The sequence below is a fragment of the Pristis pectinata genome, chromosome 2 (genome assembly GCF_009764475.1).
Source record: "Pristis pectinata isolate sPriPec2 chromosome 2, sPriPec2.1.pri, whole genome shotgun sequence".
NCBI lineage: Eukaryota > Metazoa > Chordata > Chondrichthyes > Rhinopristiformes > Pristidae > Pristis > Pristis pectinata.
In genome coordinates this window covers 118,537,349-118,609,437 of record NC_067406.1, presented here as the reverse complement: position 1 = coordinate 118,609,437, position 72,089 = coordinate 118,537,349, and positions in this window count along the sequence as shown.

Here is a 72,089-nt window from a genome sequence, read left to right as displayed (position 1 = left end):
ATAGTCTTTTGAGAAATAAGAACATATCTGGATCTCCTTGACAACCAATGTGTTTATGGGTTCAATTCTTCAAAAGCCGTAATAACCGAGATCTGCGATAAACTGCAGAATGAGTTTCACCCAGATTCTCAGGCCTACACTGCTCTCTCTGTGGAGGTTAACGTGACAGTAATTTTCAAATTCATGGCCTTTGGATCATTGCTGGTATCCACTGCTGATCTCTGTCAAATATCTCAGTTTGTTGTTCACTGATTGAGAATTCACCCAGGCTAAGTATTCACAGAGGAGAGATTTTGTGCACTTTGGTTTTCGTGAGGAGGTGGTGACATCACATGCACTGGGATTTGTTAGCACTACTGACGTTAATGAGCATTTTTTTGAACAACCTGAGTTCTTCATGAAAAGAAAAGATTTGCACTCTATAAGAATGGTGCCTGTCCCTGCCCTCTTCAATTACAACCTGAATTCCTGACTAGAAAGCTTTTGTAAATGATATCAAAAACAGACAAACTTACTCTGTAGTGAATTAACTTCACTTGAAATTGTGAGACTACAGTAATCTTAATGTAACTGCAGACACTACAATACCCTTGCCACAACTCGCAATGATCTCGGTGCGGCATGATTTCCAGAGATTGACCAAATCACTCCCACTCTCAGCCCCTGTCTCAATGGTCCATCTACCAACATCTGTGGTGAATAACCTGTACATCCACCTGACTGCACTAACTTTGTATCTAAAAGTTTTGTCCTTTAAGGTAAAACCTCATTCCCATCAGCAATAGAAATTGTAGCTTCTGCTTTGATCTGACATTAAATGTTACACTCCCCTTCCCTTGTAGCCTGAACAAACAACACTTCACACTCTCTTCCTCTTTCCTGCCTGGCATCTGTATCAACTGTTTGATTCAATTTTTAATACAAAGTGATAACTTTGAATTACATTCCAGGTGATTAAACACAACTTCAGTGGTTGCAATAGGGCACAATTCAATGAGATATTGGGTGTGAAGTTGCTCACTAGCATTACACATTCACAATAGGGTACATTTTAGCTTGGGAAATAATTCTTTTAAACTTCCCAACACCTGCTTTCTGCTGTTGAAACAAGCTAACCCTTTGTCATGTGTGTAAACAGACAGCACCTGCATGTCAGTATTACCAAATATTTCTCAGGCTGAAATCAAGACATGTAGCCTCAATTTTATCACAATTTTGTGAATGTTTTAAATCTGTGGACAATGAAAATCCTCACGAGGTCAGACTTCTCTTCTCTCTCTCTTTCTCTCTGACTCATTCTCTCTCTCTCGCTCTCTCTCTCTCACACACACACACACACACACGCACGCACGCACGCACGCACGCAAACATAGACACTCTTTTCCACAGCTTCTGCTCAGATTTTCTTAGGACACGATGGGTTGCTACACGCTTTGCCAATTTCTGAAATTGTGGCACACAAACTGTCTCTTTTTTACGGTCACCGGCACAGGTGTATAGCCTCGTTAATTCAGGTACATTTATACACGGTTCCTGCTGGTTTGCAATGCCTTTCTAAGTATGTTATTTTATTAATTAGATCAATTGGATAGCTTTTAAAATTCTCTGACTGATAGCAGTGAGTTACCAAATGCTGTCAGACCATTCCACATAGTAGGACATCAGGATAAGTTACCTGTGGCCTACGTTCCACTCGGAACCCAACTCTTTTGGCCCTCCTTATCTGGAAAAAGGCTACATTTGAGTGAGCCAGTCAGTGTGGACAGTGAGCTGTGTCCTGGATGATCCAGACCAATATATTTACCCCAATCCAGGAGCCCTATTTTATGTAAAACCATCTGTCATGAACGGTAGAATGAGCAAATTAATGGCAGATGAATTCAGTGTCAGTAAACACGAGGTGACACATTTTGCTAATGAAAAGAAAGTTATACTCAGAGGAAGATTGGTTGATGTATAAAGACAAAGGCTTTTGCAGTTCAAGTTCACATGAAATTAAAACAATGCTTCCACTAAATAAAACTACATAATGCAGTAGTGCTGAATTTCTTAAAATCTTCAGAGGTAAAGGATTGGTCAATGTTTTGGGTTGAAACCCTGCATCAGAACTCTGTCCTGGCCCAGGGTTTCAGCCTGAAATATCGACATCCCTTTGCCTCCAGAGATGCTGCTTAACCCACTGAGTTCCTCCAGAGGTTTGTTTTTCACTCCAGGTTCCATCATCTGCAATCTTTTGGGCCTCTTACTTAAAACCTTCCTAAAACTATTAGTGTTTAATTTTAAGCTCCAACAATTGCATGGATATTGAGACAAGCTGTCCACACATATAAATTAGGAGTCTACCTGATACAAAGAAATACAAACATGAGGGAAGATTTTTCAATTGGAGTTGTTCTCATCAGAATCGAGAAGGATGATAGAATATCTCAGAACAAAGTGGAAAGAAACAGAATGTTTACTGTGGTTGAAGGGTCAAAGATATTAATGTATGAGATGTAAGATAATATAAATCAGAAATATTGTCACACAAAGATTTGAAACTATAAATACAAATATGTACAATGATTATTGCAGAGACCACATAGCACTTACAAGAAAGGGGGAAATGGCTCAGGGATCAGGGCAGGCAGATGGGATTAGGATTACTATTAGAGTTGAAGTTTAACACCATTGTGAACTATTTGGCCAGTTTTCAATTTCTGTGGCAACCGGTCTCTAAACGAGCAGGATATTTTGCAAATGATGCATGCTGGTATCATGAAACTTGGCTGCTAAAATAACGGATAGGCTACCAATATCAGGTAGTGGCTTCTTAATAAAGACCATATAAACTTTTGTGAACATACAGCAAAACCCATGTTGTTTTCAAAATAACAGTCAGAGACTTTTTCCCAGGGTGAAAATGACTAACACGAGGCGGCATAATTTTAAGATGATTGGAGGAAGGTATAAAGGGGATGTCAGAGGTAAGTTTTTTACACACAGAGTGGTGGGTCTGTGGAACACACTGCTGACAGAGGTTGTGGGGGCAGATACATTAGGGGCATTTAAGAGACTCTTAGATAGCCACATGAGTGATAGAGAAATGGAGGGCTATATGGGAGGGAAAGGTTGGATAGATATTGGAGCAGGCTAAAATGTTAGCACAACATTGTGGGCCGAAGGGCTTGTACTGTGCTCTAATGTTCTATAACTACAAAAGCCCATTTGGTTGAAAATTGGAAGCTGGTGATTTTTTGATTGCTTTTAGATGATCAAGTTCATTGAATAAGGCTAGATATAAAATATCTAATAAGTCAGTGGAAGGGGAGGGAAGACTTAAATGAACAATGAAGGGCCTGGATAGCATTCATAGGAAGGATCTATTTTCCTTTGCAAAATGGTCAAAATGCAAGGATTATAGATTTAAAGTAATTGTTCAAAGGATTAAAGGAGAGATTAGAAGAGAGATTGTGCCTTAACCTTCTGGACCAGCCTACCACAATGGACTTTGTCAAAAGTCTCACTGAAGTCCATGTACTGCACTACCTTCATCAATTTTCTCAAAGATTTGTGACACACATGATCTTCCCTGCATAAAACCTTGCCGACTCCTCCAAATCAGACCCTGCCTTTATAAATGAACATGAATCCTGGTAGGGATCTGGAACTCATTGCTTGAAAGAGTGATAGAGCCAGAATCCCTCATCACATTTTAATGGCACATGGACGTTTACCTGCAGCTCCGTAACTCGCAAGTACACAGGAAATGAAATTGAGCAGGTGGTGGACGTTCTGGTGGAGGACACTTTGGGAACAGTGACCATAACTCTGTAGGTTTCAAGGTAGTTATGGAAAGGGATAAAGTTGGTCCTCAAGTTAAGGTCCTCACTTAGGGGAAGGTTGATTTTAATGGCATCAGAGAGGACCTGCAAAAGTAGATAGGGGGCAGATGCTTTTGGGTAAAACGACAGCTGATAAGTGGGAGTCTATTAAAAGAGAGTTAGAAAGAGGTCAGAGCCAACCTTAGATGATGAAAGATATTGAAGGTTTGTTCAAGAAAAAAAGGAAGTATATGACTAGTATAGGCAACTGGAACTGAGTGAGTCTCCTTAGAAATATAGAGGGTGTAGGAGAGAACTTAAGAAAGAAATTAGGAGGGCAAAAAGGGGCCATTAAATATCCTTGGCAAATAAAATTAAAGAGAATGTCAAGACATTCTATCAGTATATGAGGAACAGGAGGGTTGTCAGGGAAAGAGTGGTCCCCTTTGGAACTAAATGGTTAATCTATGTGTGGAGCCAGGGGATATAGGCAAGGTCTAAAATGAATATTTTTAATCTATATTCACCAAGGAGAGGGACATGGAGGGGTATGTTGATAGTCTGGAGCAGGTCAGTATCAAGAAGGAGCTGTTAGATGTCATAAAACACATGAGGACTGATAAATCCCCAGGAGTGGACAAAATCGATCTCATGTTGCTATAGGAAGAAAAGGAGAAGATTGCAGGGGCCCTAACAGAGATTTTTGCATCTTTGTTATCCAGAGGTGAGGTAACAAAGGATTGGAGGATAGCTTATGTTGTTCCTTTATTTAAGGGCAGCAGCCAGGTAACTACAGTCCAGTGAGACTTATGTCAATGGTCAGGAAATTATTGAAGAATATTCTATGGGATAGGATTTTATGTTCATTTGGAAAGGCAGGGGCTGATCAGGGATAGTCAGCATGTCTTTGTGCGGAGGAAATCCTGCCTCACTAATCTGAAGTTTTTTGGGGAGATAACTTGGAAGATTGATGAAGGCAGGGCAATAGGCATTATCTATTGACTTTAGGAAGGCATTTCATAAGATCCTGCATCGTAGGCTGGTCCAGAAGGTTAAGGCACATGGGATCCAAGGTGATCTGGCTAAATTGGATCCAAAACTGGGTTGCTGATAGGAGGCAGAGGGTGAAGGTGGAAGGTTACTTTTCTGATTAGAAGTCTGTGATGAGTGGTGTATGCTGGAATTGGTGCTGGAATGCTTGTTGTTTGTAATATATATTAACAACTTGGATGTGAATGTGAATGTAGGAGAAATGATTAGTAAGTTTGCAGATGAAATTGGTGGTGTTATGAATAGAGTGGGTCTCTAAGGATACAGTGGGACATAAATCAGCTGGAAAGTTGGATGGAGCAGTGGCAAATGGAATTTAATCCAGAGAATGGAATTTAATCCAATGCATGGTAATTACACATTGGGAAGTCAAATTCTGATGAGCTTAAGGGTATTGATGTACCGAGGGACATTGGGGTTCAAGTCCATAGTTTGCTGGAAGTAGTAATACAGGTAGATTGGGTTACACAAGAGACTGCATATGCCTCCCCCAACAAGAGTGCTCTGCCTTCAGGCCCTCTATTCCTGATCAGTCCCATGCTGGAGGCCCAGTGGATCTACCACAAAGTACCACAAGTGGTTTGACAAAAATAAAATAATTATCATCTCACTGTGGAAAAATGATCTGTGACCTTGACAGTTTCAAGTTACTGCCTTGTAGTGCAGAAAAAGCTCTCTAAGTCATTTCTAACAAATGTATCGGTAATGAAGAATTTTGTAAGGTCCACAGTGTTTTTTTATGTCCGTACTTATATGCACAATCTGTACTTAGTTGTATGAGCCATTCATGAATGTCTTTCATGCAAACTACAACCACAGTTGAAAATATATTGGGATTTGGACTAATTAACAAAAAACTTTATTCAAAGTAATTTCTATTTTAATGTTGTGGCATCAAAGTATATTACAACCCTAAATTTCACATCACAATCAGAGAGAAAATAATAAGGAATCTATTTTTATGTGGGACCATTTTTGGGTCATAAACACTCTTCTCTTGAATGCATATACAACAACCATTTTGTGTTCCATGATGTTTCATGGACAAAACTGAGATGGATGTTCAGTTAATCTGTTTTGGTGAACTAGGTAAAGGAAACATGCTTGCAGAACTCTAAGAGAATACTGTTCCTCATCTTTACCTTCCTGGAAATCTTTTAAGGCCACTATTCAGTTAGTATTCTGTGTCCCCTGAAAGATGGGATTTTTGGCAATGTAACATTCTTCAGAATTGAATTGAAGAATGGGCTCATACTATACACACAAGGCCTGGAGTGGGATATGAACCCCTTACCTTATGATTCAGATGCATAAATGCTAATAGTGAATACAAAAGGAAAATACTGTGGAAGCTGGAAATATGAAATAAAAAACATAAACTACTCAAAATATTCAGCAGGTCAGGCAGCATCTGTGGAAAGGGAAATAGACTTAATGTTTCAGGTTGGTGACCTTTCACCAGAAGTGGGAACAGTTAATGATAGAACAAGTTTAAAGATTCAGAGAAAGACGAAGGGTTGTAAGTACAAAAAGGAAGGTCTGTGATTGGGTGGAGACTGGAGAGATGGAATGATAAAAGGGATGATGGTGTAGTGTGAAAGAATGTACTAATAAGTCAACAATCAAAACATCAGCTTGGAAAAGGTTTAAAAGTTGAATAAACATTGGAAGTTACCAGAGATGGGTAAAGTTAACACTGGAGATAAAATTCATGTTAGAGCTGATTATCTGAAATTGCTGAAATAAATGTTGAGTCAATGTGGGTGTGAGGTGCCACTTGTAGAGTCAACATTGGGTTCAGAAATTTTAGATAAACAACATTCCCAGCATTTTCATTTCAGATTTTCAGCTTCCTATCTATATCTGGTAATTTTTGGTAATCATTCTACTTCCTTCATTTATACCCCTTCCAGGCTGATCTTTTGTTTGAACAATTACCCCCCTTGTTCATCTTGCCTTATCATCCTATTGTCATTTAATGTCTTCTGCCTTCCACCAAATAACTAACTTTTAGTTGTCTTCTCCCCTCCCTGCTTTCTGTGCTACTTAAAACCTGTTTTAATATTGTGACTCAGCCAGTGTTGACAAAAACACTGGCTTAGTGATAATAAATATAAAGAAGTTTGCAGATGCAGAGTAAGTGTATTCCAAGTGATTCCTTACCATGTTGCAACATTCACCTGCTGTTTTGAGCAGATGAGTGTTTCTCCAACCCTGCAGATCTGCAGTCTTGGTTAGAGCATCAGACGCACTTGCCCAGTGGTAGATCATGTGCCAGAAGAGGCACAATAAGATTAATTTAAGATTCTATTTTAGGTTATGTTGTAGACCAGGTAGACCAACAGTCCCACAAGAATGGGTTACCTTACCCTGAAGCACATCCCTTTCCACAATCACCTCCCTTACATTGGACTTTCTATTGTTGTGTTCCTACCCACCAGTCTATTAGTAGATCCAGCCACTTAAGCAGCTCCATCACGGGCATAACCCTCCCCACCATCAAGTACATCTTCAAGAGGCAGCACCTCAAAAAGGTGGCATCCATCACTAAGGACCCTCATCATCTGGGACATGCCCTCTTCTCATTACTACTATCAGGGAGGAGGTACAGAAGCCTGAAGACCCACACTCAACGATTCAGGAACTGCTTCTTCCCCTCTGCCATCAGATTTCTGTGGATCCATGAACCCATGAACAATATCTCATGTGTAATGTCTCCGTGTGACCACCTCCCTATTCCTTTTTTTCTTGCACTATTTATTTATTTTTGTAATTTATAGATTTTCATGTCTTTGCACTGTACTGCTGCTGCAAAACAACAAATTTCAGGTCATATATCAATGATAATAAACCTGATTCTGAAATTATCAGGGAGATTTATGGAGAGGAGACTTGGCTATTATGATTGGACAAGCTTCCGTGTCTCTAGCCTTATCTGGGAAGATGTCTGTTTCAGACACAAATTCCCTACCCCTTAGCATCAAGGAATTCAATCTGTGAATTTTTTTTTGATTTAGGGAATGCAAGAAAAGTATTTATGACCTATTACTAAATATGTTAGTGATGATGGTACTGAGCCGCATTCTTGAACCACTGCAATTCTTCTGGTGAATGTACTCCCATAGGATTAAGGAATTCCAGGATTTAGATCCAATGGTGAAAAAGGTCCAGTGATATATTTATAAATCAGGATGGTGAGCGAATTGGAGAGGAAACTGCAGGTGTTGGTGTTCCAAATATAAATGAAGCCTTCGTGATCATAGACAGCAAAGGTTATGAGTTTGGTTGGTGCCGCTAGAGTACCTTAGTGCAGTAAATCCAATGCATTTTATAGTTAGTACATACTGTGGCACTGTGGGCTGAGGAAATGAATATTTAGGGTGATGAGTTTTAGTATGAATAACATTTTTGACATTTGTCAACTGTGTAATATATTTAGGTTGATTCTGTTTACATTATCCAGACTGTAATTAGTTGCTTTCCATAAAGCTCATGAATTTTATCCACTAAATTATCATGCAGAATTTGAAAAAGAAATTTGTCCCATTGTTTCAGTGCCTTGGCTGTAATGTAGTTATGTGCATATCTACAGTAACACAACAGAAATTATCAACTACACTCCAAGACCAATCTCCATTCTGCAAAGTACTCCTTCAGAGATATATTGGAGCATTTTAAAGAAATATATCAGCATTAAGATAACATTCATTGCAGCTTCCTTTGTTCCATTTTCCCTGTACAAGTTGCAGGAGACATCCTTTTGTACACCAAATCTTCTCTGTTCATAACTAAAACCTCTAAAAATGGCTACACTGAACTCTGGATTAAGGGGAAAGGTTACGTACTTTATTGATGCATTGGTCATTCTTTATAGAACATCTTCTCTAATGAACGCAATCTTTTTAATTACTCAACCAACTGTTCTCCCTTTAATTACCATGACTGTGCCTGACTGTTACCTCAGTTGAAACACTTTTACATCAGTCACTTACGTTGCCATGATACCATTCCTCCCTGCTAAGAATTATGTTGAAATTATGCTGAAATTAATGTAGTTTTTCAGCACGTGTGATCGTTCAATTAATGAAAGTCATGTCATTACACCAAGCTTCATCCAATCTATGTATTCTCAAAGATATTTTCCTGTAATTTTCAGCAAGCAGTATAATATATTTGCAACAAAAATACTAAATAATTATGTCTATGAAGAAAGGAATAAGAAAATAAAAATCACAGAAAATAAAATATGATGAATAATTAATGAAAGACATAAGTCCTCAATTTAATTACTCATTAAAGTGTCACCAATGGGTTTTGCTTAACAAGGACAGTGTGATAAATGGAACAATTTCATTTTCAACAGAGCATGGGAATTGTCTTCAGCTGTATTTTGATTAGGAATTCTATTAGGGCAAGCTCTAGACCTGCTGCAACATATGGATTAGCTTTTAAAATCAATTTTACAGGTATCAGGTTAAGGTACAGCTGGAAGTTGGTTATATCTTAGATTTTTCAATGGCTTTAACTCAAGAAACTGCATTTTTTCATTATAAACTGGTGATTGCACATATACGGTTTTTTTGAAAGAAATGGATTGATAAGGATAGGCTGAGACACAATCATAATTTAAATATGTAAATTAAGGGCAGTAATGAAACTATTAGGATCAACCCAGATGCCATATTGAAGAGCCCTTTAACCTATGTGTAATTAATCTTGATCCTTCTAATTCTATAGCTTCTTTCCTCATTTGTTATTTTTATGGTCTCCTTGCATTAAGTTTTGTAATGCTTCAATGCATGTGTGTAAACTGTGATCATAGGGATTACTTCCTTGTAACAGCAGCAGTACAGGCAGAAACAGGGAAGTATTGTCCTCAGGATCCATCCTAGTCACAGGTAAAATAAACTGTTACAGGCTGGTATGGCTTACCGGTAAGGAAGTGCCTGATGCAATCAATATTAATAAGTAAAGTCAGCAAATTAGCAATCCAACTGCACCATTGAGAAATTTAAGTAATTGGTGACACATCGCACTGCTTAATTTGGATTGCAAAATTTTGTTTGGAGCTGATGATAAACCTGGCTCAAACCTGTGCTGTACTGGGGCAAGAAGGTGCCTGACAACATTGCATTGCTCAAGGATATGATTGCTTTCGTCCAGAATAATGGTGCGGATACTTGCTTAGTCAGTGTGGACCAAGAAAGACCTTTGACAGAACATGGAACATGTACATGATCAGTGTGGTCTTCAAAATGGGGTTTAAGATAAGGTAAGATAAGATCTTTATTAGTCACATGTACATCGGAATACACAGTGAAATGCATTTTTTGTGTAATGTTCTGGGGGGCAGCCCGCAAGTGTTGCCGTGCTTCTGGCGCCAACGTAGCATGCCCACAACTTCCTAACCTGTACGTCTTTGGAATGTGAGAGGAAACCGGAGCATCCGGAGGAAACCCACGCAGACACGGGGAGAACATACAAACTCCTTACAGACAGCGGCGGGAATTGAACCCAGGTCACTGGCGCTGTGAAGCGTTACGCTAACCACTACACTACCGTGCCTACCGTACCGTGCGGAGGAAATACCCAACTGGATATGATTGCTTTACATAGTCATCAGTAGCACAAATGTCATTACTGAATGACAAATGGAAAACTTCTTGACCAAGTTTGGAATTACACAAAGCTGCCCTCTCCCCTCTGTCAAGTTCACCTGTTGTATCAAATGTTTTGCCAAGGATGAGGTTATAAGGAAGGTGAAATTCCCAGGAGTAGATTCAATACTAAGGCTATGTTTCTTACCATAGAAACAGAAAATGCTGGAAACACTCAGAAGGTCAGATGGCACCTGTGGAAAGAGAAACATAGTTAATATTTCAGGTCGAAGAACTTTCATCAGAATTGAGAAAGAGAGAAAACAAGTTAATTTTAAGTTGGAGAGATGGTGGGGGACAAATGGAATATGGAGTTCCACGTTCCTTAATGTGTAGGCTGACTAATCCTTTGTCCCTTTCACCAGCTGATTACCTGAAGGTACTGAGAATATGGCCCAGAGGATCTGAATCTTTTACAAGAACTGGGTAGCGTGTATAGCTGAGGTGAAACAGAAATTGGAAACGTAGGAGAGGAGCTTTGACTTGATTGCAGGAAAGAACTTGGTCATCAGGTGTGGGGTACTCTCAGCGTGGGTGTCTGTGGTGTGGGTGTTGCTCACACCCTACTTCTACCCTGCAGCAGGCACCCAAGCAGTCTGTTATTTTATCTGGAGGGATGCGATATTCAACTGTTCAGATAACAAGTGAGAACTTATACCCAACCTGGCCCTTACCCATTGTGTGTGGCTGCAGCAAGCTGCACCTGACTTTGGTTATGTAAACAACTTACAACACTCTGTGGTCCTCTGTTCCTGACTAGTGCAGGAAGGTTTGACCATGTCGCTGTTGAATTGACTGTACCTCCTGTTCATTGTAGAACATTTTGTGCAGAAGAACACCTTTGATCACGTTAAGGATGCAGTGGCCTGCATGAAATGTCCTCAAAACCCAAAGGGAAAAGGAGGTAGTGGCTTCTGTCTCTGTGCCCTATGGACTGTTTCCTGAGTGCACAATGGGACAGATGTTAACTGCTAGTGGAAGATGATCTGCTCACTAAAGATGCCCCTTGGTCTGCACTGAACTTGCCAATTCTCCAGAACAGGGTGTTCTCCACAATTAAAAATTGTGCACTGGCATATTTCAGGGTCCAGGATTACATGCTGAGGGACACATTAAAGCTTGGTGCAGTCATTGCAAAGTCTCATTGGGGAAAGGTCACAGTTTAAGGTTCTGCTTCCACTGCCCACTGAGTGGCTGGAAACCCATATAAACTCATATATTAGTGAGCAGATCATCTTCTACTGGTAGTTAACATCTTATGGACAGGCACAGTAGTGTAGCGGTTAGCATAACGCTATTACAGCACGAGCGACCCAGGTTCAATTCCGGCCACTGTCCCCATGACTGCGTGGGTTTCCTCTGGTTACTCCAGTTTCCTCCCACATTCCAAAGACGTACAGGTTAGGAAGTTGTGAGCATGCTATGTTGGTGCCAGAAGCATGACAACACTTGCGGGCTGTTCCCAGAACACTCTACGCAGGGATGCGTAGAGCTATTGTGTGTTCCGATTTACATGTGACTAATAAAGAAATCTTAAAAAAAAACTTTGCGTGTTTCATGTGAAACGTTTGTGAATGAAAACTTGATGTCATGTTGACAAAAACGAATCTTATATATCAATGGAATGATATATCCTCTACCGTGAGCAGTGACACATGAATATACTGTACATTACTAATTTTATGAATAAAGAATTTTTTTTAAGGAAAACAAAACTGACACACTTCTCCAGGTCAACAAATGTCAACACAAAAAGGAAGCCTGCTGATGTGCAGAAATTATGACTGACAAGGCTGCAATGTTACCGTTGCTTCAGCGTTTAAGGAATAGAAACATTCTTCTAAAAATCATAACAAGACAAATAGAAACTGGTCTGTTTTTATCATGATCTGACAATTAATGACTGCTTATTAGGTATTAACCAATATGGAGAGTCCATTTGGAGGGCAGTCTGTTTATGGGTGCATCAATCTGTTGGAGTCCTGTACGTGTCATAGAAACCTGACTGAAACTGGGCTTCTGTGTTAAACAGAGAGAAGACTGTGCTAACGGAGATATAAGAGACTGTAGATGCTGGTATGTGAAGCAACAAACAATCTGCTGGAGAAATTCAATGGGTCGAGCAGCATCTGTGGGAGGAAAGGAATTGTCGATGTTTTGGGTCAAATCGTCCTGATGCAGGGCTGACAAACATCAACAATTCCTTTCCTCCCAGAGATGACTGTACTGTCCATGGGATAGCCTCTTGAAAAACAGAATGGACAGTAACGTAAAGGAATTAGGTTGGCATTTCCTTGTGTTTTCTGAGGTTCTATTGCCCAATACTTGCTGACCTTTGATAGATATCTAAAGTTTACAGTTTTCTTTTTTGATGCTGTATGGATCTGCTGTGTACCTTCTGCATTTCTACTTTAGTTCTTTGAAGTCTTTAATCTGTTATCTGTTGTTTATTTCTACCTTCTGTTTCCCTGCACTTCTCCTAACTTTTCTAAAACGCCTATTGGATCAAAGAAATGCAGATGCTGGAAATTCAGAACAGAAACAGAAAATGCTGGAAGCACTGAGCATGTCAAGCAAGAGCAGTAAGAGTTCCCCCCTTCCCCCTCTCTGCAAGTCAACATTCGCGTTTCTTCACTTTTCCTGTCCTTGACCTGAAATGTTGTCGCTATTTCTCTGCCCACTGATACTGCTTGACCTGCTAAGCACTTCCAGCATTTCCTGTTTTTGTTCCAAAAATGCTTGTTTATCTTTCACTGTTCCGTTCTGATGAAGAGGATGCACCCTAAATAGCACAGCTCTAGTTTCCCTTTACATATACTGACTGACTTACTGCGAGTTTAGGCTCTCCCTTCACATTTTCTGCATTTGTCCTTTTTACTTGCCAACATGTTCAACTTTCATGAATGTTGCAGTCATTAATTATTTCTGATTATTCCAATGTTTTCCCTTTGCCATAGCCTAATTATTTCTAAAGGTGATGTCTGCTCCCATCCACCATTTATTGGAAAGCAAACAGTGGCAGAGATTCATTGAAGTCAATAGAGTCAAATTTTGGAAGTGGAGTATCATACACAAGTGCTGCTCTGTTATGTGTACAGCGCATACAACCAACAGATCGTCTCCCCTACTTTTTGTAAGTTGTGGGTTTGTTAGAATTTTTTCTATCCCCTCCTCCACCTGTGGATCATATACTGTTAATTTCTTTAAAACACCAGATGCTCTGTCAATTATTTAACAATTACTATTAATTCATTTCCAAACTCATTTAGGAGCATGATCTAATTTTACTAGTATCATGGGAATTTTGCTGTACAAAGATCTGTACCGAAGAAGCATCCAAGTAGTGAATGTGATGACCTGGGTCATTCATCAGTGAACAACTCCATGCCAGTTCAGTGAAATTTTGGATTTTCTGCCATATAGTCCCCACCACTTGCAATTTCCTAGAGCAGTCATTCAACAAAACTAGCAATCATCAGCCCATTTGCATTAACATTAATTTCAAAGATGCTGATTGTATTGTTGATGCTTTATTTATTACAGGAAAATACAGCTGTGCTTGCTCACCAATCAATCACAGACAGGTGAAAATTTTTATCCTTTTCCACTTATATCACTCACAGAGCTATCGCTAAACTAAACATAAAATTTATGATGCTAATTTAAATTGATAACATTTAATCAACATGTCATAGAAGAGCCTCCCTGCTACAGCTTCTTTTGGACTTGACCCAAGTCCTATCAAATTTTGTAATTGCATTAATTCAACTGAAGGAGAGTTCTCTCAATTTGTTCTTCTGTTTTTACTGTGTGCATCCTGTTCCTGTCTGTAAACAATTTGTGTTTTTATGCTACAATGGTATAAGTATGGAGTGAGTTATCCAGGATAAGAATCCTGGCAAAGTGAATGTTCAGGGAAAATCAAACTGTGTACAGACTTGCAATAAAGTGCAATATTAAATCTTCACATTAATAAAGCCTGCAGGTGCTTGTTCATCAACAATCCTTTCAGTTGGTCTTATACAACAAGCTTTGTAAATAGAATCCTCCACTCATAAGTTTGGTGAGCCCAGGACATACTTCATTTTTTTACAGACCTCCAAACTCAATATTGTATGCAACATCTTCAGATCATGACCACAGTTTTTACTTTTTTCAGCTAAAATCTGTTGCACTGACTGTCTTATTTTCATTTACTGCCCCTCTAGATCTATCTTCTATTTCTCCCCTTCTCCCATAGTTATCTTTGTCTTGTATCCACTTCCAGGTTGTCAGTTAATCTCGAGAAACAAAGACTGCAGATGCTGGAATCTAGATGAAAAACAGGGTCCTGACCCGAAACGTTGACTGCCTGCTTTTCTCCACAGATACTGCCTGGCCTGCTGAGTTCCTCCAGCATCATCGTGTTTTTCATTCTGTCAGTTAACCTCTCCTGTCTTTCACATTTTCTCAGATCTTTCCTTTAGCTCTTTCCTCTCTATCTTCTTTCCATTCTGCATTTGCCTAAAGCATGCTACAATTCTTCCCTTTTTCAATTCTGATGATAAATCAGACATGAAATTTTAATTTAATTTATTCTCAATAGGTGTCAAGTATTTCCAACTCTTTCTACTACTATGCAAATCTTCAATCACTTGTTGCAGTGGTAAAACACCACAGACATCACTGGTTCCCTGACAATCCATCCAAGGGTTTAGGCTACCAGTACATTTGAGCAAATCACCTTATCGGCTTTCATGTATATAGTCAAATTATATTTGTAAGCATATGCTGCAAACATAACTGGGAATTACACTACTTACAGTAATGGACTGTGGTTGTCAGTGGAACGACATCCAACATTATCTATTGATGATTGGATTTCTCCTTACATACTTCGGTTTTCAACTTTTGTGCACAGCATGTTACAAATAATGTTGCAATGAGGTAAAATGAGCATTTGGGACCAGGCCAAGTACCCACCTAATCTCAACTAATCATATTGGAGGATTATCAAATTAACAATGCAAGAACAGAGAGGAAAATAGAAGTGGAAAGAGATGACTTCAATGTCAAATTTGATATGCAATAAAAAAGAAATGGAAAGAATAAATGGACAGAGGGGAATAAAACTTGCAAGAGACTTGATGCATAGAACAAGCAATTACTTTCAATCCTGCATATAAAAGGAGGATACTAAAGATTTAATGCTGTAGGGCATATGTTTCATCTTAGCATCCTTCCCCCATTTTTCTTAGTCTTTCCTTGGAGTCCCTCCCTCAGTGGTTGCCATGATAAGTCCCGTAAGAGCAAACTAGTCTGGGAAAAAGAATTGTACATTTGGAATCAACTTCACATTGATTCTTATTGTACAAGCATAGTCAAAACAACTTAGCAGCTATGGCATCACTCACATTCTTTATGATCATATATTGCACTGCAAAGAAATTATCACTTTTATTGGGAAACCATCACTCATTGTCTAGCCTCAATCAGGAATTTGCTCAAGCAGAGTTAGAAGGCATGCACAAGACCACTAACCTTTCTAGGTGAAGTAGCATGGGGTCTGTATGCAGTGATGTCATTAGTTGCCCCACCATGGAGATTTATGTATATACGCCAAATTTATGTTATGCACCCTAAATGAGAATACATTGAACATTCTTAATGTCTTGAAAATTAGTTATAACAAAACAAAATCAAATAATACATCAATGGAAGATGATGACATTTGTCTCTGAAGTTCCACATTCTGATGCCTTTCCCTTTGACAACTTTGTAGGTGGGTTTCAATGTCCCAACTCTGTGTTTCAGTGCTCCCTGCATGGTTGCAGTCTGACAGCTGTAAGGCTGCTTCCTTACACTTTGAATCCACATAAGTATCTTTGAAGATTCATGAGAAACTAGCCCCAGATGGGCCAGCTTCAAACGGATACCAAAGACCAATTGAAGGGGCGGTCTGGGTGGGCTGCCTGTGAGGCACAGGCGAGCAGATTGCCTGAGAGGTGACTTACTGGCTTTGTGACGGCAGACATCAATGTCTTGAACCTCTGTATTGGGCAACCTGTACTACAACCTGCTGGCACCAGACTACAGTATGATTCTTTCAATCTCAGACATGGAGCTGACTCAGCCAACAAATCCAGAATCACAGGTGTTTTTCAGAATAAACTGTGTAGAATAAAGGGAGGTGTGTGTTGTGGGAGGGGTTAGACGTGTGCATCTTTCTCCCTGCGCAGAAGAAAAAATAATTCACATGTACCATATTTCTGCTCCTCTAGGAGAACGATTTGCTTCCATGTGGCATGTCTCTGCTCATGCAGAAGGACACAACAATGATGTGCAACATCGCTTTGTCTCTGTAAAAAAATAAGAGATATTTGTATGTTGGATTCCTGCTTCTATTGCTCTCAATTGACATAGGGATATGGCTCAAACCAATCCAGTTTTGCCAATTAGTTCATGTCAGTGTTTATGCTCCACTCAGGTATCCTCTGATCTTTCCTCATCCAAATCTATCAGTGTAATCCTCAGTTCTCTCCTCCCTCATATACTTCTTGAGCATCCTCTTTCTTTTCTTCTTACTTCAGTCACTACCCGATATTTATTTGAATTGAACATAGTTTGTCAATTATTTGCTCATTCTCCAAGTTTGTTAATATATCCCTGAAACTTGTTCCAGTCATCCTTTATATTGATTATCCTCCATACTTTGGTATCTTCTGCAAATTTAGAAATCTTTGTTCCCAGAGTCTAAATAATTAATGTCAATTATGAACACTTGGGTCTCAGCACTGATCTTTGTGGAACACCCACTCCCGCATACCTTCACTGTGGATAGGTACCATTTACTCCCACTCTCTGGTTCCTGTCCTGAAACCACCTGGCAGTCCATTCTGGAGACACAAAAAACTACAGATGCTGAGATCTGGAGCAAAAAAACAAGCTGTTGGAGGAACTCAGCAGGTCAGGCAGCATGTGTGGAGGAAGAGGGATAGCCGACATTTCAGGATGAGACATTGCATCAGCCCTGATGCAGGTGCTCAACTTGAAACATCGACTCTCCCTTTGCATCCACAGATGCTGCCTTACCCACTGAGCTCCTCCAGAAGCTTGTTTTTTGCTAGCAATCCACTCTGCTACTTGCCCCCTGATTCTGCATTCTCTGACCTTATTCATTAGTCTGTTATGGGGCAGCTTATCAAAGGCTTTTCAATAAGAAGACATAAGATATCTTTATTAGGCACATGTACATCGAAACACACAGTGAAGTGCATCTTTTGTGTGGAATGTTCTGGGTGCAGCCCGCAAGTGTCGCCATGCTTCTGGCACCAACATAGCATGCCCACAACTTCCTTTCTTTTTTCTTTCTTTTTCAATCTTTTTATTAATTTTCAAATTAATACAGATTAAAGCATATAACATCAGTAATTATACACGTAATACAAAGAGATCGGGAGGACAATCATGACATATATAGTCATAAAGAATAAAAAATATATTCTAGGCCCCACTGTTTCTTGGTAAATGAATATATTACAAAAAGAATCAAAAGGAGAAAGAAAAAGATTTATTATATTAAAAAAACTCAAACCAAAAAAAAGTTGTAAGTAATAAAATGAAACAAACTAAAAAAAAAGTTTCAGAAGAAAAAAAAGTGGACTGATATTTCTCGATGAACAAAGAGCATTATTATGTCATCAACTCCATTCCTCTAAATTCAAAGATTATTGAAAAGGGATCTATATCATATGAAACAACTTCCTAACCCATACGTCTTTGGAATGTAGGAGGAAACCGGAGCACCCGGAGGAAACCCACGCAAACATGGGGAGAACGTACAAAGTCCTCGCAGACAGCGGCGGGAATTGAACCCAGGTCACTGGCACTGTAATAGCGTTATGCTAACCGCTACACTACCAAATCTAGATCAGTTAGATATTCTGCATTACCATTGTTGAGTCTCTCTGCAGCCTCCTCAAAAAAATTCTAGAAGGTGAGTCAAGCAAGGTTTTTTCTTCTGAAGTGGATGCTGATTATTCGTTATTACTCTTTTTGTTTTTGAATGTTCTATTCTCTTCTTTAGTATAGATCTCATTATTCTTCCTAACATTGATGTTAAGCTGACTCGTCTATAGTTCCCAGGGTATGTGCTATACTTTATTTTAAAAAAATAGGTATTACATTAGCTATCTTACATGTTGGAGCCTTGATATCTCTTTCAGTGTATAGTGGAGCATGCTCCCTCCTTTTCCACTGCATCCTTGCTTCTCCACGACTGCCTCTGACTGTGGCTCAAGGAGCTTGATATCCTTCTCTGTGTCTAAAGCAGCGGCATTGGGAGATGTACTGGTCTAGCCAAAAATAGTGAAATTGTATTTTAAATCTTTGTTTTTCTCAATGCAAACCACAGTGACATGATTTTAAAGATGTTTTTGAGCAACTTCTTGAATCTTTGGGGAGGCCCTATTTAGGATCAATGATATTTTAAAATACCAAAATATGTGAAATCCAATTCCTGGACTGCCAAAGCTGCTCTTTTCAACGTTACTAGAGACATGCTATATTATTATGTTAAAGGCTATCTATCCCTTGTTTCCCTTCCTATCCTGTCTAAAGCCTTTGACAAGGTTGGTCAGACAATCTTCTTCCAAAAGTGTCTCCATCATTGTCCAACCAGTTGGGATTGGATGAACCTGGTGTCATTCTTATCTCTCCAGTTTTACTAGAGAATTACCTACAATGGCTTCTCTTCCTGATTTTGGATCATTATCTCCGGGATACCAAGGATCCATCCCCAGCTCCCTTCTAATTCTCTCCATGCAGTTCTCTGCAAACATCATTTGGAAACACAGTCTCAATTTCTACATGTTTGCTGACAATATTTAGTTCCATCTCACCACCACCTCTCTTGATCCTTGCAATGCCGCCAAATTATCAGACAACCTGTCCAGCACCCACTGAATGGAAATAACATCCAACTAAATATTGTGAAAAACAAAGCCATTGGGCTGGATCATTTGGGCCTGTTCTTGGCCTTGTATGCCTGTGCTACCCCTGAGAATCGCACCAAAACTTCACAGCCATACTGCTTTCATCAGCCTCAATGTCTCATCTCTGTGGGGGTTCCACGAGGTGGAGCAGTGATTAGATCTCAGGCAGCACAACCTGAGGCCTCATACAGAGACAATGTTGATGGCCTTTTAACAACTTGTGCTGTCAGAATCAAAAACATGATTTCTAAATTTGTAGATAATGCCAAAATAGGAGTGTAATCAATACTAAGTATGATCACAGCAAGTTGCCAAAGTATATTAATAAATGGAGGATGGGCAAATAATTCACAACTATGTTCAACATAGATAAACGTGAGGTAGTACATTTGGGCAGAAGAAAAGATAAATCCCTTTATCCTTGCAAATTATGGGTGCAAGTGTGTAAATAAATAAGAGGATTTTAGAGCACAAATACATTATAGGATAGCAAGGGCAATATAAATGCAATATAAGCACTGGGGTTTATTTCTAGACAGAGAGAATTAAAAAGTAAGGAACTGATAATAAACTTATAAACCTTATCCAAATGTCTCTCATAATCAGAGGCACAGCAACACAAGAAAGTAAAAACTAAAAAATAATAAATTCACTTAAAACACAATCAAATGATGTAAAAGTAATTAAAATATTAATATTAATGAAAATAAAGTTTTAAAAATACACTTACCTTCATTTATCTTTTTAATCACTAATTAAATGAGTGGAGTCACACTAGCTACACCAGTCGTTACCAGCTGACCGCCAAGATACAAAGTGTATGCAGCTCCTCAGTCTTTCCTGAATGCTCTGAACTTAAGAAGATGTCCAGAATACACAAACATGTGCTCTGCAGCTAGCTTATGGTTCTCTATGGACCCACTAGTGAGTCATGCAAGAGATCCAGCCCATTGTTTTCCATCTTTATCACAAACCTCTTTTCCCAGTTACCAGCTCCATCCTCTTCCTTGGCACTTGTTTGAAACCATGTCAGACCATTCACAAACTTACTGTCTGGTCTGATCCTGAGATGAGATTCAGGCTCAAATTAAATCCATGTCATCTTTGAGATGAATTATGTCAACGTTTGAAACCTTGTCCAACTTTGACTCGCTACAGCTCATCTGCTTCTGAAACCCTCATCCATGTCTTTATTATCTCTGGACCTGACTTTCAATTCTTACCTGGTTGGCCAACCTTATTCGACTCCCCACAGATTTGAAGTCAGCCACACTCTGCTGTCCACCTAACTCCATCCACCAAGTCTCCTTTACCCATCTTCCCTGGGCTTGATGACCTACATTGGTTCTTCTTTAAAAAATATCTCAATTTTTCAACTCTTATACTTATTTTCAAATTCTTCCGTGGCCTTGTCGCTCACTTTTTCTGTAATCTCAACCAGCCCTATAACCAAAGTCCCTTTCCTTCTGGTTTCAATTGTTCAAAATTTTAGCCTTGGAATTTGATCCCTAAACCGTTCCATCTTTGTACTTCTCTTTCTTCTTTCTTTTCTCCAAGCAACTAAGCACTTTAGTCAAGCTTTATCTCATTGATTCTAATATATGGTTTTTATTTTTAAATTTACTTAAAAACATTTTTGGGAAGTACCATGGGATGTTTTGCTTGGTTAAAGTCTACATAGAAATCCAGGTTGTTTTTGTTGTTTTATGTACTTTTTGAAATGTTGTCCCCGTAATTAAGTAGACAACTGTAGTAGCCAATTTGAACACCATATCCTATGTACCAGCAGCTTAGTTGATACTGTAGCGGTTGCTACCGCGAAATAAAACAAGACGCTAGTCGAAGGATTGTCAAACAAGAACTGGTTTATGTTCCCGCCTTGCGCGGGCCTTTTAAGGGAGACTGTTCCCGCCCAACACAACCGGCAATGACGTAAGTACTATGTCATCAAGTCTTTCCCGCGCGCGGGTTCTCCCCATCGCTCGGGAAAGACGAGGCCCGCCGCCATCTTGGGCCTCATCGCTCCGACGCCGCGCGACCCGACTGCCGAGCCGGTTCGCCTGACCGGACGGTGAGTCGCTACAGTACAACTTTTGCCTCTGACTGAGGGAGTGCTACGCAAACATTTTAACGTTAAAAGTTCTGCCCATTCAGTTCTCAAGTACTATCCCACTGTAACAAGATGAATGGACGTATTCCTGATATCACAGTTAAACATCACTTAAACCAGATTAGTAGATTTTTTTTGGAATTATGTGGAAACTGTGCTTCCTACACTACAACAATTGGTACTTGTCAGAAATACTTCATTTTCTGCAAATGCTGGAAATCTGAAATAAAAACAGGAAATGCTGGAAACACTCAACTGGTCAGGGAGCATCTGTGGAAAGAGAACGAGTTAACGTTTCAGGCTGAAGACCTTCTTTGGTACAGGTCTACTTTCAGGCCAGTGTTTAGTTGAGATGAAGAATCTTACACCTGAAGCATTAGCTCTGTTTTTCTTCCCACAACTACTGTCCGATCTGCTGAGAGTTTCTAGCATTTTCTGTGCTTATTTCATTTTCTGTAAAAATGTCTTATGTTATCCTGTGAAAGGTGTGAAATAAGTTTTCTTTCCTTCTCTCCTCACAAATGGAAAATCACAATTTTTTTAAAAGTGTTATTAAAGAAAGAACAAAATTGCATTGCATTTTATGCCCTCAAGATGTCTCAAAGTACTTTAAAATCAACAGATTTGTTTTTAATTACTGCTTCTATTGTTGTGTAGGCAAATAAGACAGTCAATTAAACACTGTAAAATATCCAAAAGGCAAATGCATGAATACTTATTTAGTTAATTCTTACAGAATTGATTGAAGGATAAACATTGGCCACGAATCTGGATGAACTTTCTGTTCTTCAAATAATATGAGTTATCTTACATTTATCTAAGTAAACAGACAAGATCTTTGTTTAATGCCTCATGTGAAAGACGCATTGTACCAATTTTTCCAAGAGCCTCACTTGCCAACATCACATATTGAAGCATTTTCATATTAAAATCAGAATATCATTGACTTTCCAAGATGCATGGTGACAGGTAAGTTTCCCATCATCAGTACACTTCAGGACATAACACAGGTGTCTTCTTAATATGTCTCTGAGTTGGTTAACAAATAAGAATTTGGTACATTGGAAAAAAAACTAAACAAGACTTCGAGAGAGAAACTTAAAAACCAATTACAAGTGAAAAGAGACAAATAAAGAACTCAGCAAGATGTAGAAATCCTGATATACAGGTACAAGGAGATTAAAGCATTGAACACTAGTCAAAGATCAGGAATATCTCTAATCTAATATATTCATGGAGTGGAAAGTTAATGAGCCCCAGTCATAATTAGCCAAGTATGAAAAGGTTTTGATGTGTTCATGTATCAGGTTAATTATTGCTAAATGGGCTAGTTTAACTCTGAATAGTTTCAGACATTAGGCAGGATGCAAGCCAGCATTTAGTAATTCCATAATAAATCTGGATGCAGCATGTTATCCATGATGGAATAATGATCCATGATAATGAAATGTTTGACTATTTTTTTCTTTTGTGAATTACTTAGCAACATGATAATGAAAAGGAGACGTACTTAGTTTATCTCCATTTTCTCTAGGTAGAAATTACTAAAATTCAGTCATCTTTGTCTTATGGTTAGTGTCCATTGGCATTGAATCCCTCAGTTTAAGGTAAAAGCTTCATTTTTGGTTGGTTGTGCGTGTGTGTTTCTGTGCTTGCGTGTGTGTGTGTGTGTGTGTGTGTGTGTGTGTGTGTGTGTGTGTGTGTCTGTGTGTCTGTGTGTGTGTGTGTGTCTGTGTGTGTGTGTGTGTGTGTTCTGTGTGTGTGAGAAATGCAAACACTTCAGCCAGACGGTGTGACTGCATTGCTATTGTAATGGTCACAAAGGAAAATACTGTACTATTTCTAAATGTTTTAAAACATAAACTATACCCCAAAATCCATGGATTGATGTTTTAAAGTACATTATCAATGATCATTGATTATCTCTCATTGTAAACTCCAGAGAACAGGCACATTCTGCTAAATTTTTCCTCACAAGTGAAGCTCTCACTTCAATAATCAATTTAGTTAACATTTGCTGCACTGCCTCAGAGCAAGAATACACTTCCTTAAATAAGACCAGAGCTGTGTGCAGACTCCGGATTTGATCTCAACAAATCCTTATGTATTCCATTCTCCTTGCAATGAAGGCCAATGTTCCATTTATCTTCCAAATTCCTTGCTCTACCAGACTGCTAACTTTCTGACTTTCTTGCATGAGGGAACCCAGTCTCTCCAAACGCAGCACTAATAGCCTCACACCGTGGAAATGATATTCTGTTTTCCTATTCTGCATTTGTTATTCTTTGTTTCATCCTCCATATCCTATCTTCTTGCCATTCTCTTAAATTGTCTGTAACCCTTTGCAACTTCTTTTTGATCTTCTTTACAACTTACTTTCCCACCTGTCTTTTTATCATTAGGAAACTTGAATGCATTACTTTCAGTGCCTTAACCTAAGTTATTAATATAAGCTGTAAACAACTGAGGCACAGTACTGATCCCTTAGACGTCCCAGTAGTTATAGTTTGTCAAACAAAAACTGACCTGTACATGCCTATATTCCACTGTCTTTGTCTTCACAAATCATTTACCTGTATAACCTCAAAACTGATCTTGTACAATAAAGTTTATGTACCATCTTATCAAAGACCCTTTGGAAATCTTAAAACATTATACCTCAGGCACCCCTACTGAATCTGCTGCTTAATTACCCAATGAACTATACTAACTTTATTGAACCTGACTTCCTTTTCTAAAGACTAAGATAAGACAAGATATCTTTATTAGTCACATGTACATTGAAACACAGCGATATGCATCTTTTGCATAGAGTGTTCTAGGGGCAGCCCACAAGTGGCGCCATGTTTCCGGCGTCAACATAGCATGCCCACAACTTCCTAACCCGTATGTCTTTGAAATGTGGGAGGAAACCAGAGCACCGGGAGGAAACTCACGCAGACACGGGGAGAACGTACAAACTCCTTACAGACAGCGGCCGGAATTGAACCCGGGTCATTAGCGCTGTAATAGCATTTTGCTAACCACTACATTACCGCTTAATCACATTATGTTTTTCAAGGTGATCTATTATCAGTTCCTTAATAATGGATTCCAGCATTTTCTTGACAACTGATTTTCAGCGGACCAGCCTTTAGTTCCTTGAGTTCTTGCATCTTGCTTTCTAAGCCACATCCTTAGATGCAGGCCATTAGATTTGTCAGTCATTAGTTTGCCTGATGCATTTATTCCTGGTGACAGTAATTATTTTAATTTCTTTCCACCCTTTTGTCAGTTGGTTTCCTGCTATTTTGGGGGTACATTTAATGTTATTTACTGCAAAGACATACGCAAAATATTCATTAAACATATTCGTTATTTTTTATTCCCCATCATTCATTCCTGTCTCAGCTCCTAAGGCATGAACATTTACTTCTGCTACTATTTTCCTTTTTATTTATTGTAGAAGCTCTTACAATCTGTTTTTACATTTCTTGCTAGGTTACTTCCCATATTATATGCTCTCCCTTTACATCAACTTTATTAGTCATCCTTTGCTAGGATCTAAAATTCTCCTAATCCTCAGGCCTACTTCTGTTACTCCATTTTTAGCTACGTGAAAGGATCACCTCTTTATTTGCCCCACTGAAAAGCAAAGATTGATTTAAAGTTTCATGCTGGATACAAGCCAAGCAACTTTTGAAACTTATGTTACAAAAAACAACGCAGTGTTGGAAACAATTAGCTGGTCAGGTCGCATCTGTGGAAAGAGAAACGAAGTTAGTTTTGCATATTGAAGACTCATCATTAGAACCAGTTCGAGTTCCAAGGGAGTCTATGGTTGTGATGAAAGGTTTGTCAACCTGAAATGTTAACTTTGTTTGTCTTTCCACAGATGCTGCCTGCGTGTTTCCAGCATGTTCTTTGCAACCAGATGCCCAGTCTCTTTTGCTTCAATCTTATCTGATTACATTTCCAGCAACTTGCTGTGAAATAAAGTTAGAAGCCAAAATGTGCAAGAGGAAATCTAACTGATGCCAACTACTCCACATGGTAATAATGCCATTTCTCAAGAAAATCTGTCTCAATGTGATATGTTACACAGTGCAATACACTTGAATTCCATTGCACTTAATGAAAGACAATTGTGACTGTATTTTATATATGTTATAAATAAACATATATATATATATATATATATATATATATATATGTATATATATATAAATGAACATATATATTAATATATATTTGTGTTGGCTAGCTGGAGTGAAACATGTTTTTACTATGCAGTTCCTTTTACAGCACAAAGCCATAACAATCTTCCACAGCACATCCACATTACCATTGTGGTTAAACATGTAGAGACAAGTCCAACTGAACTGTGTGGGAACATACTAAGTGGTAATTTCCCATATTATATTCTCATATCTTTTATCAATGTAAAAGGAGGCCATTCAGCCCATCAAGGCTGTGCCAGCTCTCAGAATATTTCCATCAGTTCCATTTCCCCATTTATTTTCCTGTAACCTATTCCTTCTCACGCATGCCCATCAATTCCCTCCTAATTCTCTTGCTACCCACGTACACAAGGGGTAGCTTACAACAGCCATTTACTAACCAGCATGTGACTGGGATGTGGGAGGGAACTGGCACATTTGGGGGATACCAGAGAATGCATAAACATTACTGATCTCAGAAACATCCAACCCATTCTTGAGCAACAAATAATCTGCTGGAGGAACTCAGTGGGTCGAGCAGCATCTGTTGGGGGAGAAGAATTGTTGACGTTTCCCTCCCCCCACAGGTACTGCTCGATTTGCTGAGTTCCTCCAATAGATGGTTTGTTGCTCCAGACTCGGCATTTGCAGTCTCTTGTGTCTTCTGTGAACAGATTTTTGAGCTCCTGGTGACCCACTAAAATAAGCATTATGGCATTTCTGTACAGAAATGAAGGGTCTAGCCTTTGTCTTAGAGATTCTGATAAATAAGCTAACTCCATGTCAAGTTTTGGGCGAGTCTTTAATGATCTGACTGTTTTGTTACTTTGCTGATGCATTGCTACCCTACAAACCAACCAAATGATGAATGATTTGAAATAAGCTTCATTTGAATTAAGAAAAAAATTAGAATCTCATTTGCAACTGACAGTAACCTATATTGTCCCCTTAAGTCATAAATTGAGTGGACATTTAGAGGCTTTTTCCCAGGGCAAAAATGGCTAACACGAGGGGGCATAATTTTAAGGTGATTGGAGGAAGGTATAGGGGGGATGTCATAGCTAAGTTTTTTTTCACACAGAGAGTGGTGGGTGTGTGGAACGCACTGCTGACAGAGGTGGTGGAGGCATATACATTATGGACATTTAAGAGACTCTTAGATAGCCACATGAATGATAGGAAAATGGAGGGCTATGTGGAAGGGAAGGGTTAGATAGATCTTAGAGCAGGATAAAATGTCAGCACAACATCATGGGCTGAAGGGCCTGTATTGTGCTGTAATGTTCTGATTCTGATCTGGCCTGATCTTAATGGACTGGATCATGCTGGGTCTGGCCTGCCATAGCTTTTCCAAAAGTGGTGGGGTAAATAACCTGGTTCTCAGCATCTTTGAAATGGTCAGGAGATGCAGTGGGTTCCCAGAGGCAAGTAACTCTGTGGGAATGTACTACTGTAGGCCATCTAATAACACCCTGACAGCCTTTGTCTGATAAAACTTCTTGAACTGTTTTTAAATGTCTTTGCGAGTCAGGGGTGTTTAAACACTATTCAAGAAGATTGAAATTACTATAAGAAATAAAGTTATGAAGTAAACAAACACACTTGATTAACAATGTAATAAAGTGCTAATAATTAATATTTGAAATTGAAGTAAAATAACTCATTTTCCTGCAATTACCTTTTCTGTTGAGTTGATTTCTCAATCCTTCCTTTTGTAAACAGAGTTAACAGACTCTGTCTGACAGCCTGCTGTGGCGTGAAGCTGAGGGGCAGGATGTGAAGTGCATCTGGCTCCATCCTCCAGGACACAAGTTCACACCGGCTCAATGGTGAGTCCAGTGGTGGGGCTGGAAAGCAGGAGCATCGGCACCTGAGTTCCAGGTTGCTTTGGACTCCTGTGTTTGGTCAGTCATGCGTGGAAGTCCGAAATGAGCTGAGTTGGCAGCTCCCTACTGTACCATTAACTGACCATCAGCTTGATTCCACATTTGACATTGATCTGTAATTACGAAAAGGTAAGGACCAAAAACAGGATTTGTTGGCAAGTATTAACCCGATACATTATAACATGGGCAGTCCAGGATGACAAAGTAAGATGGGCTGAAATAATTCACCCTACAATCTTCTGATAGATAAAATATACTCCTGCCAAGGTAAATTTGTTTTTACATGAAAAAGATCTCAGGTAAGATATCATCTTATCAGAATGTTTTACATTGACTGAAGAAGCATAAATTGCCATGCATGCACTTCAAAAGTAGCTTCAGTGTTAGCTGTAAGTGCATGTCGACTAAAAATACACAAGCAAGCCAAAAAAGCATCTGAAAGGATCACAGATGCCTTAGGAATGTATCCCTGACCATCTGTTATTTTCTATTACTATATAAAGCATTTCATAGATTTCATTGCAGTAATAAGACAACATAGGAAAGCAGATGGTTGCAGAGGTAGTAATTAAAAAGAATGTTGGAAATAATTTCATTCTGATATCATGTTGCCAGCATAGGAAAATGTTAAGTTTGGCATGTTGTGCTATGTTTGCCAATGATGTTAGTTCAATGTTCTTTGTTTAACTGGTTCTGCAATCTCTTTTTCCATCAGGGTTTTGAGAATACAGCTTGTTTAAAACATAATGTGGTGTGCAGGCATTGCTGGAGAGAGCTGTGTTGAATGCCAGTACTGATGTAAAGATATGCTTTGTGAACTAAATGTCTGATGCTGCTGCCACACCTAAGTATTTAGAAATCTGTATTTTGAATGACAATTAACAATGAGCAATGAACATGATTTATAGTAAAAGCAACTGGTGTTCAGGCATGTAATTGTTCCTGATGGCCCTGAGGCTCATCCACCATGTTTTTTTAACACACTCGGGAGATTCTTATTGGGCAGAACAGAAAGAAGCAATTCAGCTTGTTGTCTCTAAACCAGATTTTAGTTCTTTGATTAGTCATACTTTGCTTCTCTTCACCCATGGCCCTGCAAGTTTCTCCTAAGGTTGTCTCGATTCACCTTGCAAAAAAGAAATTAAGGAAGCTTGCAGAAGTAAAAACTTGCCCTTTGATGTATACTGTAAGATGAAATTTGGTGATGTTTGCAGTTTGCAAATTCAGTTCCATTGAAATTCCAGAAGCAGGTGAAAATCTATTAGGATTTCATAATAAATTTTTTTTCAACAGGGAAGCCACAGTAATTTTATGTCTTGAAAAGAAGCAGCTCTATAACTGTTTTGAAGATAAGAGAGACCCCGTAGATAAATACACTATTTTCCTTGTTGGGATTCCTCTGCAACAGAACACCACTTAGCTCCACTTTCTCTCTCATCCACACTCCACCCTGCTTCATGGTTGGATACTGACGCTGACAGGCATTCTTTGCCTGATATCTATGGGAAGTAAATTTGCAGCATTTAAATGAAATCCAATGTGACCTCCAATGGATCGGAAACAAGCTCTCTGGGAACCCACTCTGTTAAAGGCTGGCCGACAGAGGCCTGCTATCCCTTCTAAAAGAAGTGTCAATTCGATATTTAAGCAGCATCAGCATTTCTAGGAAAGAGAATGAGGTCACCCCAGCACAAAGAAGATAGCATGGCACTAATTAAATTTTGCAAAAGTCTAGTCAGAGTCAGGAAGATACGTTCATGTTATTTTCTGGAAAGACATTTCAATCTGAGGGTCACAAGGAACAGCCATCACTGAGTGTGGCACTGCAGTACAGCTTAGAGGAGACATAAAATGAACTGACACTAGAACAAATTAGAAACTTCACCTGCAGATAATTTGTCAATTGTACACAGCATGACACAGAAAAGGATGAATCATGATTAATGATGAGCACACAGAAAGGTTGAGTTGTAACATGGTGAGGAGGCAGAAAAAAGAAGGAAGGGAAAAGTGATGTGAGCTGATGAATTATTTTCTGATGGCGATTTCTGTGGTTGCTTGGAATTTAGGGACTGGATCTTAATGTCCTAACATATTGGGAGTAGGGAGGTCCCAGATGAATGGGAGCAGCATACCGGTCAGTGGTCTCTTGAACCAGCCTCCATGTCTGGATTTCTCAACCAATTAACTGGCTGGGGTGGTAATTTGCAGTGCATAAAATGCACTGGTTCAGTGGATTGGCAGAATGGAATCCAAGAATTCAAAGGCTACACCTTGTTTCAGTGATACCTCCCCCAATATGTTGTTGAGATACACCATCCCCACTAAAGCTTGCAACCTTCTCACAACGTATAACAGCATGGGAGCAAAATAAAACTGGGTACTTATGCAGTTTTGGTGTGGTTGGCCATCAGGGGTTGAATGACCTCCCAGCAGCCTCGGACAGAATATTGGACAGTTACATAACATATATCACTAGTAATGGTATTATGTCAGCAGCAAAAAAAACATTCATAAGCAAATACTCATTTAAGAGTGCTAACATTTGACCATTATCATTCATATATTTAGTTTCCCATAGGCCTTCGAGCATCACGTAGGATCATCTATCCAGGAGGCCACAATGCCTCTTCAGAGGAGATTACTGTCAGACTCTCACAATTTAGTAGGTCAGGCATTTTGGTTTCACAAATCTCAATGGGAACAAAAAGAGACGAACAGAGACAGGGACAACAGTCAAGTACCTGCACAGAGGCTGTAAGATGCTACAAGCTCTGCTGAGAGGGATGCAGATGCTGAAACTCAAAGGCCAACAATGAGCTGGATAATTCTAGGATGGCTGGGAATTACGTGCAATGCACTGGCAAGCTTCCCAGCTGCAAAGTCACAGAGAGCTTGGGAGAGTCTGCATTCTAGGAAGAGTGCATTACCAAAAACAACAATCACCCATGGTTTGCTTAAGATGACAGTCACCCAGGCCTTGGCTACTCATCAACTCCCCTGATCTGCAGCACCAAGTTCTCTAGATTGCTAAATGGGAAGTATAATTGGGCCATCATGGGCATGCTGATGAAGAGGACGTGGAAACTGGGCATTGATTCCCAATTCTTCCTTTTTTTACACATTGCTTCCTCACGATCAGTCAGTAAACCACAAGCAACCTTATGTTCTGATGGTCAGATCTGCCTACGCACAAGTGTGGAACCTCCATTAATCACCATCCACTTAATCATCAGCTAAGTAATGGAAGGTGTTGTCGATAGTGCTATTAAATGACACTTCCTCACCAATGCCCTGCTTACCAATACTCATTTTGGGTTTTTTCTAAGGCCACTCAGATCTAAATTGGAACCAAAAACCTGAATTCCAAAAATGAGGTGAAGATGACAACCCTTGCTAACAGATCTGCATTTGATCAAATGAGGCATCAAGGAGCCCTGACAAAACTGAAGTCAATGTGAATCAATGGGAAAATACTTCAATGGTTGGGGTCATAGCTTGCGCAAAGATTAATGTCTTTAGATGTTGGCTATCAATCATCGCAGCCCTAGGAGAGTACTATAGGAATTCTTCTGAGCAGTGTCCCAGGCTGCTTTCTCAATGAGCTTCCATCCATTATTTGGTCAGTAGTGCGGATATTCGCAGATGAATGCATTATGTTCAATTCCACTGGCGAATCCTCAGAAAAAGAAGAAGTCTGCACCTGTATGCACCAAGACAAAAACACCATTCAGGCATGGACTGATAAGTAGCAAGTAATATTCATGCATCAGGCAATGATCATCTCCAACAAGAGGGAACCTAGTGATCTATCCTTGACACTCAATGACATTGCCATTGTGAAATCTCCCCCATCAACATCTGGGATTACCATTGTCTGGAAACACAACTGAACCATCCACATAAGTACTGCAGCTACAAGATGAGGTCAGAGGTTGGGTATCTTGCAGAAAGTGACTCACCTCCTGACATTCCAAAGCCACTCAACTGTCTACGCACAAGCCAAGCATGTGATGCAATATCTTCCGCTAGTAGGATGAGTACAGCTCCAACAATTCTTAAGAGCAAAGTCATTGGTACCCCATCTACTATCATAGAACACAGAACATAGAACATTACAGCACAGCACAGGCCCTTCAGCCTACGATGTTGTGCCGACATTTTATCCTGCTCTAATATCTATCTAGTCCTTCCCTCCCACATAGCCCCCCATTTCTCTATCATTCATGTGGCTATTTAAGAGTCTCTTAAGTGTCTTTAATGTATCTGCCCCCACAACCTCTGCCAGCAGTGCGTTCCACGCACCCGCCACTCTCTGTGTAAAAAACTTACCCCTGATGTCCCCCTTATATCTTCCTCCAATCAGCTTAAAATTATGCCCCCTCGTGTTAGCCATTTTCGCCCTGGGGAAAATGTCTCTGACTGTTCAGAGTATTGCAAATATTCATTCTCTCTGGCACTCTCTCACAAGCACACTATGCCATCTGCAAAACGCATTGAAGTTATTTAGCTAGGCTATTCTGACAGCATATTCAAAACCTGATCAAGGACAAGAAGACCAACAGGTGTATGGTAACACCTCCACCTTCAGGATCTGCTCCAAGTTACTCACTATCCCAATTTGTAAATACACTGTTGTTTCTCCATTGTCGTGCATCCAAATCCTGGAAATATTTACTGAATAGCACTCTGGAAGTACCTTCACCAGAACAAATAATAAAAAAACATTGGGTGTCCCTTGTTATCCAGCAGTCAACTAGGAAATCAGCCTCAGAGTGCGAGCAGATCCGGAAGTGTGGACTACTGCAAAAGGAAAACATGCTGTCGATTGAACAGGAACCTTGTGAGAACTTCCATGAAGATCCTCTTGTGCTGGCACACTAGTGCATGTTGATGAAGCTGAACTTTTTTTGCAGTTGATCAACATTCTTGTGTGACCAGATGGTGCTTGAATCGCACCAAGCCTGCAGTGGATGACATCCTGCACTTCTCAGAATCTCAACAGAGCTGCAAACCTGAGTGCCAATTGACTCTAGCTGGAAAAATGCTCGGAATTGCTTGAATGCAGTGCCAGCCCATCTTTCACCCACCACACCTTTGAGGGAAGCTGAATGCAAAATCATTCAAGTGCTTCTGCTGAGTTCTGGAAGGATACCAAGACAAAGGAGATGAGATGAGATAAGATGAGATAAGATGAGATAAGATGAGATAAGATAAGATAAGATAAGATAAGATAAGATAAGATAAGATAAGATAAGATAAGATCAGATCAGATCAGATCAGATCAGATCAGATCAGATCTTTATTAGTCACAGGTACACTGAAGCACACAGTGACATGCACCTTTTGCGTAGAGTGTTCTGAGGGCAGCCAGCAAGTGTCGCCATGCTTCCGGCGCCAACATAGCATGCCCACAACTTCCTAACCCGTACATCTTTGGAATGTGGGAGGAAACCGGAGCACCCGGAGGAAACCTATGCAGACATGGGGAGAACGTACAAACTCCTTACAGACAGTGGCCAGAATTGAACCCTGGTCTCTGGCTTTGACAGTGACTGTTAATTCATAGAACCAGGGTCTTCTTGACAGCTGGACTCATACCAGGGATCTGCAAGTTCCTTCCACCACCAAGATCCTAAGCACCATGAGCCACAGGTCAAGGAAGCTGATCCTCTGCCACACACCACGCAGGCATGTGCAGGCTTGGCTTCGTGTGAGCTGAACATTTCTGCTGATGTCCTTCCTCCTGCAGAACTGCATTTCAGTAATTAACGGTGTGCCGCTCATATACTTCTCCATCTCCTGCAGGGGGTGATCCAGTCTGTGCCATTCCTATTGCTGCTGTATCCACTGGTGTTGCTGGTGCTCCTTGCCTTCTTAGCTCAATGTCATACAGTATTGGTGAGATCCCAAAGAAAAATGAGGTAATGTGCCTTTATGACTATCGCCTGGTGGCTCTGACATCCACCACCATAAAGTGCTTTGAGAGGCTGGTCATGGCACACATCAACTCCAGCCTCCCTGACAACCTTGACCCACTGCAGTTCACCTACTGCCGAAATAGGTCCACGGTGGATGCAATCTCCCCGGTCGTATAATCATTTCCGGAGCATCTGGGTAACAAAGAAACATACGTCAGACTACTATTTATTGACTACAGCTCTGCCTTCAATACCATAATTCCAGACAAACTCATCTCCAAACTACTAGAACTGGGAGTCAACACCTCCCTTTGCAACTGGATCCTTGACTTCCTGATCAACAGAACGCAATCAGTAAGGATAGGCAGCAACACCTCCACCTCAACATTGGTGCCTCACAAGGCTACGTCCTCAGCCCCATACTTTACTCCCTATACACTCATAAATGTGTGGCCAGATTCTGCTCTAACTCCATCTAAGAGTTTGCAGATGACACCACCATAGTGGGCTGAATCTCAAATAATGATGAGTCGAAGGAGATAAAGAGCCTAGTGACATGGTGTCACAACAACAACCGTTCCCTCAATGTCAGCAAAACAAAAGAGCTGGTCAATGACTTCAGGAAGCAGGGTGAAGCACATGACCCTGTTTACATAAATGGTGCTGAGGTGGAAATGGTTGAGAGCTTCAAGTTCCTACGTGTAAACATCATCAATAGATTGTCCTGGTCCAACCATGTAGACACCACGATGAAGGTAGCGCATCAGCACTTCTACTTCTTCAGAAGGCTATGGAAATTCAGCATGTCCCATTGACCCTCACCAATTTTTATCGATGCACCATAGAAAGCATCCTATCTGGATGCATCATGACTTGGTATAGCAACTGCTCTGCCCAAGACCACAAGAAACTACAGAGAGTTGTGGACACAGCTCAGCACATCATGAAAACCAGCCTCCCCTCCATGGACACTCTCTATACTTTGTGCACCTCAGAAAAGCAGCCAACATAATCAAAGATCCCTCCCACCCTGGACATTCCCTCTTCTCCCCCATCCCGTTGGGAAGAAGATACAAAAATCTGAAAGCACATACCACAAGGCACAAGGGCAGCTTCTATCCTGCTTTATAAGACTATTGAATGGATCTCTTGTACAATAAGATGGAGTCTTGACCTCACAGTCTACCTTGATATGACCATGCACCTTATTATCTGCCTGCACTGCACTTTCTCTGTAACTATAACACTAGATTCTGCACTCTGTTATTGCTTTTCCCTGGCATTACCTTGATGTACTAATGTTGTGAAATGACCTGTATGGATGGCATGAAAAATGAAGTTTTGCACCGTACCCTCGGTACATGTGACAATAATAAAACAATTACCAACTACCAATCCCTGTTAATATGATAGAACAGAGCCCTCAAGTGCAAATCAGATATTGAAATCTTCATTTTTTCCAGACCACCAAATGTAACCTCTCAGCATGTATTGTGAACTAAACCATCCATTGAAGCAGGCTTGAATTAGTATTTATTGGGAATGGTACATATTGACATATTTCTGAGTTACATCTTTATCCCTCTCATAGATGGGTTCCATATACCCCAGCTGAATAGTGGCTTGTGGTTAAATTGCCTAAACAGTTACAGTGTTGTAATTTGCAGGCTAATGTTTTGAAACTTATAACCCATCATTCTTATGGATGCTTACCTGTATCCAGACTAACATGCTTTAGTTAAGTGGTGGAAGATGGTGGTTTGGACAAGTTGATTTCCCCAAGCTTTAACCACTAAATAGTGGCCACCCCCCCCCCGCCCCCCCCCACCCCCCCCGCCCACCACCTCACCAGCTCTACCACACACACCAGCTCCCAACTGCCCATAGATCTTTGCACTTCTATATATTATATTTTAATCCCAGGTTTATGAGGCACAGTGAATGCCATCAAATGTAAGACCATTTTGCATGTTTTCCTTTTCCAATAAACTGTTCATTGAGTGAAAGATGAGAAAAATGCTCTGTTTGTCCTCATGCAATTGGATGTCCTTTAAAACAGTGATTAGAAGTAAATTCAGTTGGTGTAGAAAAGGTACATCAGGGTCCCTCCGGGACATAAATTATGGATGCTGAAGAGGCAAGCGACACAGTCAACAGTATGTCAGCAGTGTTTGCCTTTGCTGTGACTGAACAATGATATTCAAAGAAAACAGAAATTCACAGACAAGCAAATACTTTCTGGTGAAATATTTTAGTGTCTGTATCTCATCACTTTTACAGAAAATTGAGGCATTTTACACAATAGTGTCACTTTTTGTCACCAAATCTATCTCCAAAATACATCACATCTCACAGCAATTGCTTTTGATGCTTCTGGCAAATACAGATCAGCACTAGGTCAAGCTGTCGCCAGTATTATTGGCAGTGCTACCTTTTGAACTTGCTGTCTGAGAACCACCTGTCATTTCCCAAAGGCAGCATGAAGATATTTGTTCCTTTAACCTTGTTTCTTTGGTTACCAATACACACTTAATCAACACTAAAGAGATTGTGCAGCACCATTTGCTTGGACACATTTAAGCCTTTTCTTTAGTGCAGTTATAGTATGGAAGAGAAAGCCTTAGCAAACGTTTTCTGTGTCTCTGAAAAAATGGCAGACACCTGATGGGGTTTTTAATGACTTTGTCTGTGAGAGAATCAGGCTGCAAGAAGGGAGAGTTGATGGCCCAATGATCAGGAACTAAAGCACAGTTTGAATATAAATGCTAACCTTGTGAAATGCAGATTTAAAAAAAGGCACCTGTACTGAAAATAATTTTGTCTTGTATTTTCTTATTTTTGATTTGTTTTGCTTTTACACATTATATAATGTTCAATATTCTGGGAAATCCTCTTCCAGCAGAGAGGTTGGTAATTTTTTGTTGATGGTTCCCCCCCCCCCCCCACCACAAAAGGAGGGATATTTGCATTGCCTGAGAATGAGAAAATCCACACTGTGCTGGCTGCGAGACTCCATTGGGTGGGGGATTAAGTGGATTTCTTATGGGGATGGCAGAGTAGGACATCTGCCTGTCAAGAAGATACATCCATAACCTGGTTAATCCTCTGGTAATGGTGTCATTAACATTTAAAGGATATTTGCTGGACATTACTTAGGGATTATGACAGGGATAAAGCAACGGTTTGCTTTGGCAAGTCCATGTTCACTGAATCAAAAATAACCCGAGTCATAGAAATCAATATCCTTCATAATGTTAAAAGCCACCTGTAAATCTCCATTTTGTTACCCTGCTAAAGAAGAAACAGTACCTGAGTTTTACCCTTGGTTTATAGCTTCTTATCTCCGGTATCATCTGCGTAAATATAAATTGTATTATATATGGCTTTAATCTGCTTTCTGCAATGGAAGGTATTGCAAAACTGCACACACCACACAGTTCAACGTACAAATTACTTTGGCACTCCTTATCCTGATTTGTGAGTCCTGATGCAGGGCTTTGACCTGAAACATCGACCATTCCTTTCTTCCTACAGATGCAGCTTAACCCACTGAGTTCCTGCAGCAGATCGTTGTTTGCTCCAGATTCCAGCATCTGCAGTCTCTTGTGTCTCCAATATTCCATCACAATCCTGACTTGTGTTTTGTATTTGCTCGGTGGACTGTGATGAGTCAGGAGATAAGCCCCACACTACAAAATATCCAGCCTCTGATTTGCTCTTGCAGCAACATTAATTATGTGTCTGATTCAGAAAATTTCTGATCAATGGCCAACTGAAAGGCATTGATGATGATGCAAATGGCAATGTTGATGCAATTAAAAACCAAGGAGAAAAGTTACTCTGGAATTTGAAGGTGACCATTATCCTTTACTTGCATGGTACAGAAGTTGCTTGTCACTTATCAATTCATTTCTGCATATTTCCCAAGCCTTGTTGCATGTGGGCACAGATACCTGCATTCTTTGAGCTTCCTTGGGCTTTTTTGGAAGCAGAAAGTGATAATCCAAGCACCTGCCATCAGTTCCTCTTTGTATTTTCATGCTCCTCTAACCTTCTTTCTCCTTTACCTTGATCTTCTGCCTACTGTGTTGTAGCTGAAGGCAAAGTCAGTGCCCACATGAAAACAAAGTCAGACCTTCCCTGTAGTCCATCTCCAGTTTGCCCAGAGGTCTAAAACTGCACATCACCCCCCATGATGGTTTCCAACACATTGCTGTTGCCTCCATTGCTCCCATTGTAAGAGGGGTCCTCTTTTGTGGAGTCTTGATTGCCAATGGTGAGCTCTTGTCCCTGAGAGTCACCTGTTGGCCCAACAGAAGCTGATGTAGCTTTATGAATGTATTATGCAATTCTCCACATGCTTTTCAGTGTGTGGTGTTTCATAAGTAAAACAAACCCTTTACAGTTCCAGTCCAGGGCACATTTAATTGGTAGACCCTTAATCCATGTTGTTAATCATTCCCTGCACCAAGGGCGAGCCAGTATGTCAAGTTTCCTATGTATACATAACACATGGTGCTAGCTGCATTGTCATGGGCCAATTTGAAGAGGTGGTGTCAAATCAACAATCCCCCAGGATTAATAACACATCTGCTTGCTGTTTATACTTCTGGCTTTGTGTTTTCTATTACATTTTTCAGAATCTGTGCATTGCTGGTAAGATCAGCATTTAGTGCCCACCCCTAGTTGCCCTCGAGAGAGCAATGGTGAATTGCCTTCTTAAAGCACTGCAGCCTTTCTGGTGAAAGTATTCCCAGAGTAATGTTGAGGAAAAAGTTTCAGGACTTAAACCCAGTAAAAATAAAAGATCAGGATTATATTTGCATACCATTATAGTGTGTAACTTAGAGAGGAAACTGCAGGTAGTATGTTTTCCATGTGGCTGCTGCCCTTGACCTTGTCTGTTGGAACAGTCTAACTAAGCAACTGCAGTTCATGTTGTAGATGGTACACACTGCAGCTTCTGTGCAATGTAAGGAATGAAGTTTTACAGTGGTTGATGGGGTACCAATCAAGTGAGCAGCTTTCTCCTGGAGACCCCCAAGCTTCTTGAGAGTTATTGGACCCAAGCTCATCCAGAAAAATGTAAAGTATTCCATCATATACTGGATTTCTGCCTTGTAGGGAATTTGAGGTGAGTCAGTTGTTGCAGATTACCTAGCCTCTTACCTATTCACGCTATGGTATATATATGGCTAGTCAATGGAGACCATCCAGAATATTGATGGAGGCATGGGGCGAGCATGGAGAATGATAATGTCATTGAATATCAAGGGTAGGAAATTGGACCTTTTGATGGAGACAGTCATTGCCAGGTCCCTTTGGGCACAAACATTACTTGCCATGTTTTACAGTATGCTGGCATGGACTAGTTCACTTACTGAGGAGTTTGATTTAAGTTGAATATTGTACAGTCATCCACAAACAGCATCACTTCTCACCTTATTATAGAAGGAAGAGCATTCATGAAACAGCTGAAGATGGTTGGACTTAGTACACTGCCTGCTCACCTAATTCAGATGATTAAGACAAGCTGAGACCACGAAATAGGCAGTAGAAATACAAGACTGATCCCTTCTGTTCTGTCCCCTGATGAACAGCTTCAGGTTTCTCATTCACGGGGTTATTGCTGGTGGTCTTTTTTATAGAGCTCCTCATTCAAGGCACAAGTTAAGGCAGCCAGTGCATCATGCATCCTGAAGTGACTCAAAAAAATCTCCAAAGCACAAAAAATAAATTTTCAGCAAAAGCATTTCCAATAGATCCTTTCCCATTAGTAATTAACAAACTATTCTATACCGATCACAATACTTCCATGAGTTTTAATTAGCCCCCTTAAATATTGTTGTGTTGTCACCACACTTTCAAAGACTATTATTGAGAAGCAAGGGAAATCTGTGTAAGGAACATAGACCTCTGTGTTAAAATCTCAATTGATTAAGCAATTACCACACTATCAGACAGCCATCTTTCAGCAGAGGTTGTATGCAATAACAACATGCTTGATTTAAATGTGTAAGTTTCACATCTTTGATTTCAGGTGATACCCTTTCAATGCTGCCCGACCTGCTGAGTCCTCCTGGCAGTTTAACTGGGTATCCTTTCCCTGCCTTTACTGTGCCCCTGGCTATCCTGATTATGAAACTTGCTCTCACTGGTTACTGCTTTATCCCATGACTTGCTCCTGCTCAGAGTCCCACCACCACCACACCGCCCCACCCCGAGGCCAATCTAGTTTAAACCCTCCTGTGTAGCATTAGCAAATTTCCCCGCAAGGATATTGGTCCCTCTTTGGTTCAAGTGCAACCCATCTCTCTTGTACAGATTGTCTCTACCCCAGAAGAGATCCCAATGGTCCAAGAACCTGAATCCCTGCCCCCTGCGCCAGGTCCTCAGCCAAAAATTCATCTGGCCCATCCTTCTATTTCTGACCTCGCTCACATGTGGCACGGAGTAATCCAGAGATCACCACCCTCGAGGTCCTGCTTCTTAACTTCTTACCTAACTCCCTGTACTCATTCTACAGGACCTCATCCCTTGTTCGACCTGTGTCGTTTGCACCAACATGTAAAATGACCTCTGGCTGTTCGCCCTCCACCTCAAGTATTTTCTGCAGTCATTCAGAGACATCCTTGAGCCTGGCATCCAGGAGGCAAAACACTATCTTGGAGTCTCTTTTGTGGCCACAGAACTTCCAGTCTGTCCCCCTCACTATTGAGTCTCCCATCACTGTCACCCTGTCTGACTGCACCCTTTCCCTCTGAGCCTCAAAGCCGGTCACAGTGCCAGAGACCTGACTACTGCTGCTAGCCCCTGAAAGAACATGCCCCTCAACAGTATTCAGTATACCTGTCAGTGAGAGGCAATGGCCACAGGGGAACCCTGCACTGACTGCCTATTCCCCTTGCTTTTCCTGGTGATCACCCATCTATCTGAAGTCTGTACCTTGAGTGTGACCACCTCCGTAAAAGCCTCATCTATGATGTTCTCAGATTCCCAGATGATCCTGAGTACATCCAAATCCAGCTCCAGTTCCTTGACCCGGTCTGTCAAGAGTGGCAGCTGGGTCCACTTCCTACAGATGGAGTCATCAGGGAGACCGTGAAGTTCCCTGACTTCCCACATCTTTCAGGAGGGCCATTCCACTATCCTAACTACCATCCTGTCTACACTGAATCAAGTATTAAGGATCAACAACAAAATAAAACCTTACCTGTTCTTACCTGTGCCTCCTCACTGAAGAGTAATTTTACTTGTAATTGTTTACTTTCTGAGCCATTGATTTGGAACTATTAACAATTTCATTTCACTGAATAGGCAGATATGCTGTTAATTATTATACTTAGCTTTGGCAAGTTTAATGAGCACGATATGAAATGCAACGATTTCATGAAGCTCACAGAGGAGTTACGGGCAAGATATAATTTCCACAAAGCTATTGACAAAGGGGCACAAATCATTTATCAGCCAGCAGCAATTAAATTCATGTTCCATTTTGCCTCAAGGTGCTGGTCAATTTGGAACTTAGAAACATGGAAGGACTAGAACTTCAAGAATGATTTTGCCATTCAGTGAGACCATGACCTATATCCTAATTCCACTCACCCATCTCTTTTAAAAAACCTTGGCTGGCAAAATTCTACCAATCTCAGATTCATGTGGGGAGATTTCCACACACCTACCACCATTTCAGGATGTCCTTCGTAATTCGCCCAATAGCACAGTTACATTCCTTTGTCCTCAATTGTCATACCCAGTGGAAAAGTTTCCTTTGAACATTCTCAAAATCCTTGAAACTTTAATTACATAACACAAAACCTCGCAATTTTGTTTTCAGTAAATTCTACCTGCCTCCTTTTCGCTGACAGCATGCTATTGGATCTTCTGACTGCTTCCGGAAATTTTGTTTTTATACTTCAGTTAGTACTTTTCATGGAGTTTTTTTTGTCATTTGTGACTTTAATAATCATATGAACTATTATTAGAGGTAGAATTTTCATCCAATTCATTATGATGTATCTTTAATATTTCTTAGGCAATTAGTCATGTACATTTTTCTGTAATTAATTTGGGGGTTCATTGCAGTGGAGTTCCATATTCCATGTTTCCTTTTGACATTGAAAAAGATCACTCAGCCAATCAGCTCATGCTGTCTCACAGAGCGATCCATTTCTCCCACTAATTGTCCCTATATTACCATCAACTCCTCCCAGATTCAACTCCTTGCCTACACAATCAAGGCAATTTTTCTAACAACCTGCAAGCATGTTTTTGGGATGTGGTAGAAACCTATGCAGTCACAGAGAGAATGTGTAAATCTCTACATAGATAGCGGAGGAGGGCAGGATTGAACCTGGATCAGTGGAGTTGCAAGACAGCAGCACTACTGTCTGTGCCACCTTCAGATGGTTATAATTTTTATATGATTATTAATATGCATGAAAACCTGTCAGATGTATTTTATTATTTTCACTCATGGCAAAATGCTGTCATAAGTAGATGGTGTTTTTACTCCTTTATTCTTGGAGACTCCTCTTCATGCTGCCCACAACAGGTCCACACAGACTCTGTGTTTACATCAGGAAACCTCAGGTCCTGATCACAGCCACGTCAGCCGTTGATCATGCATACTGAGCATGCGAACCTCTCTAACTAATTCAAATGCACCCAACACAAATGCAGTTTCAGTCCTCCTGCTGTGAGTTAGGAGATATAACTTGTCAAACTAATTAGCATGGGAAGCAGTGAAAACGAAGTAAAAAGCATTTGGGTCATTTCAGATAATCATTCCTCCTCCCAGCTGTTTAGTTTATGCATTTTTTTTAAATGTTGCATCTATAAAAATACAGCAGTCCCATTATGTGGCCAAAAGCCTTTTTTTTTACGATTTAGTTCAAAGAATGCAAAAATACGAGAGGAAATTAATGCTGCCTTTTTTCCTGTTTCACAGAAGATAAGAAAGGAGATGGCTGCCTCCCAGTTGCAGAAGGGCCTTGAATTTCTTTGGACTTTCTATTGGTGTATTAGAATAATTTGGTCAAGAAGAAACTTGTTCTAATGGATATTGTATCAAAGTGCCTTAAAACCTGAAGACACACATGGTCAAAGTCAGCTGAAGCAGATGTTACAGTACTGTTCTTAAACTCGAAAAAATCAATGTGTTAGTCAAAAGCAATGTAACTTCAAAAGAAATTATCCTTTACTGTCGATGGGGAAATATTGACTGCACTTGTAGATTGCACCACTACTTTAAACAAGCCTCACCTTCAGTTACAGTGTTCGTTATTTGCCAGTGACGTAATTATGTGTTTTACGTGCTTTGTGTCATTGGGTTATGAACCTGTGCACAATAAACAAAGGAATTTAGAACCATTAGAGACAGAGATAGGCCATTCAGTCCCCTGAACCTGGCCCATCATTTAATTCAATCCTGGATATCTACAGTTGAGCTACATTCCTGTCTTTGTTCCAGCCCCTTTGAAACCTTAATAAACAAGAATCTAGCTGCCCTGAAGGCTCCAATTGTTCTTTGTCCCCACAGCCAGCTGAAGACAAAAATACTGATTTCTACTCTTGTATGGGAAAGTATATCTGGATTCCTTTCCTGAATGTCCAGCTCTAAAGACCCTCACTTCTCCAACCATCATCCATCCACTACTCTCACATGTGATATCTTTCTCTAATGATTGCCCTCATTAAATGCAGTCCATTCATTGGGTGGGCAGTTGACATTATATTCAATGATTAATCTTTTCTGCTCCTCATTCCCAGGAGTGGGTACATGAAACTTCGCAAAGGTGGAGAAGCGGAGGTGGCCTCCATATGTTTCCTAGATAACAACTGCTAAAGAAGATGCAGTAATTAGTAGAGTTTTGACATTTCTGGCCATCAGAGATGAGGAATTTGGGAGCACCTGGATAGCTGCCGGCATATTTAAATATAAGCAATCCACATTCCATATAGCACCAAAACACATTAGCTTAAAAACAACCACAAATGAAATATGATCAACTTCATAATAAGTCTCCAGATTAAAAAATGAATGAATAATGAAAATGTGTGTGTGTGTGTGTGTGTGTGTGTGTGTGTGTGTGTGTGTGTGTGTGTGAGATATGTGTAGGATAAATAATTCAGTCTGAATATAGTAAGTAGGTTCAATGTAGCACAGCAGCTAGTAGAGATCACAGCTCCAGTGACCTAGGTTCAATTCTGAACTCCATTGCTATCTGTATAGGGCTTGCACATTGTTCCTGTTACTGCTGAAGTATCCTCTCAAGTCCCAAAGATGCACAGGATTGTAGGATTGCCCCTAGTGTATAAGTGACACGTAGAATCTGGGGAGGAGTGGGGGAGTTGACGGGAATATGGGGAGAGTAAAATTAGTGTAAATGGGTGCTTGGTGGTCGATGCGCACTTGGTGGTCTGATTTCTGTGTTCCATGACTCCATGACTTCTCTGGGCAAGAAAGAACAAGAAGGCTTCACCTGGTCCAACAAGAAAACCTTTGGCCTTTTGTTCTCTCCATGGTTAGAAAAGTGAGGCCCATAGAATGGGAGGATTAATGTTATCATGGACAGGAAATTGACTAAAGGACAAAAAACAAAGCCCACATCAGTAGTGTTCTTTCAGATTCAAGGGTAGTAGAACGCTGGTGTTCTTCAGGGATCAGTACTGGGGCCCATGATTCTTTCAGCATGACTTTGATCAAAATGTGCAGGGTAAAATTTTCAAAGCTTGCAGCTGATACAAAACTTGAGGTGTGATAAACAGTGAAGAAGATGAGGATCATCAGAATGCTCCACTTGGCCGACCTCGGGTCTTCTGTTCCATCCCAACTATGTCAGACCCTTTCTCCTCCATCCAGACCTCTTCACCCTCAGTTACCTTGGCAAAGATGGCTCCTCTCAGAGCTGTTGGCATTGGTCTCATATGAGCTATGAGGTAATTCCCAATATCTCCAGGAAAGGTACAGTGAAGATGCATTTTGGATCTAAAAAGTTGGAATCTTCATAAGTTTTCTTCACACTGCTCCAGGTCTAACTGTGATCAAATGAGAGAATTTAAGTCTATGGGGGCAAACTGGATAACACTGGAAAGCATGCACTGGGACAATCGTGAATTACTAGCTTGTGCATTCTCCCAGAACACATAAAACTCATGATTCCACCTCAATATCATCATTTCATGCCCAGACAGTTCCAAGTACAGTTTTAATCATACTGTTTGCTGCCTCATTGCCCATCCACAAGAGCTCTATCATCAAAGCTGTGCTTTCAGCTGTTAATGGGGAAGTAGAATGCTTTCCTATGTGGATGATACAGTTGCTGATCACTCCACAGACTTGGATATGTTGGTGGAAATCACAACAGGGAGCAAGCAATTCTCAGTCACCCTGATCTTCAGGCGTAGCACAAGGTAGTTTGGTCTATGCTGTGGTGACGAGAGAACTCCCTTAGTCACAGCAATCCAAGAGCCCTCCAGTTCTATTATGGAGCAGCAATGAGAACAATATCTACCTGTCATGATGTGGAGACTACATCAGTATGTTGAAGCAATGATTCTGCTCTCCATTCCCCAGTAGTCCAGAGAATGTCACTTAATGTAATGTGGTGCAAACAACCACCACCTGGACTAGCAGCAAGCCTCCAATGTGTGGTGAACCATTGCCCATGCACAGACCGATGTTATAATGACAGCCTCTTACAGAATGGTGCTGACACAGCACTGTATCTGGAGCTCTCAGTGACAGGCTCTGTTACCATCTCTTTGTAGAATCAGATTCTCTGTACTTGTTACTCTTTGAGGACATTGGAAGTGCTGTGGCCGCAAAGGTTGAGAGTAACTATGGGGATCGTGCAGGAAGCAACACAAGACACAGTCCGGCTGAAGACAATCCAGCTAGCCTCTTTCATCCTCTGTAAAACTTACTGATCATAATACATCAATGAATGAATCCCTGATCTAGTCATTAAAATGACTCACTGTAATTGTTTTCGGTAGTAGGCAACTCATCCTTGAGAAAACATTCAAATGTAAATGTTATAAACATAAAATTTTTTAAAAATCAGAAAATGCTGGAAATACTCAGCAGGTCAGGCAGCATTTGTAAAATAGAAACAGTTTACATACCAGATTGATGATCTGAAACTGACAAAATGTCATTGATCTCAAGCATTAACTATGTTTCCCTCTTCGCAGAGGTTGCCTGACCTGTTGAGTATTTTGAGCATTTTCAGTTTTTGTTAGATGAAAATTTATTTCTGCATTTCTCAAATGAGTGGGATTTCTCACAGCTGTTGGACACAACTAGAGCCACTTCCTGCCAATCTCTTCCTCTGGTGGTCCTACTCTATTTCCTGGCCCACCTGGCAAGGAGGATCCCCCTTCTGGTGTCCATTTCACTGATGAGAATGCCAGGTTTCTTTCACTAATATTGGAGCTCTCTCCTTTCCCCTGCAGCCTCTCTCTTCTAATGGAAACCATTGTGTGTGTTGCTGCTGTCAAACCACCAAGAAGATGTGCTTGTTCAGATAATTGTGCAGCAAGTTACCAGAATCACATTCAATTGGACCATGTCCTGGACTCACTGAGTCATACAGCATGGAAACAGGTCCTTCAACACTGACCATCAACCAACCGTTTATACTAATCCCATTTTATCCTCCTGATATTTCCCTCAACTCTCTCCCCCTCTGCCCCCACGCCCTCCCATACTCTTTCACACACTTATACTAGGGGCAATTTACAGTCACCAACGAGGAAGTCAGAGCACCCAAGGGAAACCCACACAGTCACAGGGAAAACAGATAAACGCCACACAGACAGGACTGGAGGTCAGGATAAAAAGCAGATAGCTGGAGCTGTGAGGCAGAGCTCTACGAGCTGCACCATTCTGTCACTTCACACCTGTTGGAAACAACAAAGGTCCCATGATTCTGGGTGTATACTAAAACTATCTCCAATGTGTTTTTGGTCAATTTCATGGCTTCATTTGTGAAGGATCTGATTGGAGTTTGGATGAATAGCAATGCAGATTTAGTGCACCAAAAACTGTGTACACCAAGCAGTGGTTTCTACACCTGCCGAAAGATATGCTGGCCTTGCAGTCAATGTGGCACAGACTTGTAATGAGTAGCTAATCCTAAGAGGATCAATTGAGGGAGTTTAGCCTACACAAACTAAAACCTTATTGAGACAAGATTCTAGAAGAGATTGACAGGGTAGTTGTTGCCCGTCTAGAACTAAGGTGTATAGTCTTAGGGTAAGGATCAACTAGAGAAATTTCTTTACGGAGTGGGTGTAAATCTTTGGAATCCGCTACTTCAGAAGGCTTTGGCTGATAACTGCTTTGTATATTCCAGTTTAAGCAGGCCCTCAGAGCCACATCGGCTTCCCCTCCCAACTTTGGCCTCCTACACTTCAGGCTTTCTCCTCCTCCTCCGTCATGCTGTGGCCCCAATGGGGACAGATAACAATTCTTCCACTTGAGCCATTTGTGCCCCTAGACCCAGCACATAGATACAATCAGAAGGAAGGCACGCCCACATCTTTACTTTCTTAGAAAGTTAACATAGAACGTACAATATAGAACAGTACAGCACAGAACATGCCCTTCGGCCCACAATGTTGTGCCGACATAGCTATTCCCTCCTACCTAAGGAATGCCCATATTCCTCCATTTTCCTCTCATTCATGTGCCCATCCAAGCCCCTCTTAAAAGCCCCAATGAATTTGCCTCCACCATCCTATCAGGCAATGCATTCCAGGCATCTACCACTCTCTGAGTAAAAAATGTACCCCTCACGTCTCTTCTTAACCTACCCCCCTCACCTTAAATGCATGCCATCTGGTATTGGATTGCTTAATAATGGGAAAAATATATTGCTTGTCCACCCTATCTATGCCCCCCATAATTGTATACACTTCCAACAGATTACCTCTCAGCCTCCACCGCTCCAGAGTAAAGACCCCTAGTTTGTCCAGCCTCTCCTGATAGCACATGCCCTCTAATCCAGGCAACATCCTAGTAAAATTCCTCTGTACCCTCTCTAAAGCCTTGACATCCTTCCTATGGTGAGGTGACCAGAATTGCACACAATGAGGTTCAGCATGTCATCGAACACTCTAACAAACTTCTACAGATATACAGTTGAATCATGGTCTGGTATGGCAATTTGAATGCACAGGAATGTAAGAAGCTGCAGAGAGTAGTGGACTCAGTCCAATACATCATGGGCATATCCGTCCCCACCACTGAAAGTATCTACGTGAGGTGCTGTCTCAAGAAGGCAACATCTATCATCAAAGATCCCCACCAGCTGGGCCATGCTATCTTCTCACAGCTACCATCAGCTAGGAAGTACAGAAGCCTGAAGTCCCACACCACCAGTTTCAAGGACAGCTTCCCTTCCCTTCAACCATTTGGTCCTTGAATCAACCTGCACAACCCTAATCAGTACCTCAGTATAGCAACATCATGACCACCTTGATCACTTTGTACTACAAGGAATATTGTTTTTTGTTCTAATTGTATTCTTTTTTGTATAATTTTGTACAATTTATGTTTAATTTATATTTTTCTTGTGAATGTTGTCTCTAATGTCTTGTGCCTGTGATGCTGCTGCAAGTAAATTTTTCATTGTGCATACATGTACTTGTACCTATGACAATAAACTCGACTCTGACTTTGACAAAGGAAGAGATTAAAGGGGTAGCTGCAGGTTCCAGTTCAGTTCAAGCCTGGACACTCTGGGCAGTGATAATAGAATATTATCACTATAAAACATGCAAGTTGCTGAGGATTCCTTTAAGTACAGCAAAAGGATTTCCCCACTACAGCTAAACACCAGATGCTCATGCATTATTGACATGACCACTTTGGCAGATTGTGACTCAGTCTTACAGGGCCATCATCAAATCAGCATCGTACAAGGATTGACTTCACAGGACACATGTGCTATTGCACTAATTTTCTGAGTAGTGTGAGTAATGTTAAAAATATGTATTTGTAACTTCCACAGCAAACTGAAAGCAAATCATTACTCACAGGGCCACATAACTGTTGCTATGCAATTTTGCAGCCAGCATTAGCAAAATCATCAAATTCACAAATGATCATTTTATTTTAAAAAGGAGATAAAAACTGGGCATCCCAGTCCCACACATGACCATCCACGTGATGAATTTGACATCTGCCCGTCTTTAATTATTTATGAACTGAACTGTAGTGAGGGACCAGCACGATTTTTTGCAAAATTAAAAGACAATCTTCTGAGCTACAGCCTATTCATCTTAGGCTGAACTTCAGAATCAAGGATGACCTGTTTCCACTTCAGATCTGAGGAGTGGAAAATGCCTGTGCGTGATTTCTTTTAATGTGGGTTGGCCATTGTGCATTAACTCCTACACAGTCTTGACAGACTGAGGTATGGGTCCAATGGCAATGGGAGTGACGAAGATTGCAAGCTCTGCTGCACAAACTTAGCACATATATACATGGATATATGAACCCTATGCACACACAGATACCCACGTTGCACACACAAACACACTGATCTAACCAATGCTACAACGTACTCTCCAGCAAAGCTCACGTGGAAAAACTGCACTAATGCATGTCCCTTCAGACACAGGGTGTTCTCCCAGAATTGGTTTCTCTACAAAGCAGAAACTACAAATCCCATTTCACTTGAAGAAACCGAACTACAAATCCCTGACCAATGGACTGCTGTCAGAAGATCCTAAAATTTAGGGTTGCTTAGAAGTGTTGCTTTAGTACAATGTTCAGATTGGTAGGTCATGAAATTTTCTGTATTTGCTCTATGCAACAAGTCAGCACCATTCTTGGCAGAACAAAATCAATATCTGGAATATTAATCTAATGATTCTTACTTGGGTAAAGGGTTTTACTCAGAGAGAAACAGATAAACACGATAACAGAACTCCCTCAGCATTATTCACAGAAATAGTTCCATTCTAATTAAAATGTGGCTGGCACAGATATCGTCAAACTATTCTCATGATAGATAGTTTCAGTGTGCTGTAAAATATTCTACAAAACATGGAGTTCTTTTTCTCATCAATCTTTCTTTCTGAATTCAGATTACATTGCTGTGATCCAAAGTGCCCGTGCCTTACCTCTTATTAAACTAAAATAATCTGCCTCTTTTGTGTTTCTTATTGGAGATTTCCATTCATACAGTTGTGCAATCTTTTGTCATCGGTGATCTCAAATTCCCACAGTAGTTTCCATTCTGAAGACCTTTCTTGTTGTTGTTGTTGTTGTTCTTGCTTTCATTCAAAATTGCTTACTTCTTCATTGTCACTCTTGCACCTCTTAAATCAGACAGGTTTCTTTTCTACCTTGGAAATATCCTGAGAGGGTTTCCAGCATAACTTCAGCTGATATTGGATGAACCTCACAGGGCTGAACAATATTTGCAACGTACACTTGCAGTGCTACACCTCACCTCCAACAAGCTTCCCACAGGAATGGGGCTAATCTGCAAGATAAATGGGAAACTGCTGAATGTATGCCACTTCCAGTCCAGAACCTCAGTCACCCAACTTCACTCACTGAACTGCTGATGACACACATATATGCACATGTCCAGATGCCAAGCTCCAAGTCATTGTTAACTCATTCACTGAAGCATACAAAAGAATGGGTTTAAATCTAACATCCGCAAAACAAAGGTTCCCTACCGACCTTCCCCTACTGACAATAGAAGTCCACAAAGCAAATTGTGGACCTCTTGCCATACATTAGAAGTCATCCCTCAAAAATGGAAGACACTGATGATGAAATTCAACTTTGCTTTCAGTGCACCAGCTGAGATCACACCTGCTACATGTTGAGAAATGCAAGAAACATTATGCTGAAATGGACATTTAGACAACTGGACATTCCAGCATAACATCACGTGATATGAACCTCACAACTGAAGTTCCCTATCATTAGATGGCTTTCACAAACAGGGTGAGCCACTGTTTTAATTCCAATAAAAAGTCTGGAACAATTTCTGGGTTCAGATGTGATTCTAAGAATCATGATTAACTGCAAGTGAGATTTGATAATTTTCTTTAATTTTAATATCAAACCCATGCAGAAAATATTAATTGTATCCTTGCTCCTAGCTTCTAATGGATTAGTTCACATCCATCCTGTCCATTGTACTATAATTCCCTGAACTTGCCAATTCAATAAAACCCATATGCCTCTCTTCAAATCCTCTCCATCTTCCAAATAATTCCTCCAACGTCTGCACTTCTATACAATAAGCATAAAATGTCATTTCTAAGTCTATGAAGTAAGTCAAGTAGTACAACACATACAGGTTTAACTGCTGAAAAATAATTAAATATATTTCACCATCAAAACTTTTTTATTCTATTAGGCTTACATTAATGGCTTGCTTAACCTCACTACAAAAAGCAAAATAACTTTAGGCTGAGATTCCTTTTGACTTAGAACTAATAAATACAAAAAAGGTTGCCTAGAACTTGGAACATGCCATGTTGTGTTTTTAAGTGCTGTGCAATTGAATTTTGATTTTTGTGAGTAAATTGCAAAATCGCAGCCATTCTATATAAATCACATAGTTTGTGCAATTCAACTTGGCACTTCTGCTGACAATACATGCTGGTGCATATTATACTGTATATAACGTGCATGGGACACTCTCAGGGGCATGTCATCTGCCGTGCAACACTTGCTTCAGTTAGGTCACATTTTTGGTCGTTAAGGCTGCTCACTTTGAAGCATGTTATTCTGGTTCTCCATTCACTGTAGCTACACAAGCTAAAGTGCTACTCACCCAACATGTCATTAATATCTGCAAATCAAAATGCTGTCTGAGTGTTTCCAGCATTTTCTGTTTTTCCTACTTATATCTCTGGTCTGCTACAAGGCTGCTAGTGGCTGACTACTGATTCAGGAGGCTACTTCAATCACAATGTAATTTCAGGTGAAGTGCACCACTATATCTCCACTAATTACCTTCTTAGCATGGACACTCCTGTGTGGGTGCCCCTGAGTGTCCTTCAGAAGCTACTCGTGCAGTTGAGATGGCTGGGTAATTCTGCTGCTGGATATCAAAGACAATTGCATTCTGAACTCCCTGGACACTGGATCATCCCAGGCAGCAAAGGCTAATCTTTTTTCTTATTTTCCCATTTGCTGCACACTGCAGCATTAACATGATAACTGATGTACTCTACCCAAGGAAAGGGAAGATTGTTTTTCTTTTCTGAGCAGAGATTATCAGAGCAAGTGAGCATACAGTTTTGAAATGATTTCCAGCTTCCTGGAAATAAGAACAGGAGTCGGCCATCCAAGCCTTCAAACACAATCTGCTATTCAGCAAGATCGTGGCTGATCTTCCATCTCAGTGTCATTTTCCTGTGATATTCCCATTACCTTTGATTCTCTTAATATCCAGAAACTGGTCAATCTCTGATTTGAATGACAGGCTCCGCAATCCTTCAGGGCAGAGAATTACAAAGATTACACTAAGTGAAGAAATTTCTCTTGTTTCATCCTTATACTGAGACCATGACCCTCTCTGTGAACATACAGCTGATGGACAACCATGACAAAACTTCTTCACGGTAAATGCCATGTACCCAGGGAGTGCACATGGCTTTTTTTTCAAGCAGTTTGTGTTGTCTGCCATATTTCTGCCCCTGTTTTGATGGTCTGTATCTTGGAGAGTAAGGGCTATCCTTTCCATCCTTGACCATTCTCCTATATGTTTCGGGGAGGCTGGACAATGCAACAAGCATTTTAACATGACTGCAAATCAGCCTTTCCATGCATCGAGTCCTACCTTGATCCACATCCAAATTATCCAGGCAGAGCTGATGTACAACCTTTCCATCTGGAGAACTGGGGCTAGAACCCAACTTAAGTCTGCTAGTGCCAGGTGTCTCTCCACATGAAACAGATGCTTTTGATTTAACTTGTTCAGGCTTCATAATGCAACCATGTCGTGCTTTACTCCTCTTTCTCTGTGTAGCAGTGGTCCTTTGCCAGGTCAAGGGATTGGTTGGGGGGAAACATTTGAGGTGGTGGTGGGTGAGGTTATTTCTTGACACTTTGCAATGATAAATACACACCTAGAACTAGAGTAATGGTGAAGTTAGGAGGATTGTCAAGCAGAGGTATCAATACATATATTCAGGACATTCAACCTTATGAAGTTAGAGACTTTCTAAAAGTTATCTGAATACTTGCAATACCAACTCTAGCCTATTACATTCTCAGCTCTAATATGGGTGAAGGTCTGTGTGACCTCTATGCCCATATGGTAAGGACTTTCTCCTCTAGTCTGGTTAGCCTTTGGGACCAGAGGAACCTCTCCGTTTGTTGGGATATGCACCCGCACTCTAGTGGCAGGAATATCATGGTTCAAATGTTGTACCTGAGTATGTGACATGCACTTTGACTGTGTTCAGATTGTGAAGTGTAAGCAGGCTGTCATAGCAGGCTAGGTGATTCAGCATGTGGATTAATGAGCATGAACTGAGGAGAAGGATGTGCTGCAGCTGGGGGATACAGTTCTACTTGCCTCAGCACGAACCTTGATGGGCAGTGTGAGATTCTGCACTGCTCTCAGTTGTTGCCAGTGATTTCAGTGGCACCTACTGCCTCCATCCCTTCCAAAGAAAATGAACAGGCAGATAGAGTAGAGGACCCTGGAGGCTGTTCCCCTCAGTAACACGTTTTCCACTTTGGAGACTGTTGAGGGAGATGACCTGCCGGGGCCTAGCAGCAGTAGCCAGGTCTGTGGCACTGGGACCAGTCCTGCTGCTCAGAAGGAAAGGGAGGAGAAGAGGAAGGTGGTAGTGATAGGGGACTCGATAGTCAGGGAAACAGACAGGAGGTTCTGTGGCAGTGAGCATGAATCCCAGATGGTTCGTTGCCTCCCAGGTGCCAGAGTCCGGGATGTCACTGATCGGATCCACAGGATTCTAGAACGAGAGGGAGAACAGTCAGAAGTCGTGGTTCATGTTGGTAACAACGACATAGGTGGGAAGAGGGATGAGGTCCTGAAAGTGAGTTTAGTGAGCTCGGCAGAAGGCTGAAGGACAGGACCTCGAAGGTAGCGATCTCGGGATTGCTGCCAGTGCCATGCAATGTAGGAATAGGAGGAGATGGCAGATAAATGCGTGGCTGAGAAGTTGGTGCAGGAGAGAAGGTTTTAGATTTTTGGATCATTGGGATCTCTTCTGGGGAAGGTGGGACCTGTACAGAGAGGACGGGTTACACCCGAACTTGAGGGGGCCCAATATCCTTGCGGCCAGGTTTGCTAGGGTGGTTCAGGAGGGTTTAAACTAGATTGCGAGGGAGAAGGGAACTGGAGGAGTAGGTCAGAGGAAGAAGGGGATGGGGAAAAGTCAGATCTGACAGGTAGAGAGGCTTTGAGGAAGGAGAAGCAGAGTACAGGCTACAGAAGCAGTAAGGTGGATGGGCTAAAGTGCATTTACTTGAATGCGAGAAGCATCAGGAATAAGGGAGATGAACTGAGAGCTTGGATAAGTACACGGGACTATGATATTGTGGCTATTACAGAGACATGGCTGACATCGGGGCAGGAATGCATATTGAATATTCCTGGTTTTCAGTGTTTTAAAAGGGATAGGGAGGAGGGGAGAAGAGGACGAGGGGTGGCGATACTGGTCAGGGACATGGTTACGGCTGCAGGAAGGGTAGATAATGCAGAAGAATCCTCTCTAGATTCAATATGGGTGGAAGTTAGGAATAAGCAAGGGGCAGTTACCCTCCTGGGAGTATTCTATAGGCCCCCCGGTAGCAGTAGGGATTCTGAGGAGCAGATTGGGAGGCAGTTTTTGGAGAGATGCGAATATAACAGGGTTATTATAATGGGAGACTTCAACTATCCAAATATTGATTGGCACCTACTTAGTGCCAAACGTTTAGATGGGGCGCGGTTTGTTAAGTGTGTCCAGGACAGATTCCTGACGCAGCAGGTTGACAGGCCGACTAGAGGGAATGCCATATTAGATCTAGTTTTAGGTAATGAACCGAGACAGGTGACAGATCTATCAGTGGGTGAGCATTTGGGGGACAGTGACCATTGTTCCATAACCTTTAGAATTGTCATGGACAGGGATAGAAGCAAAGAGGACAGGAAGATATTTAATTGGGGAAAGGCGAATTATGAGGCTATAAGGCGAGAAATTGGGAGTGTAAATTGGGGTGACATTTTTGAAGGGAAATGTACTATGGAGATGTGGTCGATGTTCAGGGATCTTTTGCAGGATGTTAGGGATAAATTTGTCCCGGTGAGGCAGAGAAGGAATGGTAGGGTGAAGGAACTGTGGGTGACGAGAGAGGTGGAACAACTAGTTAGGAAGAAGAGGGCAGCATACATAAGGTGTAGGCAGCAAGGATCGGACAGGGCTCATGAGGAATATAGAGTAGCAAGGAAGGAGCTTAAGAAAGGGCTGAGGGGAGCGAGAAGGGGACATGAAAAGGCTTTGGCAAGTAGGGTTAAGGAGAATCCCAAGGCTTTTTTCTTGTACGTGAAGAGCAGAAGGATGGCTAGAGTAAAGGTAGGTCCAATAAAGACAGAGGTGGGAGGATGTGCCTGGAAACTGTGGAAGTGGGTGAGGTTCTCAATGAATACTTCTCTTCAGTATTCACCAAGGAGAGGGATCTTGGGGTCTTGATGATGCTGAGGACAGTGTTGGTAAGGGTAATGTTCTAGAGTATGTAGATATTAATACAGAGGATGTGTTGGAGTTGTTAGAAAATATTAGAACAGATAAGTCCCCGGGTCCTGACGGAATATACCCCAGGCTGCTTCGTGAGGCAAAGGAGGAGTTTGCTGAACCATTGGTTAGGATCTTTGAGTCCTCGTAGTCAACTGGGATGGTACCGGAGGATTGGAGGGTGGCAAATGTTGTCCCCTTATTCAAAAAAGGTAGTAGGAATAGTCCATGGAATTACAGACCGGTGAGCCTTACATCTGTGGTGGGTAAGCTGTTGGAAAGGATTCTAAGAGATAGGGTCTATGAGCATTTGGAGAAAAATGGACTGATTAGGGACAGCCAGCATGGCTTTGTGAAGGGAAGATCTTGCATCACAAGCCTGATAGGGTTCTTTGAGGAGGTGACCAGGAAGATTGATGAGGGTAGTGTAGTGGATGTGGTCTACATGGATTTTAGTAAGGCGTTTGACAAGGTTCTGCATGGTAGGCTTCTTCAGAAGGTCAGAGGCCAAGGGATCCGGGGAAGCTTGGCCGTGTGGATTCAGAATTGGCTTGCCTGTAGAAAGCAGAGGGTTGTGGTGGAGGGAGTGCATTCGGATTGGAGGGCTGTGACTAGTGGTGTCCCCCAGGGATCGGTTCTGGGACCTCTACTTTTTGTGATATTTATTAATGGCTTAGATGAGGGGGTGGAAGGCTGGGTTAGCAAGTTTGCAGATGATACAAAGTTCGGTGGTGTTGTGGATAGTGTGGAGGGCTGTTGAAGCTTACAGAGGGATATTGATAGGATGCAGAGCTGGGCTGAGAAGTGGCAGATGGAGTTCAATCCAGAGAAGTGTGAGGTGGTACACTTTGGAAGGACAAATTCCAAGGCGGAGTACAAGGTAAATGGCAGGATTCTGGGCAGTGTAGAGGAGCAGAGGGATCTGGGGGTTCATATCCACAGATCACTGAAAATTGCCTCGTAGGTTGATAGGGTAGTTAAGAAAGCTTATGGGATGTTAGCTTTCATAAGTTGGAGGATCGAGTTTAAGAGCCGCGAAGTGATGATGCAGCTTTACAAAACTCTGGTTAGGCCACACTTAGAGTACTGTGTCCAGTTCTGGTCGCCTCATTATAGGAAGGATGTGGAGGCGTTGGAAAGGGTGCAGGGGAGATTTACCAGGATGCTGCCTGGATTAGAGGGTATGGATTATGAGGAGAGACTAAAGGAGCTAGGGCTGTTCTCATTGGAGAGAAGGAGGATGAGGGGAGACATGAAAGAGGTATACAAGATATTGAGAGGAATAGATTGAGTGGACAGCCGACGCCTCTTTCCCAGAGCGCCAATGCTCAAAACAAGAGGACATGGCTTTAAGGTATTGGGTGGGAAGTTCAAGGGTGATGTCAGAGGGAGGTTTTTCACCCAGAGAGTAGTTGGTGCATGGAATGCGCTGCCTGGGGTGGTGGTGGAGGCTGATACATTGGACAAGTTCAAGAGATTGTTAGATAAGCATATGGAGGAATTTAAGTTAGAGGGATATGTGGGAGGAAGGGGTTAGATAGTCTTAGGTGTGGTTTGAAGGGCGGAACAACATGGTGGGTTGAAGGGCATGTATTATGCTGTTTTGTTCTATGTTTCTATGTTCCTCTCTACACGTGGGACCCTCCTGATGCCCAAACACAGAGGCCATACCTGCTCCTCTCAATCGCACCCACAGTTTATGAAGAGTTATGCCTGTGAAGTGCGATAAATAATCCTTCCCCTGCACTGCCTCCCTTGTAGTCATTTGCCAGGGAACACAGCTAAATACACTTCCAGTATTCAATTCAGCCTAGCTTAGAGGTGCCCTTTAAGGGCTGGAGCCATGACATCAATTAACACATAATTGGGTCAGCAGGTATACAGTATTGAATCATTAATCTTTGTGAGCTGTAAATTACCAAGGGACAAGAATCATTGCCTGCTCAGAACATGATTAGGCTTTTTTATAGTGATCACAATTGAATGTGTACCAGCATGAAATGAGCAGGTTAACCCGCTCCACACAAATTTACCATTCCTTTTAAGGAACGATCCAATTCATGGGTGCAAGAAACATTTGGCACAGATTCTGCTGGTAAGTACCAGCAGATCTGTAATTTCCGCACTGGTGCAGTAAAATATGGAAGTCCCAAACTTACGAGATAATCACTGGTGCTGTGTTTCAATGCACAACGCATCTTGCAGAGGTTCCCCAGTATTTTCCACATAGAACTGGGGATTGTTGGGCTGTGGAGAATGCAAGTTCTTTTTTCTAATTATTTGAGTTTTGTGGTGTGTTTAAATTATTTTACATTTTGAGTGTTAATAGCCAGTTTAAATGTTATTAGAGTCATAGAACAATACAGCATGAATACAGGCCTTTTGGCCCAACCAGTCCATGCTAACCACAGTGCCCACCCAGCTAGTCCCAATTTCCTGCGTTCGGCCCATATCCCTCTAAGCCCCACCCCTCCATGTACCTATCCAAGTGCTTCTTAAATGATACTATTGTAACTGCCTAAACCACTTCCCCTGGCAGCTCATTAGGAAAATGCTAATAATTATTAACTTTCTGGAATTTCTGTGCATTTGAATAGTTTGTAAAGTATTTATAGAGACATCCAGAAACATTTAATATCCTGGGGTTGGGGCTTTGCCAGCTGTCAAAGTCTGTCAGAGATGTTTGAGGAGCAAGGGTTTTTCCAGTGTGCCACGTGAAACACTGCTACCACTCACGTCTCATCACTGGAGTCTGGGACACTTTGAGCTGGCAAGTAGGCCCTCTGAAATGGAGAAGACAAGTTTGGGTGCAGGGTAACTGCCATAGCAGCTCTGTAGCAGCAGGTCTTGTCCCATTAAGAAACATATCTCATCATTTGAAATGTTCCCTAGGATGCATGTGTCTGGTAGCTTTACTTTCATCCTGCAAAACATATTTATCTGTATAAAATATGAATTCACTGGATCATGGCCACAGCTTTGACCCAAATGACCAAGGCTTTGATCACATACCAATAAATTCATATGACACCTTTTACTTCTGTTGTATTTGTCCACTACTATCAATGTAATGAAGTCTCACACTATCCACAGTTCTCTACCATTGTATTTTCTGACACTTAATACAGGGTTTGAGTAAATCTAGCAAAGTGAATAGTAAAAGGAGCAGAAAGTTTCAACTGGGGTTTGATCATAAGTGGGCACAAATATAGCAGATACAGTTCAATGTGGAAATGTGTGAGTTCATCTACTTTAAATTTGTATATTTTACAGAATTTTCCAAATATCAAGAAGCAAAGAACTGCAGATAAGTTAAGAGATTTGGGGATCCAATACAGAAATCATTAAATGTTGAATGATTACACAGGATAACAAGTTAGAGCTGTGCAGTCTCCTAGTTAGACCTCATTTGTAGTATTGCATGCAATCTAGTCACTGCATCACCTGGAAGGCAGAAAGATGGGGTGGTAGGTTGTGTAGCACAGATTCATTGGTAGGGTACTGGGGTTATGGGGTGAAATTAGGAGGGCAAACCCTTTGAATTATTACCACTGTTGGTAATAATTACAAATATAATTGCAAATCTTTTGTAACAATGGAAGCCCATGAGTGTGTCTTTAATAAGCACCAGCTAATGCAAGGTTTTTCCCTCTAATTTGAAAATCAAGACCTCAGGCCTTGCACTGAACTCATGGTCTACTGGGTAATAGTGATCCTTTCCCTCTTTGTAAGACCTGGGATACCTACAGCAGGCTTCTCAAGAGCCTGGAAAAATACCATCAATTCTGTCTCAGCAGAAAATCCTCCAAATTTTCTTGAAGGACAAGCAAGCCAACATCAGTATACTCTCCCAGGCCCTAATTGCCCTCAGTTTGCTGCCTTGAGCAGGCTACATTGTTCATATGCTCAATATCAGACTCCTGCAATAGACCCTCTATTCCTAGCTTTGTCCTGGGAAGAGATTCCAAGCAGACAAAACGAAAGATTCAGGGATGTGCTCAAAATCTCCTTGAAGAAATGCAATATCACTACTGAGTCTCAGAATCTCTGATCCGTGACTGCTCAAAGAGGGAAAGGAGCATCCAGGATGGTATTGAAAATCTCAAATGATTCATTGAAAGTCATAAACGCCCTCCATAGGCAGCGGAAGGAGCAAACCACCTCACAAATCCCTACCCACCTACCTCATTTGTGGAAGAGTCGATAGTTCCCACATTGGCATCATCAACCACGTCAGAACCCACAAAACCAGAGTGGAAGTCAATCCTCAGTCCTGAAGAAATGCCCAAAATGAACAGCATTACTAATCTATCAAGCCGTCACATTCATGCCTGACTATTAGTTATCCCTAGACAAGATATCTTTTGAGTAACAATTAGTTTTAACATACTTTTCTAATGCTCCTGCCTTTGTTGCCTAAAGCTAAGTACATGCATTCTGAATGTCACTGTGAATGTTGGTTTCTGACCATCTTCATAGTGATTCAGTTTTGAGATAAAATGCTGCTCGGTGATAGATACAATAGATTAACTGGTAAAATATGAATTGTAGTCTTGGTAAGAAATGTTATCCCTAATAATGAAAATATAAAATGCAAAATACATTTTGAAGAGATGGGCTGGGGAAGTACTAATAACCTTTTTGACATATTTGTCTCTTCCTCATATAACTTCTACGTTTAGCTTCAATGCAGTTTTAAATAATAATGCACTAATAATTCTGAAAGTGAAATATCATTTTTCAAATTAAAGGGACCATTATTTTATAGTTTGCAGTTATTGAATTTGGAGATAGTGATGGTGCATCACATAAAGCATTCTACTCCTTGTGCTTTACACAAAGCAAGCTTAGTTTTGTTATCAAAATAAACTTTATTCATAAGAAAAGAAACTATATACAATAATAAAAAACTGTTCAAACCTTTACATTCGTGTACAGTTCAATTCTTAGTGTTACCTTTTTTTATAAAAAACACAGCACCAATGCCACTCATGTGGCTCCCTGAGGTGATACCCCAATACCATATTTACAACATTTGAGCGGCTTCCTCGCCTGACCCCGCCCCTCCTTCTCCTGTGGCAGAAGAACCCTAAACCGTCGTCCTTCCCCACCGAGCCCTCGCATTGGCTTCACCCAGCTTCAGTGCGTCCCTCAGCACGTACTCCTGCAGCCAGTCGGCAGCATTCCCCTATGGACATCTCGCAGTGCTGGGAGACCAACAATTTTCGGGTAGACCAAAGGGTGTCTTTTACCGAGTTGATGACCTTCCAGCAGCAGTTGATGTCCGTCTCTGTGTGTGTCCCCGGGAACAGCCCGTAGATCAGAGAATCCTCTGTTACGCTGCTGCTGGGGATGAAACATGACAAGGACCCCTGCATCTTTCGCCACACCCTCCTCGCAAACCCACAGCCCGCAAGGAGGTAGGCGACCGTCTCGTCCCCGGATCTTACTGGGAGGGCCCCTCTCACCACCAGCCAAGCAAGGTCTTGGTGCTTGTTGGTGAGGTCTGACGATGAGGCATTCTGTCAGATGGTCTGGACAGTCTGTTCAGGGAACCACCCCACGGTGTCCATCAAGTCCTTCTCCTGCAGTGTCTGCAGGATGTTCCGTGCTGACCACTTCCTGATGGACTTATGGTCCAAGGGGTTGGTCCGGAAGAACTTTTCCACAAAGGACAGGTAGTGTGGCAGCGTCCAGCTGACTGGGATACCATGTGGCCACGGGGCCAGGCCTATCCTTCGCAACAGCCGGGACAGGTAGAACCTCGGTACGTAGTGACACTTGGTGCCCATGTACTTGGGTTCCACGCAGAGCCTGATGCAGCCACAGACGAAGGTGGTCATCAGCATGAGGGCGACATTGGGGACACCTTTACCCCCATTGTCCAGGGACTTGTGCATGGTGACCAGTTGGACCCGCTCCATCTTGGATCCCCAGACGAACCGGGAAACGGCCCGGGTGATTTCCAAGCCAGAGGAGCGAAGAACAGGCCACACCTGCGCCAAGTACAGCAGCCCTGAGAGCACCTCACACCTGATGACCAGGTTCTTCCCAGTTATCGATAGGGAGCGCCGTTCCCACAGTCCCAGTTTCTGCTTCACCTTCCCAATCCGCTCCTGCCAATTTTTGTTGCACGCCCTGGCCCCTCCGAACCAGATCCCCAGCACCTTCAGATAGTCAGGCCTGACGGTGAAGGGGACGTTGGATCGGTCGGGCCACTTACCGAAGAGCATGGCCTCGCTCTTCGCGCAGTTGACTCTGGCTCCTGATGCCTACTCAAACCGGTCGCAGATGCTGATTAATCTGCCGACTGACCTCGGGTCTGAGCAGAAGACGGCGACGTTATCCATGTACAGGGAGGTTTTCACCTGGGTGCCCCCGCTGCCTGGCAACGTCACCCCTCTGATGCTCTTGTCCTTCCTGATGGATTCGGCAAAGGGTTCTATACAGTACACGAACAAGACAGGGGAGAGAGGGCAGCCCTGCCTGACTCCAGACTTGATGGGGAAGCTGTCTGTTTCCCACCCATTGATTTGGACTGCGCTACGGATGTCTGTGTAGAGCAGTTGGATCCAATTCCTGATTTTCTCTCCAAAGCCCATTTTGGAGAGCACGTCCCAACATGTACGTGTGTGATATCCTGTCGAAGGCCTTCTCCTGGTCCAAGCTGACCAGGCAGGTGTCCACCCCTCTGTCCTGCACATAGGCGATCATATCTCTGAGTAGCACGAGGTTGTCAAAGATCTTCCTGCCAGGTACAGCACAGGTTTGGTCCGGGTGGATCACCTGTCCCAGAGCAGACTTGACCCTGTTGGTGATGGCCTTGGACAGGATCTTATAATCCACATTCAACAGTGAGATGAGTCTCCAATTCCTGATGTCCTCCCTCTCCCTCTTCTGCTTGTAGATGAAGGTAATGGTACCCTTCCTCATGGAGTCTGACATGCTGCCAGCTCAGAGCATAGCGTTGTACACTTCCAGCAGGTCGGGGCCCATCCAGTCCCACAGAGCCGAGTACAACTCCACCGGTAAGCTGTTGCTTCCGGGAGTTTTATTTGACTCAAAGGAACGGATGGAGCCAGTCAGCTCCTCCAGGGTCAGTGGTCAGTCCAGACTCTCCAGCTTGCTGTCCTCTAAGACCTTCGTGATAGAGGACAGGAAGTTCTGGGAGGTTGTGCTGTCTGTGGCCTTCGTGTCGTACAGACTGGCATAGAAGGATCCGCAGATCCTTGATATGTCCGCCTGCGAGGATGTTACTGAGCCATCCTCTTCCTTAAGGCTGTGGATCACAGAGCTCCCCCTGTGTGCCTTCTGGAAGAAGAAACATGAGCACGTCTCATCCTGCTCCACCGAGCGCACCCTGGATCGGAAGGTAATCTTGGAGGATTCAGAGGCGTGGAGCTGGGCTTGCCGGCTCTTCACCTCTCGGAGTTCCTCCCTCACATCCACCCCCCTCAACTGCAGTAGGAGGAGTTGCTGCAAGTCTGTCCGGAGTTGACACAGTTCTGTCTGACTCTGTCTTGCTTTCTGGACCCCCCTGCGGATGAAGAACCTCTTGATGTTCTCCTTTGTCGCTTCCCACCAGTACAAAGGGGAGTCAAAGAGGGGTTTCAAGGTTCTCCAACCTGCGTAATCTCTCTTTAGTTCCTCAATGCTCTCTGGGGTCAGCAGCTTCACGTTCAACTTCCACGTCCCCCTGCCTGCCTTCTGGTCCTCGCACAGGCGAGGCGTACACGTTAATTAACCGGAGCGGAGTGTTCCGGTACATCACATCTGCCATGAGGAGCCGTCGCCCCCACCACCTCTCGGACCTCGGTGATTGAGAAGTTGCCCCCCCGCATCAGGATCCCCAGGCCGGAAGCGCGACGATCATTGCTCCCCGACCATACCGACAGTCCGTGGGTCCACCATCGCGACCACCTCCGATAGTTGCGGAGGTGTGGCAGCCCGCACTCTTGTAGGAAAGTCACATCCGCCTTGACCTTGCCGAGGTACTGCAAGGCGTTAACACATCGCGCAGTGAGCTACACACTGCGCATGTTTAGAGATGCCAGTTTTATGTCCATGGCTCTTTAGGAGTTCAGTTCCCGTTACACAGTCCCTTTTCATTTGTCCTGGGCCCTCATGCCCACAGCTTTGGTGAACTGCCTCACCGTTTCCGGGCTCAGGAACTGGGAGGGGTCTCCCCCTGGGTGTGGGGCCACAAGTGGCGAGGCTGGTGGTGTCGCTGGGGGTGGATCCGACTGTGCCCCTGTTCCTTTCCCTGGTGATTCAATTTCTTCCCTCTCCCAGTGCTGGGTTGCATCAGATGCGGTGCTGCTGCCGGTCTCCCGGAGCTGGGGGACGACAGCCTCCGCGCTGCTCCCGGTCTCCCGGAGCTGGGGGACGACAGCCTCCGTGCTGCTTCTGGTCTCCCGGAGCTGGGGGACGACAGCCTCCGCGCTGCTCCCGGTCTCCCGGAGCTGGAGGGCGAAGGGCAGGGTTGTTCCCTCGTTTGGTCCTTTCTGTTGGTTCTCTTCCACATTCTCTCCTCCATTTTGCCGCTTCCTCTGTCTCCGTCGTCGGCTTCTGCTGCTGCTTTCATCCTCCGACGAGGAGAGGTTGCTCGTGTCCACCTATTGCATTACTCTTTTCTTGCCGGAGCCCTTGTTTTCTGTGGCCCGTTGTCTCTTGGGTGGTGTCTTTTGTGCCTTCTTCCTCTTCACAGTCTGCCATTCCCTTTCCTGTCCCTCCCCAACTCCCTCTTCCATTGACTCCTCCTCTTGGGGAGGGGGCTGGGAGTTTGTGGCGGGGGTTGGGAACTCGAGGCGGTCGGGCTGTCCTCACCCTCCCTGGTCTCGGTCTGTTCTGGGGCCACTGTGCTGGTGGGGGGGTCTGTCGGTGTTCCTTGGGGTGTCGTTGGTGCTGGCACCCCCTCTTGTTGCCTGTGCGTAGGTACAGGCCCGTTTTGGGCAGGCCTTGTAAAGGTGGCCTGCTTCCCCGCACAGGTTGCACCGTTTGCTCTCCTGACAGTCCTTTGTCTGGTGACCTTCCTGCTTGCAGTTCTTGCAGATGACTGCGCTTCACTGGGCCGCCACGTGTCCGGGTTTGTTGCAGTTGCGACACACCCTGGGTTGTCCCGTGTACACCATGTATCCACGGTTCCCTCCGATGGCAAACGCTAAGGGGGGGGTGGATGATGGATCCATTTGCGTCGACTCTCAACTTGACCTTCACATGGCGCTTGCTGGTCCAGATCCCAAACAGCTCCTTGATGTCGACGCAACTTCCCGCTCCGTCAACGTACCGAGCCAGGAAGGTGAGGACATCCACCACGGGCACATGTGGGTTAAACGTGTGCACTGTTACCACATGTTCCTTCTGGGTGGGAAGGGTGAAGAGAGGCTGCATCTTCAGCAGTGACAGCGGAGCTTCGTTCCCCTTCTCCCAAAAGTCCTGCAGCAGCTTCTGCCATCCCACTGGGTACTTGAAGGTAATGTCGAAGCACCTGTTCCCCGTGAAGTCCTGGAGGCAGTAGATGTCCTTCGCCTCAAACTTGCACGTATCCAGCAGGACCTTCCTGATGAAGCGGTCCCTTGTGAAAGGGTTCCCATCGCTGAGGTCTTTCACCGTCACCCTGACGGTATTGCGGATTCCTCCTCCCGAGGTGCTCGTCGCTGCCGCCATCCTGATGTGGTTGCAGAACAGAGGAGTTAGACTGGTTTCCCAGCCAGCATTAGGATCCTCCTCTGTGTCAGCAGGTTAAGCTCTCATCAGGCGGCTTCTTAGTTAGAACAGAACTCATTTACTCTGTGACACCGGGTATAGGTAAGTCACTGGACAAGCAACCCAGAGACCCAAACTAACAATCCCAATCCCATTACAGTAAGTGTGGAATTTAAATTTAATTAATAATCTGGAAGTTTAAAATAATGCTAGTCATTAGCAATAACCACAAAACCAGTGGACTGTCATAAAAACATACCTGTTTCACTAATGTCATTCAGGAAAGATAATCCCCCATCTGTACCTGGGTCTGTTCTGTAAATGATTCCACATCCATCAATTTGGTTGGTTCTTAAATAGCCCACCAAGCCACTCAGTTTAAAAGATAGGGATGAACAATAATTGTTGACCTTGCCAATGATGCCCAGATCCTGCAAAGAAAGTTTTATAAAACTTAACATTATCAAAATTTTGTCAGACTTTATGTACCTTATGCTCACTTAACAATTAAATCTGATTTCATCTTAAAAAAGAGTTTAAAAGACTTAAAAGGATAACACAAATACCTTATGTGTGATTAACTCCTCTACACAGTGATATCAAAAGCAATACTGATGTGGAAAATTTAATTATTAGGTGTTGATGTGAGTTGATGCATTTTTTAATATGGCCATGGAATGCATAACATCTCCTCATTAAATATAACAAATTCCTTTCATTTCTCTCTCCTGAACATATTGCTAAACTGCAGAAAATGTGGCCCTTCTGTCAGCAATTTGTGATCCTTAGGGATTTACACTCGAGCTTTGATATGCCTGTAGTCCCATGATTCAGCATTTTAATGCAAAACTACAAACTCAACCGTGAAATTTTGGTTAGTTTGGTGAGGGGGAAGGGAAGCTCCCAGCTTTTCAAACTCAGAGCCCATTATCCCAAACTCCCTCAATGCAGTAATGGCTTGGGGCAGATAGAATACTAATAAAGTAACGTTAATATCGTGAGAATAATGAGGTTTTACTCAAAAGAACTCAGACATAATATTAAAATTATTTATGATAAATTTAAATTTCTGATACATAGATTCATGGTTCCGTTTGAAAAGTTTTTCACTTTCATTAAGATGGGCTGTGATGGTGACAAGGCTAAAATTCATCTATCCAGATTTGATATCCAGATAATTTATGTATGAGAGATCATGGATCAGGATGGGCCATTTAAAATAATTTTTAATTATAGAAAAATTCTAACATTGGTGCAGAACCTACCAGACTTTAGCTTCTTCTATTCACCTTCAATTAAACACTCATTCTGTGTGTGTGTGTGTGTGTGTGTGTGTGTGTGTGTGTGTGTGTGTGTGTGTGTGTGTGTGTGTGTGTGAAAATTTTGTAAATGCTCTTAACCAGTAATGAGATATTGATTTTTTTTTGTTCCCTTTTGACTTGGAATAAATTCTTGTCTTGAGGTGTAGGATGATTGGTGTCCTTTCCAATGACATCTGGCTGGCAGATGGGAGTACAAATATTGACCCTTTGGATAATGAGGGATCTTCTGAACTCGGTATGGATTCTCCCTGCAGTCATGTAAAATATATAGAAGCAGGGATAGAAATTGTGCTTTTCTTTTCCAACAGTGGACAGCTTGACTATCTGACTGTCAAAATATGGCTGGACAAGCTGCAAGATTTGATCAGCAAATACTATATTTCTTAGGGCACGATTTGGGCTTTGATGATAATGACTCAGATGATGGGCCACTAAGCAAATGTTTTTTCAAATGCAATACAGCCACCCAAGACTGAAAGTGGTGGTCTCCACTCACCTTCAATACATGCAGCTTGCTATTTTGATGTAAGAATAAGTACTTACATGTGAGATATATTTAAAGCAGCCAGAACAGTATGCAGGTTTTTGGATCACTCCCACTGCTCAACATAATGTGGGAAAACATCTATCATTAGCATCCCTTCATCAGCACTCTTTAAAGAGATCACACTGTACTTACAGGGTGGTTGCTGGTTCTTTAATTCCAGCTACTGTTTCACTTCTAGGCATTTTCACAACATTCTTTGTCTACATAGTGAGTAATTTAATTGTCTTCCACTATTGTTGTTGCTTGCCTCATTTAGTCATCGGTGCAATTGAGATCTGCTTTTATAGAGCTTTACATCAAATGGATCTTGCTGCAATCTAAGTGATTCATTAAAACAAAATAAAAATCAGTGCATGGCTCATGACTTCACTAACTGAAAAGCAGAGTCAACAGATAGACAGGATCATGTCCTGCTGAGACAGAATGCAGAACTAACAAAAGGTGAAAGTCTGTTAAAAGCAAAAAGTTGCAATTAACCATATCTAACACACCATATTTCCATACAATTATTAACATAAGGAAATTGGACAGACTTCATTGGTGATGGGGTGTAAATGAAAGTGAAAGAAATAAAACAGAAATTAAACTTGCAAAATAAAGTAGGAAAAATATCACATTAAAAGGAAAAAAAAGCCAAAAACAACAGAACTGGAAAAGCATGAAACACAAAATAAAGGGGGAGAAATTAACCTTCATAACAGAGAAGCAATGAGGACTAAATTTAAAGATCAAGGTCCTGTCATCTAGGGTACCTAATGAAACAAAGCACTGCAAATGCTAGAATCTAGATGAAAAACACGATGATGCCGGAGGAACTCAGCAGGCCAGGCAGCATCCGTGGAGTAAAGCAGGCGGTCAACGTTTTGGGTCAGGACCCTTCTTCAGGACTGAAGATAGGAAAAGGAGAAGCCCAATATATAGGAGGGAAAAGCTGAGCAGTGATAGGTGGACAAAAGAGGGGAGGCGGGGTGGGCACAAGGTGGTGATAGGTAGATGCAGGTAAGGGAGAGTGATAGGCAGGTGCGGGGGAGGAGGGGAGAGCAGATCCACCGGGAGATGGGTCAAAGGTAAAGAGGAAAAAAGGGCGTAGCAAAAAGAGAGATAGGCTAGGAAAGGGAAGAAAAGAAGAGGCATGGTTGGGGTGGGTGTGGGGGGTGGGGATTATTAAAGTGGGAGAATTCAATGTTTATGCTCCAAGACAGAAAATGAGGAACAGCACCTGTCTGATCTTTCTAGCCTCTGTTTGTCTGTCTGTCTCTCTCTCTCTACCCTTTCCCTCCCTGACTTGGCTCCATCTGCCCATCATCCCACTTCTCACCCGGTTCAACCTATTGCTTCCCAGCTCCTGCCTTGCCCCTCCCACTCACCTCTCTGTGCTGGCTATCTCCCCTCTACAGTCTCAGTCTTGATGCAGGATCTCAACCCAAAATGTCGACTATCCCTCTGCCTCCACAGATTCTGCCTGTCCTGCTGACTTCCACCAGCATATTGTTTTTTGCTCCCGATTCCAGCATCTGCAGTCCCTTGTGCCTAGCATGGTGATGACCATTTGCATTCTTTGGTTATAATTTTAACTCATAATTTGGGTATAATAATAATAGGTTTATAAAATTATAAGGGGTTATAGATAAGGTGGATGATCACAGTCTTTTTCCCAGGGTAGGGGAGTCTAAAACTGGAGGGAATTGATTTAAGCGAGAGGGGAAAGATTTAAAGGAGACCAGAGAGGCAAGATTTTCACACAGAGGGTGGTGGGTCGATGGAACGAGCTGCCAGAGGATGTGATAGAGTCAGGTTCAATTGCAATGTTTAAACAACATTTGTACAGGTTCATGGATAGAAAATGTTTAGAGGGACCAAATGCAGGCAAATGGGATTAGTTTAGGATGGCACTTTGGTCAGCATGGATGAATTGGGCCAAAGGGCCTGTTTCTGTGCTGTATAACTCTATGACTAACTGAAGGTTTCTTCTGGGTGTAAAGTCCTTGTTTCTTTGTTATGGTTCGCATTCTGTTTTGGGGGTAGTATGGATGGATTTGCAGTATCAAGAAGCTTTCAGGGTTAGCACACACTCTGCCTGTTACTCACTACCCAAGGAAAAAGAGATGAATTGTCCCTTGTTTCAGTAGGGACACACCATCACCTCCCTGATGCTGTGGTATGCAGCATTCTGAAACATGTTGCTGATGTCATCAGTGCTAGTTTGAAATGATACTGAGGAAATAAAGATTAGCTCCACTCTCACCAATGACCCAGACTGTTTCTGCAGTTTCCATTGTGAGTGTAGCAAGGGACAGGTCACACTCACTGAAACTAGGAGGTGGGCATCCAAAGGTATTGTTATTCAACCAGATCAGCTTATATGACATCTGCTCCATGGATCCTTCTCCCTCTCCTTCCCCAGAAAGATTCCAATATGGCAGCTTTCCCTGCCCCATAGTCTCTCTTCTTCTCCTCCCTATTGTGCTAGAAATCCAAAGAAGTGGCCACCAACTGAGATTGGAGTCTTCAGTTACACCCAAAGCCATCTTGGTCAGGAGACAGAGATCGCCCTAGGTATAGAGTCACAGAGTTATACAGCATGGAAGCAGGCCCTATGGCTCAACTTCTCCATGCCAACCAAGCAGCCTACCTGAAACCTTTCCCTCGAAACTTTTCCTAGCCATGCACCTGTCTACCTGCGTAATTAGAGACTCCAGTGTCATGCACTATGGCACTTCTGGTTTTGTCAGGATGTTACCACTTCTCTGAAGTAAATCAAGTTTTCTCAAAAGAACTCAACAAACCTGCATTCATTGAGGATCTTGTAAAATGCAGGGCAGAGAAGGTGGGCAGATTTCATTCAGCTAATTGCCAGGTTACATTGGTATAATCCATGCTGTTAGCTGCATCAATATAGCTAAATTTGGCAGGTCTAGCAACAACTGCATATTGCACTACATTCTCCTTTCTTGTGTTTGCAATGCATGCAATAATGTGTGATCCAATTTGCCAAGTAGCACGATTATCTCTAAAAGATTTATGCTTTTGATGCACAATAATATGTAAAGAAAATCAGCCACCGTGGATTAAATTCGAAGAACTGTTTTGTGACTGTTGTTTTATAGTGATGTTTATTTGAGGGATAAGTATTGACCAGGACATCAGGGAGAAGCTCCTACTCTTCCACTGAATTGTGCCATGTGATCTTTTACATCGAGCTGTGAGAGCAAGTCATGGCCACAGCTGAGCCTCTTGGCAGAAGGCTGCCACCTCCAAATGTGCAAACCCATTCCAGATAGTGCTTCATATTTTCCTTGTGTTTTTAGGGCTCCAGTGACTCAGGAATCAGACACGGTAGTGCTGCGGTTAGCTTAACGCTTTACAGTGCCAGCAACCCAGGTTCAATTCCGGCCACTGTCTGTAAGGAGTTTGTACATTCTCCCAGTGTCTGCGTGGGTTTCCTCCCACATTTCAAAGATGTATGAGTTAGGAAGTTGTGGGCAAGCTATGTTAGTGCCAGAAGCATGTCGACACTTGCGGGCTGCCCCCAGAACACTCTATGCAAAGGATGCATTTCACTGTGTGTTTCGATGTACATGTGACTAATAAAGATAACTTATCTTATCTTCACGTTGTCTGGTATAACCATAGAGGATTGTGGGGCTTATAGTTATTTCCTCAGTTTTTATACCCATCACACTGAGTCTAGCTGAAGGGTCTCAACCTGAAACGTTGAGTCCATTTCCTTCTACAAAAGCCAACTGACCCGTTAAGTTTCTTCAGTGGTTTGTTTGTTACACTGAAGCTACATGTGTGGTTCTTGGAGGGAGGATGTTTGGTGAGAACTTACATTGGAATAATGCCATCCCCCAAAGAAAAATCCTACACCCAATTCCATACACATACAGGTGCTATGGCCGTACATGCATCTTCTGGAAACATATGGCCTTTGCTCACAAGGGTCTCAGGATTATCCAAGTGCAAATGCTCCACAGTAAGTAATCACTACCTCAGTGGTGCACTGTAAAATAGATTACTTTGCTTGCTGTAGGAGTGAGATTCAGACTCACAACTCTCTCACTCAATAGCTAGCATTTAATGAGCTGAGCAACAGCTCACAAACTGAAAAACCTTCTGGATCCACTACATTCCCAATGGATGAAGCCAGTCTGCAATCAGTCCCTTCCCTATTTCCTGACATGGAACTTAACGTTGGGTACATGTAAATTCCAGCAGCCTGTGATAGACCTGCGTAAATCCGGCAAGCTACCTGGAGGTGTAAGAAGTGCCAGTAGTTTAGTCATACAAGGATTGGCACCAGGACCAAAGACACATTTTCAGGCTAACTTTGATTAGGTGTGTACTCCATGTGCAGAACTCATTTCAGTCATGAAAATATGACTTGGGGAATGTACCCATCCTCTCCTCAAATATATTAACATTTAGCATGAGAGAACACAACATAGATATTTGACATGTGATTAATCGTTGAAGGAATTGGAGAGAACTTAGATCTGGACTCCCCATTTTGAGCATGAGGGGAAAGAGCATGAAATATGAGATAACTGAAAACGAAAATAGAATTTATTTCAACTGCTGAAGCATTAGCATTTTCACACTATTGTTTCAGCAAATGTATTGTTATATCAATGCATCTGGTTGATAAATCTTTATAACAGCATCATCCAATATAAGCTAAACAAAGATCAGTGTACACTATATCCAGAGCAATCATAGCGATTGAGAGAGTTAGATGCTGTGCTGAAAAAAGCAAAACAAAACGCCCTTCTGCTGATGTTAGCCCTACCCAGCTGGGAGGGTAGGGTTTTAAAATAACCAAAGGGAGTGACTCATTGTGCCCATCTATATATTAACACTTGGTTTTCTGTGGTGAGTGCTGAAATACAGAATCCAAAGACAACTTTCAGTCTCTGTGTTTACTGTTGAAATGAAGTCTGATCACAGGCAGAATTATGGCCAGAATGGAACTGAGTAGGCTTGAGGTGCCTGCTGTAGGTAGTCCTGGTCTCAGAAGCCTGGTGAGGAATCACTGAAGCAGACCGGAGGTGAGGAATCACTGCTGCCCAAAAGATCTTGAGTTTTTTTCCAGGTGTAAGGTCTTGATCTTCAAACACCCTTTTTTTAATTGACTAAAAGCCATGTTGGTGCATTGAAAGCAATGGTTCACTTTCTGCTGGGT